This window comes from Pristiophorus japonicus, chromosome 8 (genome assembly GCF_044704955.1).
Source record: "Pristiophorus japonicus isolate sPriJap1 chromosome 8, sPriJap1.hap1, whole genome shotgun sequence".
Lineage (NCBI taxonomy): Eukaryota > Metazoa > Chordata > Chondrichthyes > Pristiophoridae > Pristiophorus > Pristiophorus japonicus.
In genome coordinates this window covers 149906417-149978505 of record NC_091984.1, presented here as the reverse complement: position 1 = coordinate 149978505, position 72089 = coordinate 149906417, and positions in this window count along the sequence as shown.

Sequence of the window (72089 nt, the reverse complement as noted above, 5' to 3'; positions counted from 1 at the left end):
AGAATGGAGAATGGATGTGAGAATGAGGAATGGTTGTTTGACTGAGGAAACGAGGTTATAATGAGGAATGGATGTTATAATGAGCAATGGATGTTAGAATGAGGAATGGATGTTAGATTGAGGAAACAATGTTCGAATGGGGAATGGATGATAGAACGTCGAATGGAAGTGAGAATAATGAAATGATGTTAGGATCGGTAACGGATGTTCGAATGAGGAATGGATGGAAGAATGAGGAATGGATATTAGAATGAGGACTGGATGTTATAACGAGGAATGGATGTTAGAACGAGGAAACAATGTTAGAATGAGGAATGGATGTTCGGATGGGGATTGGATGTTAGAAAGAGGAATGGATGTTAGAATGAGGAATGTTTCTTAGAATGGGGAATGGAGTGTAGAATGGGGAATGGATGTGAGAATGAGGGGAATGGATGTGAGAATGGGGAATGTATGTTAGAATGAGGGGAATGGATGTTAGAATGATGAAACGACGTTAGAATGGGGAACTGTTGTTCGAATGATGAAACAATGTTCGAATGAGGAATGGATGTTCGAATGAGGAATGGATGTTAGAATGGGGAATGGATGTTAGAATGGGGAATGGATGTTAGAATGGGGAATGGATGTGAGAATGAGGGGAATGGATATTAGAATGGGGAATGGATGTGAGAATGAGGGGAATGGATATTAGAATGGGGAATGTATGTTAGAATAAAAGGAATGGATGTTACAATATGGGGAATGGATGTTAGAATGGGGAATGGATGTTAGAATGGGGAATGGATGTTAGCATAAGGTGAATGGATGTTAGAATAGGGAATGGATGTTAAAATGGGGATTGAATGTTCGAATGGGGATTGGATGTTAGAATGGGGACTGGATGTTAGAATGAGGAATGGATGTTTGAATGGGGAGTAATGGATGTTAGAATGAGGAATGGATGTAGAATGAGGGGAATGGAGTTTAGAATAAGGAATGGATGTGAGAATGAGGAATGGATGTTCGAATGAGGAATACGAGGTTAGAATGAGGAAACGATGTTCGGATCGGGAATGGATGTCAGAATGGGGAATGGATGTGAGAATGAGGAAATGATGTTAGAATGGAGAATGGATGTTAGAATGAGGAATGGATGATAGAATGAGGAAACAATGCTCGAATGGGGAATGGATTTTCGAATGGGGATTGGATTTTAGAATGAGGAAACGATGTTAGAATGGGGAATGGATGATAGAACGTCGAATGGAAGTGAGAATAAGGAAACGATGTTAGGATCGGTAACGGATGTTAGAATGAGGAAACGTTGTTAGAATGAGGAATGGAGGGTAGAATGGGGAATGGATGTTCGAATGGGGAACTGTTGTTAGAATGAGGAAACGATGTGAGAATGGGGATTGGATTTGGAATGGAGAATGGATGTGAGAATGGGGAATGGATGTTAGAATGGGGAATGGATGTGAGAATGAGGGGAATGGATGTTAGAATGAGGAATGTGTGTTAGAATGGTGAAACGATGTTAGAATGGGGAACTGTTGTTCGAATGAGGATACGATGTGAGAATGGGGATTGGATGTTAGAATGGAGAATGGATGTGAGAATGGGGAATGGTGTTAGAATGGGAAATGGATGTTAGAATGGGGAATGTATGTTAAAATGAAGGGTATGGATGTTACAATCTGGGGAATGGATCATAGAATGGGGAATGGATGTTAGAAGCGGTAATGGATGTTAGAATAATGAATGGATGTTAGAATGAGGGGAATGGATTTATAATTTATAATCTATGTGATGTAACTGTAGTAAACTGTTCTCAAACATATAAAGATCCATGAAACCCTTTGTTCTGCTGAGAGAAGTACCTGGATCCAGTCCTGTGACTTCCTCCCCACTGGCGTAAATAAAGGCCGCATTGGCGTTGGAACCGACTCTGAGTGTTGAGTGATTCTTCTGAAAAACACTAACACTAACAGTGGCGTCACGAACAGGATTTCCGTCACTGACGCTCTTGGAGAAAACCGGGTGAGTATATCTTACAAATACATTTTTTTTATAAAGGGTGCGGAAGATTGATCGACACGAGGAGTGGGTCCAATATCTCAAACACCTAGCCTGAGCCTGAATTAAGAGGACTGTAGTCCCACCTGACGGCCAGGAATTAAGTACGTGCCGGGAACACACTTGGACCGTGGGATCGTGATACTGAAAGACATCTTCCGGACCCAGTAGTGTAATTTGAGATATACCCCGGGGTAGAACCAAGCGGTGTACAGTGGCTAACAGAATCCAAACCTGTGAACAGGGTCGGACCAATGGGCAGAGCGGTGGTAGGCAGTCGTTAAGGTTACGGAGAGCACTGCGGGAATTGCTTAAACGCGTTTTAAGAATTGTATAAGTTTGTGTAACAGCAGAACTTGTGACCTGACAGTAGCCAGGAGACGGTCCACTACAAGTTACGCTAGGTAGAAAGCGGACCTCTGAGAGTAGATTCCTAACGGTACTAGTCCTACCCAGAAATGGCCATGAATGCAAGTAAACTCGAGTGGGGACCAGAAGGGTCCCTTACCCGCCACCTGGCAGAAAAACAAAAGAAACTAATCGAAAAAATGATTAAAGCGGGGTGGGATCCTCAGGACCTGCCAGCAAAGCAAAGGGAATGGTGGGAGAAGGAAAAGAAAGACAAGAGGGAAAGGCAGTAGTTTTGATACTGCGAGCCCATGTAAAGTTAACAGAGAAAGTTAACCAGTATGTGCAAACAAAAAGAAAGCAAGTAACTGTTGAAAACGGACAGACAGTTTTGCCAGTCCTGTCAATAAATAGCCCAAGTGCACCACCTGGTGAGGAAGATTGGGAATGCCTAGAGAATGAAACGGATAGTTGCGACTCGGTTAAAGGGGGCGTCCTACCACCCCCGTATGCCGCAATCAACCCGGCCCAGATCGCGCCGATAAAGGTGGAACGCATACCCGCGGTCCCAGCAGGAGCAAGACGCCATGGCAGTCCTGCCTTACCCGCACAAACACGAATAACATACACATCATTGTTCCCTGGGGACACGATGCAGTTGTTAGACAAACTGCCACCACTAATACCCCGCAATAGCAATGCAACCTTCTGGCAGAAGCTCAAGGAAATGAAAATTTGCCACCAGCTCCACAATCAAGACATCGCTGGTATAGTTAGGATTAAAATGCCAGAAAACTACTGGGACAGACTACCTAATGAGTTCCGAAGCAGTGCCTGGTGTACCGACCTATCTCCTTCTCGGCAGCAGCAGGAGGCGAGCATGACAGCATTCAAAGCGAACGTGACACTCGTCTTCGGCCAGGTTCCCGTAAACTGGAACTCTATAGTGGGGGTAGTGAAAAGAAGGACGAACGGGCACAAGAGTATGGGGTGAGGAAATTTGAGGCGTTCTTGGCACATAGCGGAGTACCGGACGCAGACCGGCAGAACTTGGCCTTCCTACAGTTGTATAAGGACGGACTAAGCTCCGCACACCAAGCCATCCTGAAAACAGGCTTCGTGGTGTATAATAATTTTGATGATCTGGAAAGTTGGGCGACCTCAGTAGACAATCAACAAAGGTAAAAAATAGCCACCAGTACAGTGGAGGTCTGCGTGGCTACCGACAAAAAGGCGGCTGAGACCTTCTATAACTGCAACAAAACGGGACATCGCCGCGCCGAGTGTAGAGCCCCAAAACGCGACGGACGTAAAAAGTGTAAGAACTGTGACCGATCAGGTCACGAGCCAAAGGACTGTTGGGCAAAGGGAGGTGGCAAGGTAGGAAAGGGACCGCAACGGGGACCTAAAACGGGACAAAACACCAATGAAAGAGCCCCAGACGTTGGTACCCTCGGAAATCAGCAGCTGCTGGACATAATACAGCAGCTGACCCAGAAGCAGACGAATTCTCAATGAATCGCATCGGCCCCCAACCAGGAACCCGATCCCCGAATGTGGATCAATGCATCGTTAGGGGGCCGGCGATGCGATATGTTGATAGACACAGGGGCGTCGGTATCCCTAACCAATCTCGACCTACCCACTACCCGGAGATCTATCATAATCCAAGGGGTAGGGGGAGATAGGACCACGGCATATCAAAGTGAAACACAAGTACTCGAGGTGGACGGTATAATGGTCTCGGTCCAGTTCTGGGTATGTCAAAATTCAGAGGGCACTATATTAGGGATGGACCTACTCCATGAATTAGGCACCATAGTGGACGCACAGCGAAGGCGGGTAACGTGGAAGACTAAGAAAGGATATAAGGATAAAGTTGCCAGGAGATGGGCCCCAGTAAAAAATATAGCCACATTAGGTAAAACAGGCACCTTGACGAGAGACTGGTCTAAGGACGGGATGTTGGGATTACTGTGTCAGGCCATCCCGGGAGTTTGGGCACAAAGCAAACAGGGCTATGACAACGGAGAAGGTAACGGGACCGGTACATCCTCCCCACAAGCATTACCCTATTAAACCAGAGTCCATGCGGCCACTGAGGAAATAATAGAAGCCCTGGTAGACCAAGGCATATTACGACAGACAGTGTCAATCACAAACTCCCCGATGTGGCCAGTTAAAAAGCCGGATGAGAGTTATCGACTAACGATAGATTATACAGCCCTAAATAAAGTAATGCCCAGGGAACACCCGACTGTGGCCAGCCCAGCGACTATCTTCAACGGTCTGAATCCGGAACACAGGATTTTCACCCTTTTAGATATTGCTAACGGATTTTGTCAATCCCACTGGACCCTGCGTCTCAGGAAAGATTCGCATTTACATCCAGAGGCAGACAATACACGTGAACCCGACTCCCTCAGGGATTCCATAATAGTCCGAACATTTTCCACCGAGTCATGAGTAATGCCTTGGAACAGTGTAACTTAACCCCTTACAATAGCACAATCCTTCAGTACGTGGATGACATCTTGATAGCCTCATCAAGCGACCGAGAGCACTTAGGGGCCGTAGCCATGGTTTTAAGGACTCTAGATAAGGCAGATTTTAAAATAAATCCAAAAAAGGCACAGATCGGACAAGCCACAGTTCGATATCTGGGACACGATATCAGTCAGGGGAAAAAGACCCTTCCGACAGACCGAAAGACAGCCATCGCTGATATGCCCCGACCAACTTCGGTGCGGGCAGTGCGACGGGTGATGGGCTTGTTCAATTATTGCAGGAATTTCATTCCTCAATTTGCGAATGTGGCCGAACCCATTCAGCGACTAGTGAGGGGAGGAAAACCAGGAACAGAACAGGTCGAGTGGGGATTGGAGCAAGAGGAAGCCGATGGGAAATTAAAAGCCGAATTAGTGGCAGCCCCAGCGCTGAAGCTACCTGACATGACAAAGCCATTCCATGTATATTATGATCTCGAGGGAGGTTTCTATAGCGCCGTCATAACCCAGGAAAAGGGAGGGGTAATGAGACCAGTAGCGTATTATTCGACACAAGAGTCCCCAGTAGTGAAGGGACTTCATCGGTGTGTGGCTGCCCTCGATTGCGCCGCTTGGGCTGCAAGAATATGCGAACCAGTCACGATGTCGGGGCAGCTAATCATACTCACGAAGCACACCATAGTGGAATTGCTAAACACCTGGAGGTTAAAAACAGTGCCAGATGCGCGACGAGCTACCTGGGAGGCAGTACTATTACCCAAAGATCAATCCATACAAGTAGTCAGGGATATAGGGTTTAATCCCGCGGAGGGAATAGTGACCGAAGGTGAATCCCATAGCTGCAAAACTGAGATAGACCAAGGAACGGAAGGGGGAATAGCCGATGAACCTCTGAGTGACCCCGATTTAACCCTTTACGTTGATGGGTCCCGCCGATATCTTGATGGGCAATTCCGCACCGGATGGGGCGTGGTAGACCAGGACGGTGCCACCCTCCTGCGAGGGGCACTGGAAGGAACAGTGTCCGCCCAAGTGGCAGAGCTTGTAGCGTTGACCGAAGCCCTCAAATGGGCAGAGGGGAAGCGTGTAAATGTTTATACTGACAGCCGGTACGCATTCGGGGTAGTACACGATTACATGATAGCCTGGAGTAGACGTGGATATATAATTTCAGGGGGGGGGACACATTAAACACGAGAATATAGTTCGGGAATTGGTAAAAGCCGTTAAAAAACCTGCGACGGCAGCAGTAATAAAGATCAAGGCGCATCAAAGGGTAGAGACCAGGGAACAGCGGGGAAACATGCTAGCAGATCAAGCAGCCAGGAGCGCAGCGGAAGAAGATGAGCCCCAGATAATCAAAGTAGCCGTGATAGGACCAGGAGAGCTGAATATCCGTAAGGTACAGGAAGAAAGTAGCTCGGAGGAACAGTCGCTATGGGAAAGTAAGGGGGCCAGCATTGGGGAGGACGGGGTGTGGAGAAAGGGATTACAAGTAGTCGCCCCGTCCTCAATCCAAACCGAACTACTCCGGCTACACCACGAGCCGGACCACACTGGGCGAGACGGAATTATGAGCCATCTACTCAAAGACTGGTGGTGGGCCGGGGTAGGGCGAGACGTAGCCAAACATTGCCAGCGCTGTATAGTATGTGCACAGCATAATCCAGGCAGACCCATAAAGGTCAAAATGGCACATCAGACACGTCCCAGGGGCCCGTGGGAGAATCTACAGATTGATTTCACAGGGCCCCGACCGAACAGTCGGGGAAAGAAATACTGCCTGGTTATTATCGATCAGTTTACCAGGTGGGTTGAGGTTTTTCCCACCCGGGATTGCGGAGCATCCACGGTCGCGCAGATTCTCGCATTCGACATAATCCCACGGTGGGGAGTGCCCCTTCAAATTGACTCAGACCAGGGGACACACTTTACGGACAGATCATGAAGCGGGCATGCGGTCTGCTCGGAATCCGACAACGGTTCCACATCCCGTACCACCCCCAGTGCTCAGGAATGGTTGAGCGAATGAACCGCACCCTCAAGACAGCAATTGCCAAAGCTATAACTGAAGGGATGGGTGGATGTTTTACCCTGTATACTAATGAGACTTAGGGCCACTCCTAACCGGACCACAGGCCTGACCCCCTTTGAATGAATGACGGGGAGTGCCATGAGACCCCCCGAAGGCGTAATAACGGGGGGAGAGGACATGGGGCCTTTACGAGATCGGATTAAACAATATGTAAAACAATTAGATTCACAGCTAAAGGAACTAAGGAAAGAGGTGGTAGAGCAACAGACCATACGGGACTTGGAGACCCAAAACAAGGGAAAGGCCGACGCACAGCTCCCACAGGTTGGCAACAAAGTGTTGGTACAAGTCACCCCCGACAGGACGGGGTTTGCCCCAAGTTGGACCGGGCCGTATGACATCATTTTGACGAGCGACACGTGTGCATGTGTTGACATGAGAGGGAAAGGCCGGTGGAAGCACTGGTCGCAATTAAAAAGGTATAACTCAGAAGGGTAATGGCCGAGCCAAGGATGATAAGCCTAGACGAGACGGAATGGTATGCTGCAAAATACCAGGAGTGGTTAGACACCCTTTTAGAAGGGGTGTTCGGAGGAATGGCTTTGGCCTTGGTTGCAATATCATTGTATGTGTGCTTCTCACCCCCTCCGACACCGCGCCCCATCAGAACCACTACATTGCCCGAGGAACTGCCTTGTCCCATAACTATTAAGGGACCAAAAAATGGGATTGTAATGTACAACGAAGGAGAATTATTGTATGATAATGTTAAACATGAAATTGTGCCTGTCCTGATCAATATTTCAGGCATCCAGATGCCGGAATACTGTACAGAACAGTCAAGGAAGATGTACAATGTATTAAGTAAAGTTGTAATGCAGCAGGCTGCCGATGTAATGGGTGCCAGTAAATTCCGAGGACAGGGGTCAGCCCCCAGGACAAAGAGGGGAATAGTTAATGATATTGCTATCCTTTTCAATACAGGGACCTCCGTAGTAAACTCGATAGATATACAAGGGTTAAATGAGAGGGTGGTACAGCTTAGAGGAGTGATGAAGGGGTTATTAGAGAGGATGGAGAAAAACCAGGACGGCCAAGCCAACCTGGGAAAGGAGGGTGCCGAAATCCAGTTGGATGGCATCTCAGTCCTGGAGGCTCATGCCAAAACCATTAATCACCTCATTGATAGAGAAAAAGAAGATACAGGAAAGCAAAGACAGGGGCAACTCTGTCACGCTTATGGTCTGTGGATGGTGGGACAGATCCGCCACAATCTCGACCAGATCCAACGCGGGGAAGTACCCGATTGGATAGGCAGTTCACATCTGGCTCAGTTGGCAAACCAGAGGGGGACTCTGGATAACAGTACTCTGAAGGGACTGACCCGAGTATAGCCAGCAATTCCAGACTGCCAGATGGGAAGGAATACTGGGATAGGGATAGTCCTGATGATCCCTATAGCCACGCCGGACTCAGGGCCGTTCCCCCTATACCAACTGGAGAATATCGGAGTAATACGGGAAAATGTCTCCATACGTTACTATCTGACCACCACCTCCACCGTTCGTCGAAACAACATACTTACTGGGATTTCCCAAACAGATTGCAAGCAAAGGGGGGAGATCACAGTATGTCCTCACCCGGTAGGCCGAGGTGAGCTAGACGAGTGCGGGTTTAACCGAACCGACGGGTGTGTACTAGAAATAGTGCCCGCACACAGGCACTTCGCGAGGTCAGGCTACGGAGGGAAGGGAAGATACTGCATCTCTACCACAGAGCGTTCATACCAGTATAATGACCTGCAGTGCTCTATACCACAGCCAAACTTTTGCTTAAAGCCACGACGACCTGTCACGATCGGGCAAGTGCATATCACCCAGGTTAGGCGCCGGAAGCCCGAAGCTATTGATGTAACCGACCAGCTCCATGATTATTTGCAGGATTATGACGAGCCAGATCAGGTCCCTATCCCACATCTAACCGAAGTATTACGAGAATTGAGGCTCAGGGTGGGTCAATCCGTAAAGCTCTACCACCAACTGCAAACTAAAATCAAAGTACTGGAAGAAGATATCGAAATAGACTTACAAAGTCAGAGTTGGTGGAGAAAGGTCTGGGACTGGGGAGTAAATGTGAACATCCATCCTTGGATTCGAATAATTTCACACATACTGGTCGGGATACAATTGATCTTAGCATGAACATGGGGCACAATGGCCTGCCAGGCATGCAGGCAACACGCACAACGAAGAGGGACCCATGACCGGTCCCCAAATACTAAACAAGCCTATCTAAGAAAGGAGAAGGAGAATTTGACCTTTGTAAATTTGATCGAAGCAACCGGGACTCCTGAAACCGCGTGACTGGCCAGCACGTTAAGGCAGGGAGTACCGGGCCGTGCACAAAATCCAACATAAGTAAGGCGGTCGGTTAAAGGGGGACTAGGAATAGTCCCCTTACCGAAAGGAGGGAATTGTTCTAAGCATTAGGCACCCTAGGGCAACGGCACCTGTAGGATAAGGTTAGAACTACACCTGCAGTAAAAGGTGAGAACAATATGTAACTTGTATCATAAAATGGCTGCCAGTGAAGCCTCAAGGGATTTCTATGAGCTGAATTAGACCGCATTCCTGGAAACTAATAATTGTTGTTTTCCACACACAGGAATAACAAGCAAATTCTGCAGGTGTCTCTAATTCTGCCAGGCCTCAGGACTAAATGTTCTGGTGGAAGTAAGGACAATACGACTCTGTAACAGGATTAAGATAAGGAGGCTACCAAAGACAGCGCCCAAGGACAGTAAGATAAGGGTGGCCTGGAACATGTTACATGAGTCGTTCCGAGCAACACACCCTTTATCAACACATCTCTTAGCAACACATGAGCCACTTTATGTTTAGAAACTAACTCTATCTATTGGTCTAATTGAATTTATAATCTATATGATGCAACTGTAGTAAACTGTTGTAAAACATATAAAAGATCCATGAAACACTTTGTTCTGCGGAGAGAAGTGCCTGGATCCAGTCTTGTGACTTCCTCCCCGCTGGCGTAAATAAAGGCCGCATTGGCGTTGGAAACGACTCTGAGTGTTGAGTGATTCTTCTGAAAAACACTAACACTAACAACGGCAAATGATGTTAGAATGGGGAATGGATGTTAGAATGAGGAATGGATGTTAGAATGAGAAATGGATGTTAGAATGAAGGGAATGGAGGTTAGAATAAGGAATGGATGTTAGAATGAGGAATGGATGTTCGAATGAGGAATGGATTTTTGAATGAGGAAACAATGTTAGAATGGGGATAGGATGTTCGAATGAGGAATGGATGTTCGAATGAGGAAACGATGTTAGAATGGGGATTGGAGGTGAGAATGGAGAATGGATGATAGAATGAGGAATGGATGTCAGACTGGGGAATGGATGTAAGAATGGGGAATGCATGTTAAATTAGGAATGTATGTTAGAATGAGGAATGGATGTTAGAATGGGGAAGGGATGTTAGAATGGGGAAGGGATGTTAGAATAGGGAATGGATGTTAGAATGGGGAATATATGTTAGAATGGGGAATATATGTTGGAATGGGGAATGGATGTAAGAATGGGGAATGGATGTTAGAATGAGGAATGGATGTTAGAATGAGGAATGGATGTTAGAGTGGGGAATGGATGTTGGAATGGGGAATTCATGTTAGAATTGGGAATGGATGTTAGAATGAGGACTGGATGTTAGAATAGGGAATGGATGTTAGAATGGGGAATGGATGTTAGAATGGGGAATGGATGTTAGAATGAGTAATGGATGTTAGAATGGGGAATGGATTTTCGAATGGGGATTGGATGTTAGAATGAGGAAACGATGTTAGAATGGGGAAACTATGTTAGAATGGGGAATGGATGTAGAATGAGAAATGGATGTTAGAATGGGGATAGGATGTTAGAATGAGGAATGGATGTGAGAATGGGGAATGGATGTGAGAATGGGGAATGGATGTTCGAAAGGGGAATGAATGTTCGAATGGGGAATGGTTGTTAGAATGAGGAAACAATGTTAGAATGGGAAATGGATGTTAGAATGAGGAAACGAGGTTAGAATAAGGAATCGATGTTCGAATGAGGAATGGATGTTAGAATGAGGAAACGATGTTCGGATCGGGAATGGATGTTAGAATGGGGAATGGATGTGAAAATGAGGAAACGATGTTCGGATCGGGAATGGATGTTAGAATGGGGAATGGATGTAAGAATGAGGAATGGATGTAAGGATGGGGAGGAATAGATGTCAGATTGAGGATTGGATGTTAGAATGAGGAAGAGAGGTTAGAATGGGGAATGGATGTTAGAATGAGGTTTGGATGTTAGAATGGGGAATGGATGTTAGAATGAGGAATGGATTTTAAAATGAGGAATGGATTTTCGAATAGGGAATGGATGTTAGAATGGGGAATGGATGTTAGAATGAGGAAGAGAGGTTAGAATGAGGAATGGATATTAGAAGGAGGATGGGATGTTAGAATGAGGAGTGGATATTAGAAGGAGGATTGGATGTTAGAATGAAGAATTGGGGTGAGAAAGTTGAATGGATGTTAGAATGAGGAAAGGATGTTAGAATGAGGAATGGGTGTTAGGATGGGGAATGGATGTTAGAATGAGGAATGGATGTTAGAATGACGGAAATGGATGTTAGAATGAGGGGAATGCATGTTTGAATGAGGAATGGACGTGAGAATGGTGAATGGATGTTACAATGGGGAATGGATGTTATAATGGAGAATGGATGTTCGAATGAGGGGAATGGGGGTTAGAATGGGGAATGGAGGTTAGAAATCGGAATGGATGTTAGAATGAGGAATGGATGATTGGAAGAGGAATGGATGTTAGAATGAGGAATGGATAGAATGAGGAATGCAGGGTAGAATGAGGGAATGGTTGTTAGAATGAGGTGAATGGAGGTAAGAATGGGGATTGGATGTTAGAATGAGGAAACGATGTTAGAACGGGGAAACGATGTAAGAATGGGGAATGGATTTGAGAATGAGGAATGGATGTTCGAATGGGGATTGGAGGTTAGAATGGGGAATGTATGTTAGAATGGGGAATGGATGTTAGAATGAGGAAACAATGTTGGAATTGAGAATGGATGTTCGAATGGGGAATGGAGGTTAGAATGGGGAATGTATGTTAGAATGGGGAAAGGATGTTAGAATGGGGAATGGATGTTAGAATGAGGAAACGATGTTAGAATGAGGAATGGATGTTAGAATGAAGAATGGACGTTAGAATGACGAAACAATGTTAGAATGGGGATAGGATGTTAGAATGGGGAATGGATGTTAGAAAGGGGAATGGATGTTAGAATGTGGAATGGATGTTAGAATGGGGAATGGATGTTAGAATGGGGAATGGATGTTAGAATGGGGAATGGATGTGAGAATAAGGAATGGATGTTACAACGGGAAATGGATGTCACAATGAGGAATGGATGTTAGAATGAGGAATGTTTGTGAGAATGAGGTGAATGGAGGTTAGAAAGTGGAATGGATGTTCGAATGAGGAATGGATGTTAGAATGAGGAATGCAGGGTAGAATGAAGGGAATGGAGGTTAGAATGGGGAATGGTTGTTAGAATGAGGTGAATGGAGGTGAGAATGGGGAATGGATGTTAGAAAGGGGAAACGATGTTAGAATGGGGAAACGATGTAAGAATGGGGAATGGATTTGAGAATGAGGAATGGATGTTCGAATGGGGATTGGATGTTAGAATGAGGAATGGATGTCAGAATGGGGATTGTATGTGAGAATGAGGAATGGATGTCAGAATGGGTAATGGATATAAGAATGAGGAAACAATGTTGGAATTGGGAATGGATGCTAGAATGAGGAATGGATGTTCGAATGGGGAATGGATGTTAGAATGGGGAATGGAGGTTAGAATGGGGAATGTATGTTAGAATGGGGAACGGATGTTGGAATTGGGAATGGATGTTAGAATGAGGAATGGATGTTCGAATGGGGAATGAATGTTAGAATGGGGAATGGATGTGAGAAAGGGGAATGGAGGTTAGAATGAGGGGAATGGAGGTTAGAATGAGGGGAATGGAGGTTAGAATGAGGAATGGATGTTAGAATGAGGAATGTATGTTAGAATGGGGAATGGAGGTTAGAATGAGGAATGGATTTTAGAATGAGGAAACGATGTTAGAATGAGGAATGGATGTTAGAATGAAGAATGGATGTTAGAATGACGAAATAATGTTAGAATGGGGATAGGATGTTGGAATTAGGAATGGATGTCAGTAAAAGGAAACAATGATAGAATTGGGAATGGATGTTAGAATGGGGAATGGATGTTAGAATGGGGAATGGATGTTTGAAGGGCGAATGGATGTTCGAATGGGGAATGGATGTTCGAATGGGAAATGTATGTTAGAATGAGGAATGGATGTCAGAATGAGGAAACGATGTTAGAATGAGAAAAGGATGTTAGAATGGGGAATGGATGTTAGAATGAGGATTGGATGTCAGTAAAAGGAAACAATGATAGAATGGGGAATGGATGTTAGAATGGGGAATGGATGTTAGAATGGGGAATGGATGTTAGAATGGGGAATGGATGTTCGAATGGGGAATGGATGTTCGAATGGGGAATGTATGTTAGAATGAGGAATGGATGTCAGAATGAGGAAACGATGTTAGAATGATAAAAGGATGTTCGAATGGAGAATGGATGTTAGAATGAGGAATGGATGTTAGAATGGGGAAGGGAGGTTAGAATGAGGGGTATGGAGGTTAGAATGGGGAATGGATGTTAGAATGAGGAAACGATGTTCGGATCGGGATTGGATGTTAGAATGGGGATTGGATGTTAGAATAAGGAATGGATGTGACAATAAGGAATGGAAGTTACAATGGGAAATGGATGTTAAAATGAGGAATGAATGTTAGAATGGGGAATGAATGTTAGAATGGGGAAAGAATGTTAGAATGGGGAATTGATGTTAAAATGAGGGGATTGGATGTTCGAATGGGGATTGGATGTTAGAATGGGGAATGGATGTTAGAATGGAGAATGGATTTTAGAATGGGGAATGGATGTTAGAAATGGGAATGGATGTTAGAATGGGGAATGGGTGTTAGAATGGGGAATGGGTGTTAGAATGTGGAATGGATGTTAGAATGGGGAATGGGTGTTAGAATGAGGAATGGAAATGACAATGGGGCATGAATGTTGGAATGGGGAAAGTGTGTTAGAATGGGGAATGGATGTTAAAATGAGGGGAATGGATGTTAGAATGTGGAATGCATGTCAGACTGGGGAATGGGTGTTAGAATGGGGATTGAATGTTAGAATGGGGAATTGATGTTAGAATGGGGAATTGATGTTAGAATGGGGAATGGATGTTAGAATGGGGAGAAATGGATGTTAGAATGAAGAATGGATGTCGGAATGGGCAATGGATGCTGGAATGAGGAATAGATGTCAGAATGATGAATGGATGTTAGAATGAGGAATGGATGTGAGAATGAGGAATGGATATTGGAATGATGAATGGATGTTAGAATGAAGAATGGATGTCAGATTGAGGATTGGATGTAAGAATAAGGAATGGATTTTAGAATGGGTATTGGATGTTAGAATGAGGAAACTATGTTGGAATTGGGAATGAATGTTAGAATGCGGAATGCATGTTAGAATGGGGATTGTATGTTAGAATGAGGAATGGATGTTCGAATGGGGAATGGATCTTAGAATGGTTAATGAATGTTCGAATGGGGAAAGGGTGATAGAATGGGGAATGGATGTTAAAATGAGGGGAATGGATGTTAGAAGGGGGAATGCATGTCAGACTGGGGAATGGATGTTAGAATGAGGAATGGATGATTGGAAGAGGAATGGATGTTAGAATGAGAAATGGATGTTAGAATGAGGAATGGAGGTTAGAATGAGGGGAATGTAGGTGAGAATGGGGAATGGATGTTAGAATGGGTATTGGATGTTAGAATGAGGAAACAATGTTGGAATGAGGAAACAATGTTGGAATTGGGAATGGATGCTAGAATGGGGATTGAATGTTAGAATGAGAAAAGGATGTTCGAATGGAAAATGGATGTTAGAATGAGGAATGGATGTTAGAATGGGGAAGGGAGGTTAGAATGAGGGGAATGGAGGTTAGAATGAGGAATGGATGTTAGAATGAGGGGAATGGAGGTTAGAATGAGGAATGGATGTTAGAATGGGGAATGGAGGTTAGAATGAGGAATGGATTTTAGAATGAGGAAACGATGTTAGAATGAGGAATGGATGTTAGAATGAAGAATGGACGTTAGAATGACGAAATAATGTTAGAATGGGGATAGGATGTTGGAATTAGGAATGGATGTCAGTAAAAGGAAACAATGATAGAATTGGGAATGGATGTTTGAAGGGCGAATGGATGTTAGAATGGGGAATGGATGTTGGAATGGGGAATGGATGTTAGAATGGGGAATGGATGTTAGAATGGGGAATGGATGTTCGAATGGGGAATGTATGTTAGAATGAGGAATGGATGTCAGAATGAGGAAACGATGTTAGAATGACAAAAGGATGTTAGAATGGGGAATGGATGTTAGAATGAGGATTGGATGTCAGTAAAAGGAAACAATGATAGAATGGGGAATGGATGTTAGAATGGGGAATGGATGTTAGAATGGGGAATGGATGTTTGAAGGGGGAATGGATGTTAGAATGGGGAATGGATGTTAGAATGGGGAATGGATGTTAGAATGGGGAATGGATGTTTGAATGGGGAATGTATGTTAGAATGAGGAATGGATGTCAGAATGAGGAAACGATGTTAGAATGAGAAAAGGATGTTCGAATGGAGAATGGATGTTAGAATGAGGAATGGATGTTAGAATGGGGAAGGAAGGTTAGAATGAGGGGAATGGAGGTTAGAATGAGGAATGGATGTTAGAATGAGGAAACGAGGTTAGAATGAGGAAATGAGGCTAGAATGAGAAATGGATGTTCGAATAGGGAATGGATGTTAGAATGAGGAAACGATGTTCGATCGGGATTGGATGTTAGAATGGGGATTGGATGTTAGAATGAGGAATGGATGTCAGAATGAGGAAACGATGTTAGAATGAGAAAAGGATGTTCGAATGGAGAATGGATGTTAGAATGAGGAATGGATGTTAGAATGGGGAAGGAAGGTTAGAATGAGGGGAATGGAGGTTAGAATGAGGAATGGATGTTAGAATGAGGAAACGAGGTTAGAATGAGGAAATGAGGCTAGAATGAGAAATGGATGTTCGAATGGGGAATGGATGTTAGAATGAGGAAACGATGTTCGGATCGGGATTGGATGTTAGAATGGGGATTGGATGTTAGAATAAGGAATGGATGTGAGAATAAGGAATGGAAGTTACAATGGGAAATGGATGTTAAAATGAGGAATGAATGTTAGAATGGGGAATGAATGTTAGAATGGGGAAAGAATGTTAGAATGGGGAATTGATGTTTAAATGGAGAATGGATTTTAGAATGGGGAATGGATGTTTTGAAATGGGAATGGATGTTAGAATGGGGAATGGGTGTTAGAATGGGGAATGGGTGTTAGAATGGGGAATGGGTGTTAGAATGAGGAATGGAAATGACAATGGGGCATGAATGTTAGAATGGGGAAAGTGTGTTAGAATGGGGAATGGATGTTAAAATGAGGGGAATGGATGTTAGAATGTGGAATGCATGTCAGACTGGGGAATGGGTGTTAGAATGGGGATTGAATGTTAGAATGGGGAATTGTTGTTCGAATGGGGAATTGATGTTAGAATGGGGAATGGATGTTAGAATGGGGAGAAATGGATGTTAGAATGAGGAATGGATGTTGGAATGGGCAATGGATGCTGGAATGAGGAATGGATGTCAGAATGATGAATGGATATTAGAATGAGGAATGGATGTGAGAATGAGGAATGGATGTTGGAATGATGAATGGATGTTAGAATGAAGAATGGATGTCAGATTGAGGATTGGATGTAAGAATAAGGAATGGATTTTAGAATGGGTATTGGATGTTAGAATGAGGAAACTATGTTGGAATTGGGAATGAATGTTAGAATGCGGAATGCATGTTAGAATGGGGATTGTATGTTAGAATGAGGAATGGATGTTCGAATGGGGAATGGATCTTAGAATGGTTAATGAATGTTCGAATGGGGAAAGGGTGTTAGAATGGGGAATGGATGTTAAAATGAGGGGAATGGATGTTAGAATGGGGAAAGCATGTCAGACTGGGGAATGGATGTTAGAATGAGGAATGGATGATTGGAAGAGGAATGGATGTTAGAATGAGAAATGGATGTTAGAATGAGGAATGGAGGTTAGAATGAGGGGAATGTAGGTGAGAATGGGGAATGGATGTTAGAATGGGTATTGGATGTTAGAATGAGGAAACAATGTTGGAATGAGGAAACAATGTTGGAATTGGGAATGGATGCTAGAATGGGGATTGAATGTTAGAATGAGAAAAGGATGTTCGAATGGAGAATGGATGTTAGAATGAGGAATGGATGTTAGAATGGGGAAGGGAGGTTAGAATGAGGGGAATGGAGGTTAGAATGAGGAATGGATGTTAGAATGGGGAAGGGAGGTTAGAATGAGGGGAATGGAGGTTAGAATGAGGAATGGATGTTAGAATGAGGAAACGAGGTTAGAATGAGGAAATGAGGCTAGAATGAGAAATGGATGTTCGAATGGGGAATGGATGTTAGAATGAGGAAACGATGTTCGGATCGGGAATGGATGTTAGAATGGGGATTGGATGTTAGAATAAGGAATGGATGTGACAATAAGGAATGGAAGTTACAATGGGAAATGGATATTGAAATGAGGAACGAATGTTAGAATGGGGAATTGATGTTAAAATGAGGAAACGATGTTCGGATCGGGAATGGATGTTAGAATGGGGAATGGATATTAGAATGGGGAATGGATGTTAGAATGGAGAATGGATTTTAGAATGGGGAATGGATTTTAGAATGGGGAATGGATGTTAGAATGGGGAATGGGTGTTAGAATGTGGAATGGATGTTCGAAATTGGAATGGATGTTAGAATGAGGGGAATGGAGTTTGGAATGGGGAATGGATTTTCGAATGAGGAATCGATATTAGAATGGGGATTGGATGTTAGAATGAGGAATGGATGTGACAATGGGGCATGAATGTTAGAATGGGGAAAGTGTGTTAGAATGGGGAATGGATGTTAAAATGAGGGGAATGGATGTTAGAATGGGGAATGCATGTTAGAATAGGGATTGGATGTTAGAATGGGGAATTGATGTACGAATGGGGAATTGATGTTAGAATGGGGAGGAATGGATGTTAGAATGAGGAATGGATGTTGGAATGGGCAATGGATGCTGGAATGAGCAATGGATGTGAGAATGAGGAATGGATGTTGGAATGATGAATGGATGTTAGAATGAAGAATGGATGTCAGATTGAGGATTGGATGTAAGAATAAGGAATGGATTTTAGAATGGGTATTGGATGTTAGAATGAGGAAACTATGTTGGAATTGGGAATGAATGTTCAAATGAGGAATGCATATTAGAATGGGGATTGTATGTTAGAATGAGGAATGGATGTTCGAATGGGGAATGGATCTTAGAATGGTTAATGAATGTTCGAATGGGGAAAGGGTGTAAGAATGGGGAATGGATGTTAAAATGAGGGGAATGGATGTTAGAATGGGGAATGCATGTCAGACTGGGGAATGGATGTTAGAATGAGGAATGGATGATTGGAAGAGGAATGGATGTTAGAATGAGAAATGGATGTTAGAATGAGGAATGGAGGTTAGAATGAGGGGAATGTAGGTGAGAATGGGGAATGGATGTTAGAATGGGTATTGGATGTTAGAATGAGGAAACAATGTTGGAATGAGGAAACAATGTTGGAATTGGAAATGGATGCTAGAATGGGGATTGAATGTTAGAATGGGGAATTGATGTTAGAATGGGGTATGGATGTTAGAATGGGGAATTGATGTTAGAATGGGGAATGGATGTTAGAATGGGGAGAAATGGATGTTAGAATGAGGAATGGATGCTGGAATGAGGACTGGATGTCAGAATGATGAATGGATGTTAGAATGAGGAATGGATGTGAGAATGAGGAATGGATGTTGGAATGATGAATGGATGTTGGAATGAAGAATGGATGTCAGATTGAGGATTGGATGTTAAGAATGAGGAATGGATGTTAAAATGAGGAATGCATTTTAGAATGGGGAATGGATGTTAGAATGGGGAATTGATGTTAGAATGAGGAATGGATGTTAGAATGAGGAATGGATGTTAGAATGAGGAATGGATGTTAGAATGAGGAATGCATGTTAGAATGGGGATTGTATGTTAGAATGAGGAATGGTTGTTTGAATGGGGACTGGATGTTAGAATGAGGAAACGATGTTGGAATTGGGAATGGATGCTAGAATGAGGATTGGATGTGAGAATGAGGAATGGATGTTAGAATGGGGAGGAATGGATGTTACAATGGGATTGGATGTTAGAATGGGGAATGGATGTTAGAATGAGGATTGTTTGTTCGAATGGGGAATGGAGGTTAGAATGGGGAATATATGTGAGAATGGGGAATGTATGTGAGAATGGGGAATGGATGTGAGAATGGGGAATGGTATGTGAGAATCGGGAGTGGATGTTCGAATGGGGAATGGAGGTTAGAAGGAGGGAAATGGAGGTTAGAATGGGGAATGGACGTGACAATGCGGAATGGATTTTAGAATGAGGAAACACTGTTAGAATGAGGAATGGATGTTCGAATGAAGAATGGACGTTAGAATGAGGAAACAATGTTAGAATGGGGAATGGATGTTAGAATAAGGAAACAATGATAGAATGGGAAATGGATGTTAGAATGAGGAATGGATGTTAGAATGGGGAATGGATGTTAGAATGGGGAATGGATGTGAGAATGGGGAATGGATGTTAGAATAAGGAAACAGTGATAGAATGGGGAATGGATGTTAGATTGTGGAATGGATGTTCGAAAGAGGAATGGAAGTTAGAATGAGGAATGGTGGTTAGAATGAGGAATGGATGTTAAAATGGAGAATGGATGTTCGAATGAGGAATGGATGTTGGAATGGGGAATGAATGTTAGAATGGGGAATGAATGTTAGAATGGGGAATGGATGTTGGAATCGGGAATGGATGTTGGAATGGGGAATGGATGTTGGAATGGGGAATGGATGTTGGAATGGGGAATGGATGTTGGAATGGGGAAATGGATGTTATAATGAGGGGAATGGAGTTTAGAATGGGGAATGGATTTTTGAATGGGGAATGGATGTCAGAACGAGGAATGGATGTTCGAATGGGGAATGGAGGTGAGAAGGAGGATTGGATGTTAGAATGAAGAATTGGTGTTAGAATGTGGAATGGATATTAGAACGAGGAAACAATGTTAGATTGAGGAATGGATGTTAGAATGGGGAATGGATGTTAGAATGGGGAATGGATGTCAGAATGGGGATTGGATGTTAGAATGAGGAATGGATGTCAGAATGGGGAATGGATGTTAGAATGAGGAATCAATGTTAGAATGGGGATTGTATGTTAGAATGAGGAATGGATGTGAGAATGAGGAATGGATGTTAGAAAGGGGAATGGATGTTAGAAAGGGGAAAGGGTGTTAGAATGAGGAATGGATGTTAGAATTAGGAATGGATGTGAGAAAGGGGAATGGATGTAAGAATTAGGAATGGATGTTAGAATGAGGAATGGATGTTAGAATGGGGAATGGAGGTTAGAATGAGGGCAATGGAGGTTAGAATGGGGATTTTTGTGAGAATGAGGTGAATGGAGGTTAGAATGCGGAATGGATGTAAGAATGAGGAATAAATGATTGGAAGAGGAAAGCATGTTAGAATGAGGAATGGATGTTAGAATGAGGAATGGAGGTTAGAATGAGGAATGGATGTTCGAATGAGGAGAATGGAGGTGAGAATGGGGAATGGATGTTAGAATAAGGAAACGATCTAAGAATGGGGAATGGATTTGAGAATGAGGAATGGATGTTCGAATGGGGATTGGATGTGAGAATGAGGAATGGATGTCAGAATGGGGAATGGTAGTTTGAAAGAGGAATGGACGTTAGAATGAGGAATGGATGTCAGAATGAGAAAAGGATGTCAGAATGGGGAATGGAGTTAGAAAGGGGAATGGATGTTAGAAAGGGGAATGGATGTTAGAATGGGGAATGGATGTTGGAATGGGGAATAGATGTTAGAATGGGGAATGGGTGTTAGAAAGTAGAATGGATGTTAGAATGAGGGGAATGGAGTTTGGAATGGGGAATGGAGTTTGGAATGGGGAATGGATTTTCGAATGAGGAATCGATGTTAGAATGGTGATTGAATGTTAGAATGAGGAATGGATGTCAGAATGAGGAATGGATATTAGAATGAGGACTGGATGTTGGAACGAGGAATGGATGTTACAATGGGATTGGATGTTAGAATGGGGAATGGTTGTTAGAATGAGGATTGTTTGATCGAATGAGGAATGGAGGTTAGAATGGGGAATATATGTGAGAATGGGGAATGGATGTGAGAATGGGGAATGGATATAAGAATGGGGAGTGGATGTGAGAATGGGGAATGGAGGTTAGAATGAGGGGAATGGAGGTTAGAATGGGGAATGGATGTTCGAATGAAGAATGGACGTCAGAATGAGGAAACAATGTTAGAATGGGGAATGGATGTTAGAAGAAGGAAACAATGATACAATGGGAAATGGATGTTAGAATAGGGAATGGATGGTAGAATGGGGAATGGATGTGAGAATGGGGAAACAATGTTAGAATTAGAAAAGAATGATAGAATGGGGAATGGATGTTAGAATGAGGAATAGATATTAGATGGGGAATGGATGTCAGAACGAGGAATGGATGTTCGAATGGGGAATGGAGGTTAGAAGGAGGATTGGATGTTAGAATGAAGAATTGATGATAGAAAGTGGAATGGATATTAGAACGAGGAAACATTTTTAGAATGAGGAATGGATGTTAGAATGGGGAATGCATGTTAGAATGGGGAATGGATGTCAGAATGGGGAATGGATGTTAAAATGAGGGTAATGGATGTTAGAATGGGGAATGGATGTTAGAATGGGGAGTGGAGGTGAGAATGGGGAGTGGATGTGAGAATGGGTAATGGAGGTTAGAATGAGGAAACAATGTTAGAATGGGGAATGGATGTGAGAATGGGGAAACAATGTTAGAATGAGAAAAGAATGATGGAATGGGGAATGGATGTTAGAATGAGGTATAGATGTTAGAATGGGGAATGGATGTCAGAACGAGGAATGGATGTTCGAATGGGGAATGGAGGTTAGAAGGAGGATTGGATGTTAGAATGAAGAATTTATGTTAGAAAGTGGAATGGATATTAGAACGAGGAAATAATGTTCGAATGAGGAATGGATGATAGAATGGAGAATGCATGTTAGAATGGGGAATGGATGATAGAAAGGGGAAAAGGTGTTAGAATGAGGAATGGATGTGAGAATTAGGAATGGAGGTTTGAATGAGGGGAATGGAGGTGAGAATGGGGAATGGATGATAGAATGAGGAAACGATGTTGGAATTGGGAATGGATGCGAGAATGAGAATTGGATGTTAGAATGATGAATGGATGTTAGAATGAGGAATGGATGTTAGAATGAGGAATGGATGTTAGAATGAGGAATGGATGTTAGAATGAGGAATGGATGTTAGAATGGGAATGGATGTTAGAATGGGGAATGGATGTTAGAATGGGGAGCAATGGATGTTAGAATGAGGAATGGATGTTAGAATGAGGAATGGATGTTAGAATGAGGAATGGATGTCAGATTGAGGAATGGATGTCAGATTGAGGAATGGATGTCAGATTGAGGAATGGATGTTAGAATGAGGAATGGATGTCACGCTGGGGAATGGATGTTAGAATGAGGAATGGATGTTAGAATGGGGAATGGATGTCAGGATGGGCAATGGATGTTAGAATGAGGAATGGATGTTAGAATGATGAATGGATGTTAGAATGATGAAACGATGTGAGATTGGGGAATGGATGCAGAACGAGGAATGGATGTTAGAATGGGGATTGTATGTTCGAATGTGGAATGGATGTTAGAATGAGGAATGGATGTCACACTGGGGAATGGATGTTCGAATGGGGAATGGTTGTTAGACTGAGGAATGGATGTTAGAATGAGGAATGGATGTCGAATGGGGAATTGCTGTTCGAATGGGGAATTGCTGTTAGAATGGGGAATGGATTTTCGAATGGGGATTGGATGTTCGAATGAGGAAACAATGTTAGAATGGGGAAACTATGTTAGAATGGGGTATGGATGTAGAATGAGGAATGGATGTTAGAATGGGGATTGGATGTTAGAATGAGGAATGGATGTTAGAATGAGGGGAATGGAGGTTAGAATGAGGAATGGATGTTAGAATGGGGAATGGAGGTTAGAATGAGGAATGGATTTTAGAATGAGGAAACGATGTTAGAATGAGGAATGGATGTTAGAATGAAGAATGGACGTTAGAATGACGAAATAATGTTAGAATGGGGATAGGATGTTGGAATTAGGAATGGATGTCAGTAAAAGGAAACAATGATAGAATTGGGAATGGATGTTTGAAGGGCGAATGGATGTTAGAATGGGGAATGGATGTTGGAATGGGGAATGGATGTTAGAATGGGGAATGGATGTTAGAATGGGGAATGGATGTTCGAATGGGGAATGTATGTTAGAATGAGGAATGGATGTCAGAATGAGGAAACGATGTTAGAATGACAAAAGGATGTTAGAATGGGGAATGGATGTTAGAATGAGGATTGGATGTCAGTAAAAGGAAACAATGATAGAATGGGGAATGGATGTTAGAATGGGGAATGGATGTTAGAATGGGGAATGGATGTTTGAAGGGGGAATGGATGTTAGAATGGGGAATGGATGTTAGAATGGGGAATGGATGTTAGAATGGGGAATGGATGTTTGAATGGGGAATGTATGTTAGAATGAGGAATGGATGTCAGAATGAGGAAACGATGTTAGAATGAGAAAAGGATGTTCGAATGGAGAATGGATGTTAGAATGAGGAATGGATGTTAGAATGGGGAAGGAAGGTTAGAATGAGGGGAATGGAGGTTAGAATGAGGAATGGATGTTAGAATGAGGAAACGAGGTTAGAATGAGGAAATGAGGCTAGAATGAGAAATGGATGTTCGAATAGGGAATGGATGTTAGAATGAGGAAACGATGTTCGATCGGGATTGGATGTTAGAATGGGGATTGGATGTTAGAATGAGGAATGGATGTCAGAATGAGGAAACGATGTTAGAATGAGAAAAGGATGTTCGAATGGAGAATGGATGTTAGAATGAGGAATGGATGTTAGAATGGGGAAGGAAGGTTAGAATGAGGGGAATGGAGGTTAGAATGAGGAATGGATGTTAGAATGAGGAAACGAGGTTAGAATGAGGAAATGAGGCTAGAATGAGAAATGGATGTTCGAATGGGGAATGGATGTTAGAATGAGGAAACGATGTTCGGATCGGGATTGGATGTTAGAATGGGGATTGGATGTTAGAATAAGGAATGGATGTGAGAATAAGGAATGGAAGTTACAATGGGAAATGGATGTTAAAATGAGGAATGAATGTTAGAATGGGGAATGAATGTTAGAATGGGGAAAGAATGTTAGAATGGGGAATTGATGTTTAAATGGAGAATGGATTTTAGAATGGGGAATGGATGTTTTGAAATGGGAATGGATGTTAGAATGGGGAATGGGTGTTAGAATGGGGAATGGGTGTTAGAATGGGGAATGGGTGTTAGAATGAGGAATGGAAATGACAATGGGGCATGAATGTTAGAATGGGGAAAGTGTGTTAGAATGGGGAATGGATGTTAAAATGAGGGGAATGGATGTTAGAATGTGGAATGCATGTCAGACTGGGGAATGGGTGTTAGAATGGGGATTGAATGTTAGAATGGGGAATTGTTGTTCGAATGGGGAATTGATGTTAGAATGGGGAATGGATGTTAGAATGGGGAGAAATGGATGTTAGAATGAGGAATTGATGTTGGAATGGGCAATGGATGCTGGAATGAGGAATGGATGTCAGAATGATGAATGGATATTAGAATGAGGAATGGATGTGAGAATGAGGAATGGATGTTGGAATGATGAATGGATGTTAGAATGAAGAATGGATGTCAGATTGAGGATTGGATGTAAGAATAAGGAATGGATTTTAGAATGGGTATTGGATGTTAGAATGAGGAAACTATGTTGGAATTGGGAATGAATGTTAGAATGCGGAATGCATGTTAGAATGGGGATTGTATGTTAGAATGAGGAATGGATGTTCGAATGGGGAATGGATCTTAGAATGGTTAATGAATGTTCGAATGGGGAAAGGGTGTTAGAATGGGGAATGGATGTTAAAATGAGGGGAATGGATGTTAGAATGGGGAATGCATGTTAGAATAGGGATTGGATGTTAGAATGGGGAATTGATGTACGAATGGGGAATTGATGTTAGAATGGGGAGGAATGGATGTTAGAATGAGGAATGGATGTTGGAATGGGCAATGGATGCTGGAATGAGCAATGGATGTGAGAATGAGGAATGGATGTTGGAATGATGAATGGATGTTAGAATGAAGAATGGATGTCAGATTGAGGATTGGATGTAAGAATAAGGAATGGATTTTAGAATGGGTATTGGATGTTAGAATGAGGAAACTATGTTGGAATTGGGAATGAATGTTCAAATGAGGAATGCATATTAGAATGGGGATTGTATGTTAGAATGAGGAATGGATGTTCGAATGGGGAATGGATCTTAGAATGGTTAATGAATGTTCGAATGGGGAAAGGGTGTAAGAATGGGGAATGGATGTTAAAATGAGGGGAATGGATGTTAGAATGGGGAATGCATGTCAGACTGGGGAATGGATGTTAGAATGAGGAATGGATGATTGGAAGAGGAATGGATGTTAGAATGAGAAATGGATGTTAGAATGAGGAATGGAGGTTAGAATGAGGGGAATGTAGGTGAGAATGGGGAATGGATGTTAGAATGGGTATTGGATGTTAGAATGAGGAAACAATGTTGGAATGAGGAAACAATGTTGGAATTGGAAATGGATGCTAGAATGGGGATTGAATGTTAGAATGGGGAATTGATGTTAGAATGGGGTATGGATGTTAGAATGGGGAATTGATGTTAGAATGGGGAATGGATGTTAGAATGGGGAGAAATGGATGTTAGAATGAGGAATGGATGCTGGAATGAGGACTGGATGTCAGAATGATGAATGGATGTTAGAATGAGGAATGGATGTGAGAATGAGGAATGGATGTTGGAATGATGAATGGATGTTGGAATGAAGAATGGATGTCAGATTGAGGATTGGATGTTAAGAATGAGGAATGGATGTAAGACTAAGGAATGGATTTTAGAATGGGTATTGGATGTTAGACTGAGGAAACTATGTTGGAATTGGGAATGGATGCTAGAATGAGGAATGGATGTTAGAATGAGGAATGGATGTTAGAATGAGGAATGCATGTTAGAATGGGGATTGTATGTTAGAATGAGGAATGGTTGTTTGAATGGGGACTGGATGTTAGAATGAGGAAACGATGTTGGAATTGGGAATGGATGCTAGAATGAGGATTGGATGTGAGAATGGGGAATGGATGTTAGAATGAGGAATGGATGTTAGAATGGGGAGGAATGGATGTCAGATTGAGGATTGGATGTTAGAATGAGGAATGGATGTTAAAATGAGGAATGCATTTTAGAATGGGGAATGGATGTTAGAATGGGGAATTGATGTTAGAATGAGGAATGGATGTTAGAATGAGGAATGGATGTTAGAATGAGGAAGAGAGGTTAGAATGGGGAATGGATGTTAGAATGAGGAATGGATGTCAGAATGAGGACTGGATGTTAGAACGAGGAATGGATGTTACAATGGGATTGGATGTTAGAATGGGGAATGGATGTTAGAATGAGGATTGTTTGTTCGAATGGGGAATGGAGGTTAGAATGGGGAATATATGTGAGAATGGGGAATGTATGTGAGAATGGGGAATGGATGTGAGAATGGGGAATGGTATGTGAGAATCGGGAGTGGATGTTCGAATGGGGAATGGAGGTTAGAATGAGGGAAATGGAGGTTAGAATGGGGAATGGACGTGACAATGCGGAATGGATTTTAGAATGAGGAAACACTGTTAGAATGAGGAATGGATGTTCGAATGAAGAATGGACATTAGAATGAGGAAACAATGTTAGAATGGGGAATGGATGTTAGAATAAGGAAACAATGATAGAATGGGAAATGGATGTTAGAATGAGGAATGGATGTTAGAATGGGGAATGGATGTTAGAATGGGGAATGGATGTGAGAATGGGGAATGGATGTTAGAATAAGGAAACAGTGATAGAATGGGGAATGGATGTTAGATTGTGGAATGGATGTTCGAAAGAGGAATGGAAGTTAGAATGAGGAATGGTGGTTAGAATGAGGAATGGATGTTAAAATGGAGAATGGATGTTCGAATGAGGAATGGATGTTGGAATGGGGAATGAATGTTAGAATGGGGAATGGATGTTGGAATGGGGAATGGATGTTGGAATGGGGAATGGATGTTGGAATGGGGAATGGATGTTGGAATGGGGAAATGGATGTTATAATGAGGGGAATGGAGTTTAGAATGGGGAATGGATTTTTGAATGGGGAATGGATGTCAGAACGAGGAATGGATGTTCGAATGGGGAATGGAGGTGAGAAGGAGGATTGGATGTTAGAATGAAGAATTGGTGTTAGAATGTGGAATGGATATTAGAACGAGGAAACAATGTTAGATTGAGGAATGGATGTTAGAATGGGGAATGGATGTTAGAATGGGGAATGGATGTCAGAATGGGGATTGGATGTTAGAATGAGGAATGGATGTCAGAATGGGGAATGGATGTTAGAATGAGGAATCAATGTTAGAATGGGGATTGTATGTTAGAATGAGGAATGGATGTGAGAATGAGGAATGGATGTTAGAAAGGGGAATGGATGTTAGAAAGGGGAAAGGGTGTTAGAATGAGGAATGGATGTTAGAATGGGGAATGGAGGTTAGAATGAGGGCAATGGAGGTTAGAATGGGGATTTTTGTGAGAATGAGGTGAATGGAGGTTAGAATGCGGAATGGATGTAAGAATGAGGAATAAATGATTGGAAGAGGAAAGCATGTTAGAATGAGGAATGGATGTTAGAATGAGGAATGGAGGTTAGAATGAGGAATGGATGTTCGAATGAGGAGAATGGAGGTGAGAATGGGGAATGGATGTTAGAATAAGGAAACGATCTAAGAATGGGGAATGGATTTGAGAATGAGGAATGGATGTTCGAATGGGGATTGGATGTGAGAATGAGGAATGGATGTCAGAATGGGGAATGGTAGTTTGAAAGAGGAATGGACGTTAGAATGAGGAATGGATGTCAGAATGAGAAAAGGATGTCAGAATGGGGAATGGAGTTAGAAAGGGGAATGGATGTTAGAAAGGGGAATGGATGTTAGAATGGGGAATGGGTGTTGGAATGGGGAATAGATGTTAGAATGGGGAATGGGTGTTAGAAAGTGGAATGGATGTTAGAATGAGGGGAATGGAGTTTGGAATGGGGAATGGAGTTTGGAATGGGGAATGGATTTTCGAATGAGGAATCGATGTTAGAATGGTGATTGAATGTTAGAATGAGGAATGGATGTCAGAATGAGGAATGGATATTAGAATGAGGACTGGATGTTGGAACGAGGAATGGATGTTACAATGGGATTGGATGTTAGAATGGGGAATGGTTGTTAGAATGAGGATTGTTTGATCGAATGAGGAATGGAGGTTAGAATGGGGAATATATGTGAGAATGGGGAATGGATGTGAGAATGGGGAATGGATATAAGAATGGGGAGTGGATGTGAGAATGGGGAATGGAGGTTAGAATGAGGGGAATGGAGGTTAGAATGGGGAATGGATGTTCGAATGAAGAATGGACGTCAGAATGAGGAAACAATGTTAGAATGGGGAATGGATGTTAGAAGAAGGAAACAATGATACAATGGGAAATGGATGTTAGAATAGGGAATGGATGGTAGAATGGGGAATGGATGTGAGAATGAGGAATAGATATTAGATGGGGAATGGATGTCAGAACGAGGAATGGATGTTCGAATGGGGAATGGAGGTTAGAAGGAGGATTGGATGTTAGAATGAAGAATTGATGATAGAAAGTGGAATGGATATTAGAACGAGGAAACATTTTTAGAATGAGGAATGGATGTTAGAATGGGGAATGCATGTTAGAATGGGGAATGGATGTCAGAATGGGGAATGGATGTTAAAATGAGGGTAATGGATGTTAGAATGGGGAATGGATGTTAGAATGGGGAGTGGAGGTGAGAATGGGGAGTGGATGTGAGAATGGGGAATGGAGGTTAGAATGAGGAAACAATGTTAGAATTAGAAAAGAATGATAGAATGGGGAATGGATGTTAGAATGAGGAATAGATATTAGATGGGGAATGGATGTCAGAACGAGGAATGGATGTTCGAATGGGGAATGGAGGTTAGAAGGAGGATTGGATGTTAGAATGAAGAATTGATGATAGAAAGTGGAATGGATATTAGAACGAGGAAACATTTTTAGAATGAGGAATGGATGTTAGAATGGGGAATGCATGTTAGAATGGGGAATGGATGTCAGAATGGGGAATGGATGTTAAAATGAGGGTAATGGATGTTAGAATGGGGAATGGATGTTAGAATGGGGAGTGGAGGTGAGAATGGGGAGTGGATGTGAGAATGGGGAATGGAGGTTAGAATGAGGAAACAATGTTAGAATGGGGAATGGATGTGAGAATGGGGAAACAATGTTAGAATGAGAAAAGAATGATGGAATGGGGAATGGATGTTAGAATGAGGTATAGATGTTAGAATGGGGAATGGATGTCAGAACGAGGAATGGATGTTCGAATGGGGAATGGAGGTTAGAAGGAGGATTGGATGTTAGAATGAAGAATTTATGTTAGAAAGTGGAATGGATATTAGAACGAGGAAATAATGTTCGAATGAGGAATGGATGATAGAATGGAGAATGCATGTTAGAATGGGGAATGGATGATAGAAAGGGGAAAAGGTGTTAGAATGAGGAATGGATGTGAGAATTAGGAATGGAGGTTTGAATGAGGGGAATGGAGGTGAGAATGGGGAATGGATGATAGAATGAGGAAACGATGTTGGAATTGGGAATGGATGCGAGAATGAGAATTGGATGTTAGAATGAGGAATGGATGTTAGAATGAGGAATGGATGTTAGAATGAGGAATGGATGTTAGAATGAGGAATGGATGTTAGAATGAGGAATGGATGTTAGAATGAGGAATGGATGTTAGAATGGGAATGGATGTTAGAATGGGGAATGGATGTTAGAATGGGGAGCAATGGATGTTAGAATGAGGAATGGATGTTAGAATGAGGAATGGATGTTAGAATGAGGAATGGATGTCAGATTGAGGAATGGATGTCAGATTGAGGAATGGATGTCAGATTGAGGAATGGATGTTAGAATGAGGAATGGATGTCACGCTGGGGAATGGATGTTAGAATGAGGAATGGATGTTAGAATGGGGAATGGATGTCAGGATGGGCAATGGATGTTAGAATGAGGAATGGATGTTAGAATGATGAATGGATGTTAGAATGATGAAACGATGTGAGATTGGGGAATGGATGCAGAACGAGGAATGGATGTTAGAATGGGGATTGTATGTTCGAATGTGGAATGGATGTTAGAATGAGGAATGGATGTCACACTGGGGAATGGATGTTCGAATGGGGAATGGTTGTTAGACTGAGGAATGGATGTTAGAATGAGGAATGGATGTCGAATGGGGAATTGCTGTTCGAATGGGGAATTGCTGTTAGAATGGGGAATGGATTTTCGAATGGGGATTGGATGTTCGAATGAGGAAACAATGTTAGAATGGGGAAACTATGTTAGAATGGGGTATGGATGTAGAATGAGGAATGGATGTTAGAATGGGGATTGGATGTTAGAATGAGGAATGGATGTTAGAATGAGGAATGGTTGTTAGAATGAGGAATGGATGTCAGAATGAGGAATGGATGTTAGAAGGGCGAATGGATGTCAGAATGATGAATGGTTGTTCGAATGAGGAAACGATGTTAGAATGGGGAATGGATGTTAGAATGAGGAAACGAGGTTAGAATGAGGAATGGATGTTAGAATGAGGAAACGAGGTTAGAATGAGGAATGGATGTTAGAATGAGGAATGGATGTTAGAATGAGGAATGGATGTTAGAATGGGGAATGTATGTTAGAATGGTGATTGGATGTTAGAAAGGGGAATGGATGTTAGAATGGGGAATGGATGCTGGAATGGGGAATGGATTTTAGAATGAGGAAGGATGTCAGAATGAGGAAACGATGTTAGAATGAGAAAAGGATGTTAGAATGGGGAATGTATGTTAGAATGGGGAATGAATGTTACAATGGGAAATGGGTGCTAGAAAGGGGAATGGATGTTAGAATGGGGAATGGACGTTAGAATGAGGAAACGATGTTAGAATGACAAAAGGATGTTAGAATGGAAATGGATGTTAGAATGAGGAATGGATGTTAGAATGAGGAATGGATGTTAGAATGCGGAATGGAGGTTAGAATGAGGGGAATGGAGGTTAGAATGAGGAATGGATGTGAGAATGAGGAAACGATGTTCGAATGTGGAATGGATGTTAGAATGCGGAATGGAGGTTAGAATGAGGGGAATGGAGGTTAGAATGAGGAATGGATGTGAGAATGGGGAATTGCTGTTCGAATGGGGAATTGCTGTTAGAATGGGGAATGGATTTTCGAATGGGGATTGGATGTTCGAATGAGGAAACAATGTTAGAATGGGGAAACTATGTTAGAATGGGGTATGGATGTAGAATGAGGAATGGATGTTAGAATGGGGATTGGATGTTAGAATGAGGAATGGATGTTAGAATGAGGAATGGATGACTGGAAGAGGAATGGATGTTAGAATGAGGAATGGATAGAATGAGGAATGGAGGATAGAATGAGGGAATGGTTGTTAGAATGAGGTGAATGGAGGTAAGAATGGGGAATGGATGTTAGAATGAGGAAACGATGTTAGAACGGGGAAACGATGTAAGAATGGGGAATGGATTTGAGAATGAGGAATGGATGTTCGAATGGGGATTGGATGTTAGAATGGGGAATGGAGGTTAGAATGGGGAATGGATGTGAGAATGGGGAATGGAGGTGAGAATGAGGGGAATGGAGGTTAGAATGGGGAATGGATGTTAGAATGGGGAATGGATGTTAGAATGAGGAATGGATTTTAGAATGAGGAAACGATGTTGGAATTGAGAATGGATGTTCGAATGGGGAATGGAGGTTAGAATGGGGAATGGAGGTTAGAATGGGGAATGGATGTGAGAATGGGGAATGGAGGTGAGAATGAGGGGAATGGAGGTTAGAATGGGGAATGGATGTTAGAATGGGGAATGGATGTTAGAATGAGGAATGGATTTTAGAATGAGGAAACAATGTTAGAATGAGGAATGGATGTTAGAATAAAGAATGGACGTTAGAATGATGAAACAATGTTAGAATGGGGATAGGATGTTAGAATGAGGAATGGATGTCAGATTGATGATTGTATGTTAGAATGTGGAATGGATGTTAGAATGAGGAATGGATGTCACACTGGGGAATGGATGTTCGAATGGGGAATGGATGTTCGAATGGGGAATAGTTGTTAGACTGAGGAATGGATGTTGGAAGGAGGAATGGATGTTAGAATGAGGAATGGATGTTCGAATGGGGAATTGCTGTTAGACTGAGGAATGGATGTTCGAATGGGGAATGGATGTTAGAATCGGGAATGGAGGTTAGAATGGTGAATGGAGGTTAGAATGGGGAATGGATGTTAGAATGAGGAAACAATGTTAGAATGAGGAATGGATGTTAGAATGAGGAATGGATGTTAGAATGAGGAATGGATGTTCGAATGGGGAATTGCTGTTAGAATGGGGAATTGCTGTTAGAATGCGGAATGGATTTTCGAATGGGGATTGGATGTTCGAATGAGGAAACAATGTTAGAATGGGGAAACAATATTAGAATGGGGTATGGATGCAGAATGAGGAATGGATGTTAGAATGGGGATTGGATGTTCGAATGGGGATTGGATGTTAGAATGAGGAATGGAAGTTTGAATGGGTATTGGATGTTAGAATGAGGAAACGATGTTGGAATTGAGAATGGATGTTCGAATGGGGAATGTATGTTAGAATGGGGAATGGATGTGAGAATGGGGAATGGATGTTAGAATGAGGGGAATGGATGTTCGAATGGGGAATAGTTGTTAGACTGAGGAATGGATGTTAGAAGGAGTAATGGATGTTAGAATGAGGAATGGATGTTCGAATGGGGAATTGCTGTTAGAATGGGGAATGGATTTTCGAATGGGGAATGTATGTTAGAATGGGGAACGGATGTTGGAATTGGGAATGGATGTTAGAATGAGGAATGGATGTTCGAATCGGGAATGGATGTTAGAATCGGGAATGGAGGTTAGAATGGGGAATGTATGTTAGAATGGGGAATGGATGTGAGAATGGGGAATGGAGGTTAGAATGAGGGGAATGGATGTTAGAATGGGGAATGGAGGTTAGAATGAGGAATGGATTTTAGAATGAGGAATGGATGTTCGAATGGGGAATTGCTGTTAGACTGAGGAATGGATGTTCGAATGGGGAATGGATGTTAGAATCGGGAATGGAGGTTAGAATGGTGAATGGAGGTTAGAATGGGGAATGGATGTTAGAATGGGGAATGGATGTTAGAATGAGGAAACGATGTTAGAATGAGGAATGGATGTTAGAATGAGGAATGGATGTTCGAATGGGGAATTGCTGTTAGAATGAGGAATGGATTTTAGAATGAGGAAACAATGTTAGAATGAGGAATGGATGTTAGAATGAAGAATGGACGTTAGAATGATGAAACAATGTTAGAATGGGGATAGGATGTTAGAATGAGGAATGGATGTCAGATTGAGGATTGTATGTTAGAATGTGGAATGGATGTTAGAATGAGGAATGGATGTCACACTGGGGAATGGATGTTCGAATGGGGAATGGATGTTCGAATGGGGAATAGTTGTTAGACTGAGGAATGGATGTTAGAAGGAGGAATGGATGTTAGAATGAGGAATGGATGTTCGAATGGGGAATTGCTGTTAGACTGAGGAATGGATGTTCGAATGGGGAATGGATGTTAGAATCGGGAATGGAGGTTAGAATGGTGAATGGAGGTTAGAATGGGGAATGGATGTTAGAATGGGGAATGGATGTTAGAATGAGGAAACGATGTTAGAATGAGGAATGGATGTTAGAATGAGGAATGGATGTTCGAATGGGGAATTGCTGTTAGAATGGGGAATGGATTTTCGAATGGGGATTGGATGTTCGAATGGGGAAACAATGTTAGAATGGGGTATGGATGCAGAATGAGGAATGGATGTTAGAATGGGGATTGGATGTTCGAATGGGGATTGGATGTTAGAATGAGGAATGGAAGTTTGAATGGGGAATGGATGTGAGAATGGGGAATGGAGGTTAGAATGAGGGGAATGGAGGTTAGAATGATGAATGGATGTTAGAATGAGGAATGATTGTCAGATTGAGGATTGGATGTCAGATTGAGGATTGAATGTCAGAATAAGGGAAATTGATGTTAGAATGGGGAATGGATGTTAGAATGGGCAGGAATGGATGTTAGAATGGGCAATGGATGTTAGAATGAGGAATGGATGTTAGAATGATGATTGGATGTTAGAATGAGGAATGGATGTCAGAATGAGGAATGGATGTCAGATTGAGGATTGGATGTCAGAATGAGGAATGGATGTTGGAATTGGGAATGGATGCTAGAATGAGGAATGGATGTTAGATTGATGAATGGATGTTAGAATGATGAAAGGATGTGAGATTGGGGAATGGATGCAGAACAAGGAATGGATGTTAGAATGGGGAATGGATGTCAGAATGAGGAATGGATTTCACACTGGGGAATGGATGTTCGAATGGGGAATGGATGTTCGAATGGGGAATGGTTGTTAGACTGAGGAATGGATGTTAGAAGGAGGAATGGATGTTAGAATGAGGAATGGATGTTCGAATGGGGAATTGCTGTCAGAATGGGGAATGGATTTTCGAATGGGGAATGTATGTTAGAATGGGGAACGGATGTTGGAATTGGGAATGGATGTTAGAATGAGGAATGGATGTTCGAATCGGGAATGGATGTTAGAATCGGGAATGGAGGTTAGAATGGTGAATGGAGGTTAGAATGGGGAATGTATGTTAGAATGGGGAATGGATGTGAGAATGGGGAATGGAGGTTAGAATGAGGGGAATGGATGTTAGAATGAGGGGAATGGAGGTTAGAATGAGGAATGGATGTTAGAATGGGGAATGGAGGTTAGAATGAGGAATGGATTTTAGAATGAGGAAACGATTTTAGAATGAGGAATGGATGTTAGAATGAAGAATGGACGTTAGAATGACGAAACAATGTTAGAATGGGGATAGGATGTTAGAATTAGGAATGGATGTCAGTAAAAGGAAACAATGATAGAATGGGGAATGGATGTTAGAATGGGGAATGGATGTTAGAATGGGGAATGGATGTTTGAAGGGGGAATGGATGTTTGAATGGGTAATAGATGTTAGAATGGGGAATGGATGTTAGAATGGGGAATGGATGTTCGAATGCGGAATGTATGTTTGAATGAGGAATGGATGTCAGAATGAGGAAACGATGTTAGAATGAGAAAAGGATGTTAGAATGGAGAATGGATGTTCGAATGAGGAATGGATGTTAGAATGGGGAAGGGAGGTTAGAATGAGGGGAATGGAGGTTAGAATGAGGAATGGATGTTAGAATGAGGAAACGAGGTTAGAATGAGGAAATGAGGCTGGAATGAGAAATGGATGTTCGAATGGGGAATGGATGTTAGAATGAGGAAACGATGTTCGGATCGGGAATGGATGTTAGAATGGGGATTGGATGTTAGAATGAGGAATGGATGTGAGAATAAGGAATGAAAGTTACAATGGGAAATGGATGTTAAAATGAGGAATGAATGTTAGAATGGGGAATGAATGTTAGAATGGGGAAAGAATGTTAGAATGGGGAATTGATGTTAAAATGCGGGGAATGGATGTTCGAATGGGGAATGGATGTTAGAATGGGGAATGGATGTTAGAATGGAGAATGGATTTTCGAATGGGGAATGGATGTTAGAAATGGGAATGGATGTTAGAATGGGGATTGGATGTAAGAATGAGGAATGAATGTGACAATGGGGCATGAATGTTAGAATGGGGAAAGGGTGTTAGAATGGGGAATGGATGTTAAAATGAGGGGAATGGATGTTAGAATGGGGAATGCATGTCAGACTGGGGAATGGATGTTGGAATGAGGAAACAATGTTGGAATTGGAATGGATGCTGGAATGAGGAATGGATGTTAGAATGGTGAATGGATGTTAGAATGGGGAATTGATGTCAGAATGATGAATGGATGTTAGAATGAGGAATGGATGTTGAGAATGAGGAATGGATGTAAGAATAAGGAATGGATTTTCGAATGGGTATTGGATGTTCGAATGAGGAAACTATGTTGGAATTGGGAATGGATGCTAGAATGAGGAATGGATGTTAGAATGATGAATGGATGTTAGAATGAAGAATGCATGTTAGAATGGGGATTGTATGTTAGAATGAGGAATGGATGTGAGAATGAGGAATGGATGTTTGGATGATGAATGGATGTTGGAATGAAGAATGGATGTCAGATTGAGGATTGGATGTTAAGAATGAGGAATGGATTTTAGAATGGGTATTGGATGTTGGAATGAGGAAACTATGTTGGAATTGGGAATGAATGTTAGAATGAGGAATGCATGTTAGAATGGGGATTGTATGTTCGAATGAGGAATGGATGTTCGAATGGGGAATGGATCTTAGAATGGTTAATGAATGTTCGAATGGGGAAAGGGTGTTAGAATGGGGAATGGATGTTAAAATGAGGGGAATGGATGTTAGAATGAGGAATGGATGTTAGAATGAGGAATGGATGATTGGAAGAGGAATGGATGTTAGAATGAGAAATGGATGTTAGAATGAGGAATGGAAGTTAGAATGAGGGGAATGTAGGTGAGAATGGGGAATGGATGTTAGAATGGGTATTGGATGTTAGAATGAGGAAACAATGTTGGAATGAGGAATTGGAAATGGATGCTAGAATGGCGAATGGATGTTAGAATGTGGAATGGATGTTAGAATGGGGATTGAATGTTAGAATGGGGAATTGATGTTAGAATGAGGAGGAATGGATGTTAGAATGATGAATTGATGTTGGAATTGGACAATGGATGCTAGAATGAGGAATGGATGTCAGAATGATGAATGGATGTTAGAATGAGGAATGCATGTTAGAATGGGGATTGTATGTTAGAATGAGGAATGGTTGTTCGAATGGGGACTGGATGTTAGAATGGGTAATGAATGTTCGAATGGGGAATGGTTGTTAGAAGAGGAAACGAGGTTAGAATGAGGAATCGATGTTCGAATGAGGAATGGATGTTAGAATGAGGAAACGATGTTCGGATCGGGAATGGATGTTAGAATGGGGAATGGATGTAAGAATGAGGAATGGATGTCAGGATGGGGATTGGATGTTAGAATCGGGAATGGATGCTGGAATGAGGATTGGATGTTAGAATGGGGAATGGATGTTCGAATGAGGAATGGATGTTAGACTGAGGAATGGATGTTAGAATGAGGAATGGATGTTAGAATGAGGAATGGATGTTAGAATGAGGAAGAGAGGTTAGAATGGGGAATGGATGTTAGAATGAGGAATGGATGTTAGAATGAGGAATGGATGTCAGAATGAGGAATGGATTTTAGAATGAGGACTGGATGTTCGAACGAGGAATGGATGTTACAATGCGATTGGATGTTAGAATGGGGAATGGATGTTAGAATGAGGATTGTTTGTTCTAATGGGGAATGGAGGTTAGAATGGGGAATATATGTGAGAATGGGGAATGTATGCGAGAATGGGGAATGGATGTGGGAATGGGGAATGGATGTGAGAATGGGGATTGGATGTTAGAATGGGGAATGGAGGTTAGAATGAGGGGAATGGAGGTTAGAATGGGGAATGGATGTGACAATGCGGAATGGATTTTAGAATGTGGAAACACTGTTAGAATGAGGAATGGATGTTCGAATGAGGAAACAATGTTAGAATGGGGAATGGATGTTAGAATAAGGAAACAATGATAGAATGGGAAATGGATGTTAGAATGGGGAATGGATGTGAGAATGGGGAATGGATGTGAGAATGGGGAATGGATGTTAGAATAAGGAAACAATGATAGAATGGGGAATGGATGTTAGAATGAGGAATGGATGTTCGAAAGAGGAATGGAAGTTAGAATGAGGAATGGTGGTTAGAATGAGGAATGGATGTTGGAATGGGGAATGGATGTTGGAATGGGGAATGTATGTTGGTATTGGGGAATGGATGTTAGAATGAGGGGAATGGAGTTTAGAATGGGGAATGGATTTTTGAATGAGGAATGGATGTTACAATGAGGAATGGATGTGAGAATGAGGAAACAATGTTAGAATGAAAAAAGAATGACAGAATGGGGAATGGATGTTAGAATGAGGAATAGATGTGAGAATTGGGAATGGATGTGAGAATGGGGAATGGATGTGAGAATGGGGAATGGATGTTAGAATGGGGAATGGAGGTTAAAATGAGGGGAATGGATGTTAGAATGGGGAATGGATGTTCGAATGCGGAATGGATTTTAGAATGGGGAATGGATGTTCGAATAAGGAAACAATGTTAGAATGAGAAAAGGATGTTAGAATGGGGAATGGATGTTAGAATGGGGAATGAATGTTACAATGGGAAATGGGTGCTAGAAAGGGCAATGGATTTTCGAATGGGGAGTGGATGTTAGAATGAGGAATGCATGTTAGAATGGGGAATGGATGTTAGAATGGGGAATGAATGTTACAATGGGAAATGGGTGCTCGAAAGGGGATTGGATGTTAGAATGAGGAATGGATGTGAGAATAAGGAATGGATGTTACAATGGGAAATGGATGTTACAATGAGGAATGGAGGTGAGAATGGGGAATGGAGGTTAGAATGAGGGGAATGGAGGTTAGAATGGGGAATGTTTGTGAGAATGGGGAATGGAGGTTAGAATTAGGGGAATGGAGGTTAGAATGGGGAATGGATGTTAGAATGGGGAATGGATTTTAGAATGAGGAATGGATGTTCGAAAGAGGAATGGATGTTAGAATGGGGAATGGATGTTATAAGGGGGAATGGATGTTACAATGGGGAATGGATGTTACAATGGGGAATGGATGTTCGAATGAGGGGAATGGGGGTTGGAATGGGGATTGGATGTTAGAATGAGGAAACGATGTTAGAACGGGGAAACGATGTAAGAATGGGGAATGGATTTGAGAATGGGGAATGGATGTTCGAATGGGGATTGGATGTTAGAATGAGGAAACGATGTTGGAATTGGGAATGGATATTCGAATGTGGAATGGAGGTTAGAATGGGGAATGTATGTTAGAATGGGGAATGGATGTGAGAATGGGGTATGGAGGTTAGAATGAGGGGAATGGAGGTTAGAATGGGGAATGGATGTTAGAATGGGAATGGATGTTAGAATGAGGAAACGATGTTAGAATGAGGAATGGATGTTAGAATGAAGAATGGACATTAGAATGACGAAACAATGTTAGAATGGGGATAGGATGTTAGAATGGGGACGGATGTTAGAAAGGGGAATGGATGTTAGAATTGGGAATGGATGTTAGAATGGGGAATGGATGTGAGAATGAGGAATGGATGTTAGAATGGGAAATGGGTGCTAGAAAGGGGAATGGATGTTAGAATGGGGAAGGGATGTTAGAATGGGGAATGGACGTTAGAATGAGGAAGCGATGTTAGAATGAGAAAAGGATGTTAGAATGGAAATGGATGTTAGAATGAGGAATGGATGTTAGAATGAGGAATGGAGGTTAGAATGAGGGGAATGGAGGTTAGAATGAGGAATGGATGTGAGAATGAGGAAATGATGTTCGAATGTGGAATGGATTTTAGAATGAGGAAAGGATGTTAGAATGAGGAATGGATGTTAGAATGAGGAATGGATATTAGAAGGAGGATTGGATGTTAGAAGGAAGAATTGGGGTGAGAAAGTGGAATGGATGTTAGAATGAGGAAATGATGTTAGAATGAGGAATGGGTGTTAGGATGGGGATTGGATGTTAGAATGAGGAATGGATGTGAGAATAAGGAATGGATGTTACAATGGGAAATGGATGTTACAATGAGGAATGGAGGTGAGAATGGGGAATGGAGGTTAGAATGAGGGGAATGGAGGTTAGAATGGGGAATGTTTGTGAGAATGGGGAATGGAGGTTAGAATTAGGGGAATGGAGGTTAGAATGGGAATGGATGTTAGAATGGGGAATGGATGTTAGAATGAGGAATGGATGTTCGAAAGAGGAATGGATGTTAGAATGGGGAATGGATGTCAGAATGAGGAAACGATGTTAGAATGAGAAAAGGATGTTAGAATGTGGAATGGATGTGAGAATGAGGAATGGATGTCAGAATGAGGAAACGATGTTAGAATGACAAAAGGATGTTAGAATGTGGAATGGATGTTAGAATGAGGAATGGATGTCAGAATGAGGAAACGATGTTAGAATGAGAAAAGGATGTTAGAATGTGGAATGGATGTTAGAATGAGGAATGGATGTCAGTAAAAGGAAACAATGATAGAATGGGGAATGGATGTTAGAATGGGGAATGGTTGTTAGAATGGGGAAGGATGTTTGAAGGGGGAATGGATGTTAGAATGGGGAATGGATGTTAGAATGGGGAATGGATGTTAGAATGGGGAATGGATGTTAGAATGGGGAATGGATGTTCGAATGGGGAATGTATGTTAGAATGAGGAATGGATTTCAGAATGAGGAAACGATGTTAGAATGAGAAAAGGATGTTAGAATGGGGAATGGATGTTAGAATGAGGAAACGATGTTCGGATCGGGAATGGATGTTAGAATGGGGATTCGATGTTAGAATGAGGAATGGATGTGAGAATAAGGAATGGAAGTTACAATGGGAAATGGATGTTAAAATGAGGAATGAATGTTAGAATGGGGAATGAATGTTAGAATGGGGAAAGAATGTTAGAATGGGGAATTGATGTTAAAATGAGGGGAATGGATGTTCGAATGGGGAATGGATGTTGGAATGGAGAATGGATTTTAGAATGGGGAATGGATGTTAGAAATGGGAATGGATGTTAGAAATGGGAATGGATGTTAGAATGGGGAATGGGTGTTAGAATGTGGAATGGATGTTCGAATTAGGAATGGATGTTAGAATGAGGGGAATGGAGTTTGGAATGGGGAATGGATTTTCGAATGAGGAATCGATATTAAAATGGGGATTGGATGTGAGAATGAGGGGAATGGATGTGACAATGGGGAATGAATGTTAGAATGGGGAAAGTGTGTTAGAATGGGGAATGGATGTTAAAATGAGGGGAATGGATGTTAGAATGGGGAATGCATGTCAGACTGAGGAATGGATGTTAGAATGGGGATTGAATGTTAGAATGGGGAATTGATGTTAGAATGGGGAATGGATGTTAGAATGAGGAATGGATTTGGAATGGGCAATGGATGCTGGAATGAGGAATGGATGTCAGAATGATGAATGGATGTTAGAATGATGAATGGATGTTAGAATGAGGAATGGATGTGAGAATGAGGAATGGATGTTGGAATGATGAATGGATGTTAGAATGTAGAATGGATGTCAGATTGAGGATCGGATGTTAAGAATGAGGAATGGATGTAAGAATAAGGAATGGATTTTAGAATGGGTATTGGATGTTGGAATGAGGAAACTATGTTGGAATTGGGAATGAATGTTAGAATGAGGAATGCAGGTTAGAATGGGGATTGTATGTTAGAATGAGGAATGGATGTTCGAATGGGGAATGGATCTTAGAATGGTTAATGAATGTTCGAATGGGGAAAGGGTGTTAGAATGGGGAATGGATGTTAAAATGAGGGGAATGGATGTTAGAATGGGGAATGCATGTAAGACTGGGGAATGGATGTTACAATGAGGAATGGATGATTGGAAGAGGAATGGATGTTAGAATGACAAATGGATGTTAGAATGAGGAATGGAGGTTAGAATGAGGGGAATGTAGGTGAGAATGGGGAATGGATGTTAGAATGGGTATTGGATGTTAGAATGAGGAAACAATGTTGGAATGAGGAAACAATGTTGGAATTGGGAATGGATGCTAGAATGGGGATTGAATGTTAGAATGGGGAATTGATGTTAAAATGAGGAATGAATATTAGAATGGGGAATGGATGTTAGAATGCGGAATGGATGTCAGAATGGAGAATGGATGTTAGAATGGGGAATGGATGTTATAATGTGGAATGGATGTTAGAATGAGGGAAATGGAGTTTGGAATGGGGAATGGATTTTCGAATAAGGAATCGATGTTAGAATGGGGATTGGATGTTAGAATGAGAAATGGATGTGACAATGGGGCATGAATGTTAGAATGAGGAAAGGGTGTAATAATGGAGAATGGATGTTAAAATGAGGGGAATGGATGTCAGAATGGGGAATGCATGTCAGACTGGGGAATGGATGTTAGAATGAGGAATGGATGTTAGAATGAGGAATGGAGGTTAGAATGAGGGGAATGTCGGTGAGAATGGGTATTGGATGTTAGAATGAGGAAACAATGTTGGAATGAGGAAACAATGTTGGAATTGGGAATGGATGCTAGAATGGGGAATGGATGTTAGAATGGGGAATGGATGTTCGAATGGGGAATGGATGTTCGAATGGGGAATGGATGTTCGAATGGGGAATGGATGTTCGAATGGGGAATGGATGTTGGAATGGGGAATGGATGTTGGAATGGGGAATGGAGGTTAGAAGGAGAATTGGATGTTAGAATGAAGAATTGATGTTAGATAGTGGAATGGATATTAGAACGAGGAAACAATGTTAGAATGAGGAATGGATGTTAGAATGTGGAATGGATGTTAGAATGGGGAATGGATGTCTGAATGGGGAATGGATGTTAAAATGAGGGTGATGGATGTTAGAATGGGGAATGGATGTTAGAATGAGGAATCAATGTTAGAATGGGGATTGTATGTTAGAATGAGAAATGGATGTGAGAATGAGGAATGGATGTTAGAAAGGGGAATGGATGTTAGAATTCGGAATGGATGTTAGAATGAGAAATGTTTGTTAGAATGGGGAATGGAGGTTAGAATGCGGGGAATGGAGGTTTGAATGGGGATTTTTGTGAGAATGAGGTGAATGGAGGTTAGAATGTGGAATGGATGTTAGAATGAGGAATGGAGGTTTGAATGAGGGGAATGGAGGTGAGAATGGGGAATGGATGTTAGAATGAGGAAACGATGTAAGATGGGGAATGGATTTGAGAATGTGGAATGGATGTCAGAACAGGGAATGGATGTTAGAATGAGGAAGCGATGTTGGAATTGGGAATGGATGCTAGAATGAGAATTGGATGTTAGAATGAGGAATGGATGTTAGAATGGGGAATGGATGTTAGAATGGGGAATGGATGCTGGAATGTGGAATGGATGTTAGAATGGGGAATGGATGTTAGAATGAGGAATGGATGTTAGAATGAGGAATGGATGTTAGAATGGTGATTGGATGTTAGAATCGGGAATGGATATTTTTATGGGGAATGGATGTTAGAATGAGGAATGTATGTTAGAATGGGGAATGAATGTTAGAATGGGGAATGGATGTTAGAATGGGGAATGGATGTTAGAATGAGAATTGGATGTTAGAATGAGGAATGGATGTTACAATGGGGAATGGATGTTACAATGGGGAATGGATGTTACAATGGGGAATGGATGTTAGAATGGGGAATGGATGTTAGAATGGTGATTGGATGTTAGAATCGGGAATGGATGTTTTTATGGGGAATGGATGTTAGAATGGGGAATGAATGTTAGAATGGGGAATGGATGTTTGAATGGGGAATGGATGTTACAATGGGGAATGGATGTTTGAATGGGGAATGGATGTTGGAATGAGGAATGGATGTTAGAATGAGGAATGGATGTTCGAATGGGGAATGGATGTTAGAATGGGGAATGGATGTTACAATGGGGAATGGATGTTTGAATGGGGAATGGATGTTGGAATGGGGAATGGATGTTAGAATGGGGAATGAATGTTAGAATGGGGAATGTATGTTTGAATGGGGAATGGATGTTAGAATGGGAAATGGGTGCTAGAATGGGGAATGGATGTTAGAATGAGGAATGCATGTTAGAATGGGGAATGGATGTTAGAATGGGGAATGGATGTTAGAATGGGGAATGGATGTTAGAATGGGGAATGGATGTTAGAATGAGGAAACGGTGTTCGCATCGGGAATGGATGTTAGAATGGGGAATGGATGTTAAAATGAGGAAACGGTGTTCGCATCGGGAATGGATGTTAGAATGAGGAATGGATGTGAGAATAAGGAATGGAAGTTACAATGGGAAATGGATGTTAAAATGAGGAATGAATGTTAGAATGGGGAATGGATGTTAGAATGGGGAATGGATGTTAGAATGGGGAATGGATGTTATAATGTGGAATGGATGTTAGAATGAGGGAAATGGAGTTTGGAATGGGGAATGGATTTTCGAATAAGGAATCGATGTTAGAATGGGGATTGGATGTTAGAATGAGGAATGGATGTGACAATGGGGCATGAATGTTAGAATGGGGAAAGGGTGTTATAATGGGGAATGGATGTTAAAATGAGGGGAATGGATGTCAGAATGGGGAATGCATGTCAGACTGAGGATTGGATGTTCGAATGAGAAATGGATGTTAGAATGAGGGGAATGTCGGTGAGAATGGGGAATGGATGTTAGAATGGGTATTGGATGTTAGAATGAGGAAACAATGTTGGAATGAGGAAACAATGTTGGAATTGGGAATGGATGCTCTAATGGGGAATGGATGTTAGAATGGAGAATGGATGTTAGAATGGGGAATGGATGCTAGAATGAGGAATGGATGCTAGAATGAGGAATCGATGTTAGAATGGGGAATGGATGTTAGAATGGGGAATGGATGTTCGAATGGGGAATGGATGTTCGAATGGGGAACGGATGTTAGAATGGGGAATGGATGTTAGCATGGGGAATGGATGTTAGCATGGGGAATGGATGTTAGAATGGGGAATGGAAGTTAGAATGGGGAGAAATGGATGTTAGAATGAGGAATGGGCAATGGATGCTAGAATGAGGAATGGATGTCAGAATGAGGAATGGATGTGAGAATGAGGAATGGATGTTGGAATGATGAATGGATGTTAGAATGAAGAATGGATGTCAGATTGAGGATTGGATGTTAAGAATGAGGATTGGATGTAAGAATAAGGAATGGATTTTAGAATGGGTATTGGGTGTTCGAATGAGGAAACTCTGTTGGAATTGGGAATGGATGCTAGAATGAGGAATGGATGTTAGAATGATGAATGGATGTTAGAATGAGGAATGCATGTTAGAATGTGGATTGTATGTTAGAATGAGGACTGGAAGTTCGAATGGGGAATGCATGTTAGAATGGGTAATGAATGTTCGAATGGGGAATGGTTGTTCGAATGAGGAAACGAGGTTAGAATGAGGAATCGATGTTCGAATGAGTAATGGATGTTAGAATGAGGAAACGATTTTCGGATCGGGAATGGATGTTAGAATGGGGAATGGATGTGAAAATGAGGACACGATGTTCGGATCGGGAATGGATGTTAGAATGGGGAATGGATGTAAGAATGAGGAATGGATCTCAGGATGGGGATTGGATGTTAGAATGAGGAAACGATGTTGGAATTGGGAATGGATGTGAGAATGAGGATTGGATGTTAGAATGGGGAATGGATGTTAGAATGAGGAATGGATGTTAGAATGGGGAATGGATGTTTTAATGGGGAATGGATGCTAGAATGGGGATTGGATGTTAGAATCGGGAATGGATATTTTTATGGGGAATGGATGTTAGAATGAGGAATGTATGTTAGAATGGGGAATGAATGTTAGAATGGGAAATGGGTGCTAGAACGGGGAATGGATGTTAGAATGGGGAATGGATGTTAGAATGAGGAAACGATGTTAGAATGAGGAAACGATGTTAGAATGGGGAATGGATGTTTGAATGGGGAATGGATGTTTGAATGGGGAATGGATGTTCGAATGGGAAATGGGTGCTAGAATGGGGAATGGATGTTAGAATGAGGAATGCATGTTAGAATGGGCAATGGATGTTAGAATGGGGAATGGATGTTAGAATGGGGAATGGATGTTAGAATGGGGAATGGATGTTAGAATGGGGAATGGATGTTAGAATAAGGCAACAATGAGAGAATGGGGAATGGATGTTAGAATGATCGAAATGAGGTTAGAATGAGGAAACGAGGCTAGAAAGAGAAATGGATGTTCGAATGGGGAATGGATGTTAGAATGAGGAAACGATGTTCGCATCGGGAATGGATGTTAGAATGAGGAATGGATGTGAGAATAAGGAATGGAAGTTACAATGGGAAATGGATGTTAAAATGAGGAATGAATGTTAGAATGGGGAATGGATGTTAGAATGGGGAATGGATGTCAGAATGGAGAATAGATGTTAGAATGGGGAATGGATGTTAGAATGAGGGAAATGGAGTTTGGAATGGGGAATGGATTTTCGAATTAGGAATCGATGTTAGAATGGGGATTGGATGTTAGAATGAGGAATGGATGTGACAATGGGGCATGAATGTTAGAATGGGGAATGAATGTTAAAATGAGGGGAATGGATGTCAGAATGGGGAATGGATGTTAGAATGAGGAATGGAGGTTAGAATGAGGGGAATGTCGGTGAGAATGGGGAATGGATGTTAGAATGGGTATTGGATGTTAGAATGAGGAAACGATGTTGGAATGAGGAAACAATGTTGGAATTGGGAATGGATGCTAGAATGGGGAATGGATGTTAGAATGGGGAATGGATGTTAGAATGGGGAATGGATGCTAGAATGAGGAATGGATGTTAGAATGGGGAATGGATGTTAGAATGGGGAATGGATGTTAGAATGGGGAATGGATGTTCGAATGGGGAATGGATGTTCGAATGGGGAATGGATGTTCGAATGGGGAATGGATGTTCGAATGGGGAATGGATGTTCGAATGGGGAATGGATGTTAGCATGGGGAATGGATGTTAGAATGGGGAATGGAAGTTAGAATGGGGAGAAATGGATGTTAGAATGAGGAATGGATGTTGGAATGGGCAATGGATGCTAGAATGAGGAATGGATGTCAGAATGAGGAATGGATGTGAGAATGAGGAATGGATGTGAAAATGAGAAATGGATGTGAGAATGAGGAATGGATGTTGGAATGATGAATGGATGTTAGAATGAAGAATGGATGTCAGATTGAGGATTGGATGTTAAGAATGAGGATTGGATGTAAGAATAAGGAATGGATTTTAGAATGGGTATTGGGTGTTAGAATGAGGAAACTATGTTGGAATTGGGAATGGATGCTAGAATGAGGAATGGATGTTAGAATGATGAATGGATGTTAGAATGAGGAATGCATGTTAGAATGTGGATTGTATGTTAGAATGGGTAATGAATGTGCGAATGGGGAATGATTGTTAGAATGAGGAAAGGAGGTTAGAATGAGGAATCGATGTTCGAATGAGGAAAGGATGTTAGAATGAGGAAACGATTTTCGGATCGGGAATTGATGTTAGAATGGGGAATGGATGTGAAAATGAGGACACGATGTTCGGATCGGGAATGGATGTTAGAATGGGGAATGGATGTAAGAATGAGGAATGGATCTCAGGATGGGGATTGGATGTTAGAATGAGGAAACGATGTTGGAATTGGGAATGGATGTGAGAATGAGGATTGGATGTTAGAATGGGGAATGGATGTTAGAATGAGGAATGGATGTTTGAATGGGGAGGAATGGATGTCAGATTGAGGATTGGATGTTAGAATGAGGAATAGATGTTAAAATGAGGAATGATCTTTAGAATGGGGAATGGATGTTAGAATGAGGAATGGATGTTAGAATGGGGAATGGATGTTAGAATGGGGAATGGATGTTAGAATGAGGAAACGATTTTCGGATCGGGAATGGATGTTAGAATGGGGAATGGATGTGAAAATGAGGACACGATGTTCGGATCGGGAATGGATGTTAGAATGGGGAATGGATGTAAGAATGAGGAATGGATCTCAGGATGGGGATTGGATGTTAGAATGAGGAATGGATGTTAGAATGGGGAATGGATGTTTTAATGGGGAATGGATGCTAGAATGGGGATTGGATGTTAGAATCGGGAATGGATGTTTTTATGGGGAATGGATGTTAGAATGAGGAATGTATGTTAGAATGGGGAATGAATGTTAGAATGGGAAATGGGTGCTAGAAAGGGGAATGGATGTTAGAATGGGGAATGGATGTTAGAATGAGGAAACGATGTTAGAATGAGGAAACGATGTTAGAATGGGGAATGGATGTTTGAATGGGGAATGGATGTTTGAATGGGGAATGGATGTTCGAATGGGAAATGGGTGCTAGAATGGGGAATGGATGTTAGAATGAGGAATGCATGTTAGAATGGGCAATGGATGTTAGAATGGGGAATGGATGTTAGAATGGGGAATGGATGTTAGAATGGGGAATGGATGTTAGAATGGGGAATGGATGTTAGAATAAGGCAACAATGAGAGAATGGGGAATGGATGTTAGAATGATCGAAATGAGGTTAGAATGAGGAAACGAGGCTAGAAAGAGAAATGGATGTTCGAATGGGGAATGGATGTTAGAATGAGGAAACGATGTTCGCATCGGGAATGGATGTTAGAATGAGGAATGGATGTGAGAATAAGGAATGGAAGTTACAATGGGAAATGGATGTTAAAATGAGGAATGAATGTTAGAATGGGGAATGGATGTTAGAATGGGGAATGGATGTCAGAATGGAGAATAGATGTTAGAATGGGGAATGGATGTTAGAATGAGGGAAATGGATTTTCGAATTAGGAATCGATGTTAGAATGGGGATTGGATGTTAGAATGAGGAATGGATGTGACAATGGGGCATGAATGTTAGAATGGGGAATGGATGTTAAAATGAGGGGAATGGATGTCAGAATGGGGAATGGAAGTTAGAATGAGGAATGGAGGTTAGAATGAGGGGAATGTCGGTGAGAATGGGGAATGGATGTTAGAATGGGTATTGGATGTTAGAATGAGGAAACGATATTGGAATGAGGAAACAATGTTGGAATTGGGAATGGATGCTAGAATGGGGAATGGATGTTAGAATGGGGAATGGATGTTAGAATGGGGAATGGATGCTAGAATGAGGAATGGATGTTAGAATGGGGAATGGATGTTAGAATGGGGAATGGATGTTAGAATGGGGAATGGATGTTCGAATGGGGAATGGATGTTCGAATGGGGAATGGATGTTCGAATGGGGAATGGATGTTCGAATGGGGAATGGATGTTAGCATGGGGAATGGATGTTAGAATGGGGAATGGAAGTTAGAATGGGGAGAAATGGATGTTAGAATGAGGAATGGATGTTGGAATGGGCAATGGATGCTAGAATGAGGAATGGATGTCAGAATGAGGAATGGATGTGAGAATGAGGAATGGATGTGAAAATGAGAAATGGATGTGAGAATGAGGAATGGATGTTGGAATGATGAATGGATGTTAGAATGAAGAATGGATGTCAGATTGAGGATTGGATGTTAAGAATGAGGATTGGATGTAAGAATAAGGAATGGATTTTAGAATGGGTATTGGGTGTTAGAATGAGGAAACTATGTTGGAATTGGGAATGGATGCTAGAATGAGGAATGGATGTTAGAATGATGAATGGATGTTAGAATGAGGAATGCATGTTAGAATGTGGATTGTATGTTAGAATGGGTAATGAATGTGCGAATGGGGAATGATTGTTAGAATGAGGAAAGGAGGTTAGAATGAGGAATCGATGTTCGAATGAGGAAAGGATGTTAGAATGAGGAAACGATTTTCGGATCGGGAATGGATGTTAGAATGGGGAATGGATGTGAAAATGAGGACACGATGTTCGGATCGGGAATGGATGTTAGAATGGGGAATGGATGTAAGAATGAGGAATGGATCTCAGGATGGGGATTGGATGTTAGAATGAGGAAACGATGTTGGAATTGGGAATGGATGTGAGAATGAGGATTGGATGTTAGAATGGGGAATGGATGTTAGAATGAGGAATGGATGTTAGAATGGGGAGGAATGGATGTCAGATTGAGGATTGGATGTTAGAATGAGGAATAGATGTTAAAATGAGGAATGATCTTTAGAATGGGGAATGGATGTTAGAATGAGGAATGGATGTTAGAATGGGGAATGGATGTTAGAATGGGGAATGGATGTTAGAATGGGGAATGGAGCTTAGAATGGGGAATTTTTGTTAGAATGAGGTGAATGGAGGTTAGAATGCGGAATGGATGTAAGAATGAAGAATGAATGATTGGAAGAGGAATGCATGTTAGAATGAGGAATGGAGGTTAGAATGAGGGGAATGGAGGTTAGAATGGGGAATAGTTGTTAGAATGAGGTGAACGCAGGTGAGAATGTGGAATGGATTATAGAATGAGGAAACGATGTAAGAATGGGGAATGGATTTGAGAATGAGGAATGGATGTTCGAATGGTGATTGGATGTTAGAATGAGGAAGCGATGTTGGAGTTGGGAATGGATGTTAGAATGAGGAATGGATGTTAGAATGGGGAATGGATGTTAGAATGGGGAATGGATGTTAGAATGAGGAAGCGATGTTGGAGTTGGGAATGGATGTTAGAATGGGGAATGGCTGTTAGAATGGGGAATGGATGTTAGAATGGGGAATGGATGTTAGAATGGGGAATGGATATTAGAATGAGGAATGGATGTTAGAATGGGAAGGAATGGATGTTAGAATAATGAATGGATGTTAGAATGGGGAATGGATGTTAGAATGGGGAATGGATGTTAGAATGGGGAATGGCTGTTAGAATGGGGAATGGCTGTTAGAATGGGGAATGGATGTTAGAATGGGGAATGGATGTTAGAATGGAGAATGGATATTAGAATGAGGAATGGATGTTAGAATGGGAAGGAATGGATGTTAGCATAATGAATGGATGTTAGAATGGGGAATGGATGTTAGAATGGGGAATGGATGTTAGAATGAGGAATGGATGTTAGAATGGGGAGGAATGGATGTTAGAATGATGAATGGATGTTAGAATGATGAAACGATGTGAGATTGGGGAATCGATGCAGAACGAGGAATGGATGTTAGAATGGGGATTGTATGTTAGAATGAGGTATGGATGTTAGAATGAGGAATGGATGTCGTACTGGGGAATGGGATGTTCGAATGGGGAATGGATGTTCGAATGGTGAATGGAAGTTCGAATGGTGAATGGTTGTTAGAATGAGGAATGGATGTTAGAATGAGGAATGGATGTTAGAATGAGGATGGATGTTAGAATGAGGAATGGATGTTAGAATGAGGACTGGATGTTAGAATGAGGACTGGATGTTAGAATGAGGAAGAGAGGTTAGAATGGGGAATGGAAGTTAGAATGAGGAAACGATGTTAGAATGGGGAATGTATGTTAGAATGGGGAATGGAGGTTAGAATGAGGAAGGTATGTTAGAATGGGGAATGGATATTGGAATCGGGAATGGAGGTTAGAATGGGGAATGGTTGTTAGAATCGGGAATGTATGTTAGAATGAGGAACGGATGTTAGAATGGGGAGGAATGGATATTAGAATTGGGAATGGATGTGAGAATGGGGAATGGATGTGAGAATGGGGAATGGATGTGAGAATGGGGAATGGATGTGAGAATGGGGAATAGATGTGAGAATGGGGAATGGATGTTAGAATGAGGAATGGATGTTAGAATGAGGAATGGATGTTAGAATGAGGAATTTAGGTCAGAATGAGTAATGGTTGTTAGACTAAGGAATGGATGTTAGAATGAGAGCAATTGATGTTAGAATGGGGAATGGATGTTAGAATGGGAATTGCATGTTAAAATGAGGAATGGATATTTGAATAGGGAAACGATGAGAGAATGGGGAATGGATGTTAGATTGGAGAATGGATGTTAGAATGGTGAATGGATGTTCGCATTGGGAATGGATGTTAGCATTGGGAATGGAGGTTAGAATGAGGAACGGATGTTAGAATGGGGAGGAATGGAGGTTAGAATGGGGAATGGATGTTAGAATGGGGAAAGGATGTTAGAATGAGGAATGTTTGTTAGAATGTGGAATGGAGGTTAGAATGAGGGGAATGGATGTCAGAATGGGGAATGGATGTTTGAATGGGGATTGGATGTTAAAATGAGGAATGTATATCTGAATAAGGAAACAATGATAGAATGGGGAATGAATGTTCGAATGGGGAATGGATTTTAGAATGGGGAATGGATGTTAGACTGAGGTATGAATGTTGGAATGGGGAATGGATGTTTGAATGGGGAATGCATGTCAGAATGAGGAATGGAGGTTAGAATGAGTGGAATGGAGGTGAGAATGGGGAATGGATGTTAGAATGAAGAATGGATGTTAGACTGAGGTATGGATGTTGGAATGGGGAATGGATGTTTGAATAGGAATGCAAGTCAGAATGAGGAATGGAGGTTAGAATGGGGAATGGATGTTATAATGGGGATTGTATGTTAGAATGAAGTATGGATGTTAGAATGAGGAATGGATGTCATACTGGGGAATGGATGTTCGAATGGGGAATGGATGTTCGAATGGGGAATGGATGTTAGAATGAGGAAACTATGTTAGAATGAGGAATGATTGTTCGAATCAGGAATGGATATTAGAATGAGGGGAATGGATGTTAGAATGGTGAATGGATGTTAGAATGAGGAAACGATGTTAGAATGGGGAATGGATGTTAGAATGGGGAATGGATGTTAGAATGGGGATTGGATGTTCGAATGGGGAATGGATGTTCGAATGGGGAATGGATGTTAGAATGGGGAATGGATGTTAAAAAAGGGAATGGATGTTAGACTGGAAAACAAAGTTAGAACGGGAATGGATGTTCAATTGAGGAATGGATATTAGAATGAGGAATGCTTGTTCGAATCAGGAATGGATGTTAGAATGGGGAATGGATGTTAGAATGGGGAATGGATGTTAGAATGGAGATTGGATGTTAGAATGGTGAATGGATGTTAGAATGAGGAAACGATGTTAGAATGAGGAATGCTTGTTCGAATGAGGAAACTATGTTAGAATGAGGATTGGATTTTCGAATGGAGATTGGATGTTCGAATGGGGAATGGATGTTAGAATGGGGAATGGATGTTAAAAAAGGGAATGGATGTAAGACTGGGGAAACAAAGTTAGAACGGGGAATGGATGTTCGATTGAGGAATGGATATTAGAATAAGGAATGCTTGTTCGAATCAGGAATGGATGTTCGAATGAGGAAACGATGTTAGAATGGGGATTGGATTTTCGAATGGGGATTGGATGTTAGAATGGGGAATGGATGTTAAAATGGGGAATGGATGTCAAATTGAGGATTGGAGGTTAGAATGGGGAATGGATGTTAGAATGAGGAAATGATTTTAGAATGGGAATTGGATGTTAGAATGAGGAAATGATGTTGGAATTGGGAATGGATGCTAGAATGTGAATGGATGTTAGAATGATGAATGGATGTTAGAATGATGAAACGATGTGAGATTTGAGAATGGATGCAGAATGAGGAATGGATGTTAGAATGGGGAATGGATGTTAGAATGAGGAATGGATGTTATAATGGGGATTGTATGTTAGAATGAGGTCTGGATGTTAGAATGAGGAATGGATGTCATACTGGGGAATGGATGTTCGAATGGGGAATGGATGTTCGAATGTGGAATGGATGTTCGAATGGGGAATGGTTGTTAGAATGAGGAATGGATGTTAGAATGAGGAATGGATGTTAGAATGAGAAATGGATGTTAGAATGAGGAAGAGAGGTCAGAATGGGGAATGGATGTTAGAATGAGGAAACGATCTTAGAATGGGGAATGGATGTTTGAATGGGGAATGTATGTTAGAATGGGGAATATATGTTAGAATGGGGAATGGAGGTTAGAATGAGGAAGGTATGTTAGAATGGGGAATGGATATTGGAATCGGGAATGGATGTTAGAATGAGGAATGGATGTTAGAATGAGAAATGGATGTTAGAATGAGGAAGAGAGGTCAGAATGGGGAATGGATGTTAGAATGAGGAAACGATCTTAGAATGGGGAATGGTTGTTAGAATCGGGAATGTATTTTAGAATGAGGAACGGATGTTAGAATGGGGAGGAATGGATGTGAGAATGGGGAATGGATGTGAGAATGGGGAATGGATGTGAGAATGGGGAATGGATGTGAGAATGGGGACTGGATGTTAGAATGAGGAATGGATGTTAGAATGAGGAATGGATGTTCGAATGAGAAATGGATGTTAGAATGAGGAAACTGTTAGAATGGGGAATGCTTGTTCGAATGAGGAAACTATGTTAGAATGAGGATTGGATTTTCAAATGGGGATTGGATGTTAGAATGAGGAAACGATGTTAGAATGGGGAAACTATGTTAGAATGGGGAATGGATGTCAGAATGAGGAATGGATGTTAAAATGGGGATTGGATGTTAGAATGGGGATTGGATATTAGAATGAGGAATGGATGTTAGAATGGAGAAAGGTTGTTAGAATGAGATGAATGGAGGTTCGAATGGGGAATGGGTGTAAGAATGAGGGAAATGGATGTTAGAATGGGGGTTGGATGTTAGAATGACGAATTGAAGTTAGATTGAGGAATGGATGTGAGAATAGGAAACGATTTTAGAACAGGGAATAGATGTTATAATGAGGAACGAATATGAGAATGAGGAATGGATGCTAGAATGGGGAATGCATGTTAGAATGGGAAATGGATGTTAGAATGGGGAATGGATGTTCGAATGGGGAAACGATGTTAGAATGGGGATGGATGTTAGAATGGGGAATGTATATTAGAATGAGGGATGCATGTTAGAATGAGGAATGGATGTTAGATTGGGGAATGGATGTTAGAATGAGGAATGGATGTTAGAATGAGGAATGGATGTTAGAACGGGGAATGGATGGTAGAACGAGGAATGGATGTTCGAATCAGGAATGGATGTTCGAATCAGGAATGGATGTTCGAATCAGGAATGGATGTTACAATGAGGAAATGATGCTAGAATCGGGAATGGATGCTAGAATCGGGAATGGATGTTAGAATGAGGAATGGATGTTAGAATCGGGAATGGATGTTAGAATGGGGAATGGATTTGAGAATGAGGAATGGATGTTACAATGGGGAATGGATGTCAGAATGATGAAACGATGTTAGAATGGGGAATGGATGTAAGAATGGGAAAGGTTGTTAGAATGAGGTGAATGGATGTTCGAATGGGGAATGGATGTTAGAATGGGGATACGATGTTAGAATGAGGGATGCATGTTAGAATGAGGAACGGATGTTAGAATGAGGAATGGATGTTAGAATGGGGAATGGATGGTAGAATGAGGAATGGATGTGAGAATGGAGAAGGGCTGTGAGAATGGGAAATGGCTGTGAGAATGGGAAATGGATGTGAGAATGAGGAATGGATGTCAGAATGAGGAATGGATGTTAGAATGGGGAATGGATGTTGGAATGAGGAATGGATGTTACAATCGGGAATGATTGTTAGAATGAGGAATGTTTGTTAGAATGATGAATGAATGATAAAATGAGGACTGGATGTTAGAATGAGGAATGGATGTTAGAATCGGGAATGGTTGATAGAATGGGGAATTGATGTTAGAATGAGGAATGGATGTTAGAATCGGGAATGGTGTCAGAATGAGGAATGGATGTTAGAATGGGGATTGGATGTTGGAATGATGAATGGATGTTAGAATGAGGAACGGATGTTAGAATGGGTAATGTACGTTCGAATGAGGGATGCATGTTAGAATGAGGAATGGATGTTACAATGGGTAATGGATGTCAGAATGAGGAAACGATGTTAGAATGGGGAATGAATGTTAGAATCGGGAATGGAGGTTAGACTGAGGAATGGGTGTCAGAATGAGGAATGTATGTGAGAATGGGGATTGGATGTTGGAATGAGGAATGGATGTCAGAATGAGGAACAGATGTTAGAATGGGGAATGTATGTTCGAATGCGGTAGGCATGTTAGAATGTTGAATGGATGTTAGAATGAGGAATGGATGTTAGAAACGGGAATGGATGTTCGAATGAGGAATGGATGTTCGAATGAGGAATGGATGTTAGAATGGGGAATGGATGTTAGAATGGGGAATGGATGTTGGAATGAGGAGTGGATATTAGAATCGGGAATGGATGATAGAATGAGGAATGTTTGTTTGAATGAGAAATGTATGTTCGAATGAGGGATGCATGTTAGAATGAGGAATGGATGTTAGAATGTGGAATGGATGTTAGAACGGGGAATGGATGTTAGAACGGGGAATGGATGTTAGAACGGGGAATGGATGTCAGAACGGGGAATGGATGTTAGAATGGGGAATGGATGGTCGAACGAGGAATGGATGTTAGAATAGGGAGGAATGGATGTTCGAATGGGGAATGGATGGTCGTACGAGGAATGGATGTTCGAATGAGGAATGGATGTTCGAATGGGGAATGGATGTTAGAATGAGGAATGGGTGTCAGAAGAGGAATGGATGTCAGAATGGGGATTGGATATTAGAATGGGGATTCCGTGCTGGAATGAGGAATGGATGTTAGAATGAGGAACGGATGTTAGAATGAGTAATGAATATGCGAATGAGGAATGGATGCTCGAATGGGGAATGGATGTTAGAAAGGGGAAACGATATTAGAATGGGGAATGGATGTTAATATTAGGAAACAATGTTAGAATGGGGAATGGATGTTAGAATGGGGAATGGATGTGAGAATGAGGAAATGATGTTCGAATGGGGAATGGATTTTAGAATGAGGAATGGCTATTACAATGAGGAATGGATGCTCGAATAGGGATTGGATGTTAGAATGAGGAAACGATGTAAGAATGGGGAATGGATGTTGGAATGAGGAATGGATGTTAGAATGAGGAATGGATGTTGGAATGAGGAATGGATGTTAGAATGAGGGGAATAGAGGTTAGAATGGCGATTGGTTGTTAGAATGAGGTGAATGGAGGTTAGAATGAGGAATGGATGTCAGAATGAGGGAATAATGTTAGAATGGGGAATGGATGATCGAATGGGGAATGGATGCTAGAATGAGGAATGGATGTTAGAATGGGGAATGGATGTTAGAATAACGAATGGAGGTTAGAATGAGGAATGGTTGTTACATTGAGGAATGGATGTTAAACTGGGGAATAGATGTTACAATGGGGAATCGATGCGAGAATGAGAAAACGATGTTCGAATGATGAATGGATGTTATCATAGGGAATGGATGTTAGAATGGGGAATGGATTTTAGAATGAGGAATGGCTATTAAAATGAGGAATGGATGCTAGAATGGAGATTGGATGTTAGAATGAGGAAACGATGTAAGAATGGGGAATGGATGTTGGAATGAGGAATGTTTGCTGGATTGTGGAATGGAGGTTAGAATGAGGGGAATGGAGGTTCGAATGAGGGGAATGGAGGTTAGAATAAGGAATGGATGTTACAATGAGGAAAGAATGTTAGAATGGGGAATGTAGGTTAGAATGACAGGAATGGACGTTCGAATGACAGGAATGGAGGTTCGAATGGGGAATGGATGTGAGATGAGGAACAGATGTTTGAGTGAGGGGAATGGATGTTAGAATGGATGTTAGAATGAAGAAACGATGTTAGAATGGGGAATGGATGTTGGAATGAGGAACGGATGTTAGAATGAGGGGAATGGATGTTAGAATGGGGAATGGATGTTAGAATGAGGAATGGATGTTAGAATGAGGGGAATGGATGTTAGAATGAGTGGAATGGATGTTAGAATGGGGAATGGATGATAGAATGAGGGGAATGGATGTTAGAATGAGGGGAATGGATGTTAGAATGAGGGGAATGGATGTTAGAATGAGGAATGGATGTTAGAATGAGGGGAATGGATGTTAGAATGAGGGGAATGGATGTTAGAATGGGGAATGGATGTTAGAATGAGGAATGGATGTTAGAATGAGGTGAGTGGAGGTTAAAATGGGGAATGGATGTTAGAATGAGGAATGGATGTGAGAATGAGGAATGGATGTTAGAATGAGGGGAATGTAGGTGAGGATGTGAAATGGAGGATAGAATGAGGGGAATGGAAGTTAGAATCGGGAATGGATCTTAGAATGGGGAAAGGATGTTAGAATGAGGGGAATCGATGTTAGAATGGGGAATGGATGCTGGAATGAGGAATGGATGTTAGAATGAGGAATGGATGATAGAATAAGGAATGGATGTTAGAATGAGGGGAATAGAGGTTAGAATGGCGATTGGTTGTTAGAATGAGGTGAATGGAGGGTAGAATGGGGGATGGATGTTAGAATGAGGAATGGATGTTAGAATGAGGAATGGATGTTAGAATGAGGAATGGATGTTAGAATGAGGAATGGATGTTAAAATGGGGAATGGATGTCAGAATGAGGAAACGATGTTAGAATGGGGAATGGATTATAGAATGGAGAATGGATGTTAGAATGACGAATGGAGGTTAGAATGAGGAATGGTTGTTACATTGAGGGATGGATGTTAAACTGGGGAATGGATGTTACAATGGGGAATCGATTCGAGAATGAGAAAACGATGTTCGAATGACGAATGGATGTTATAATGGGGAATGGATGTTAGAATGGGGAATGGATGTGAGAATGGGGAATGGATGTTAGAATGAGGAATGGATGTTCGAATGAGGAATGGATGTTAGAATGAGGAATGGATGTTAGAATGAGGGGAACAGAGGTTAGAATGGCGATTGGTTGTTAGAATGAGGTGAATGGAGGTTAGAATGAGGAATGGATGTTAGAATGAGGAATGGATGTTAGAATGAGGGGAACAGAGGTTAGAATGGCGATTGGTTGTTAGAATGCGGTGAATGGAGGTTAGAATGGGGAATGGGTGTTGGAATGGGGATTGGCTGTTAGAATGAGGGACGCATGTCAGAATGGGGAATGGATGTTAGAATGGGCAATGGATGTCAGAATGGGGAATGGATGTTAGAATAACGAATGGAGGTTAGAATGAGGAATGGATGTTACATTGAGGAATGGATGTTAAACTGGGGAATGGATGTTACAATGGGGAATCGATGCGAGAATTAGAAAACGATATTCGAATGACGAATGGATGTTATAATGGGGAATGGATGTTAGAATGGGGAATGGATTTTTGAATGAGGAATGGCTATTAGAATGAGGAATGGATGCTAGAATGGCGATTGGATGTTAGAATGAGGAAACGATGTAAGAATGGGGAATGGATGTTGCAATGAGGAAACGATGTAAGAATGTGGATTGGATGTCAGAATGAGGAATGTTTGCTGGAATGTGGAATGGAGGTTAGAATGAGGGGAATGGAGGTTCGAATGAGAGGAATGGAGGTTAGAATGAGGAATGGATGTTACAATGAGGAAAGGATGTTAGAATGGGGAATGTAGGTTAGAATGGGGAATGTAGGTTAGAATGACAGGAATGAAGGTTAGAATGGGGAATGGATGTGAGATGAGGAAAGGATGTGCTGGTGAGGGAAATGGATGTTAGAATGGGGAATGGATGTTAGAATGGGGAATGGATGTTAGAATGAAGAAACGATGTTAGAATGGGGAATGGATGGTAGAATGAGGAATGGATGTTAGAATGAGGGGAATAGAGTTTAGAATGACGATTGGTTGTTAGAATGAGGAATGGTTGTTACATTGAGGAATGGATGTTAAACTGGGGAATGGATGTTACAATGGGGAATCGATGCGAGAATGAGAAAACGATGTTCGAATGATGAATGGATGTTATAATGGGGAATGGATGTTGGAATGGGGATTGGATGTTAGAATGAGGGATGCATGTTAGAATGAGAAATGAATGTTAGAATGAGGTATGGATGTTGGAAAGGGTAATGGATGTCAGAATGGGGAATGGATGATACAATGGGGAATGGATGTTAGAATCGGGAATGGATGTTAGAATCGGGAATTGATGTTAGAATGAGGAATGGATGTTAAAATGGGGAACGGATGTTAGAATGGGGAATGGATGTTAGAATGGGGAATGGATGTTAGAATGAGGAATGGATGTTTGAATGAGGGATCCATGATAGAATGAGGAATTGATGTTAGAATGGGGAATGGATGTTAGAATAAGTAAATGATGTTAGAATGGGGATTGGATGTTAGAATGAGTAATGAATATGCGAATGAGGAATGGATGCTCGAATGGGGAATGGATGTTAGAAAGGGGAAACGATGTTAGAATGGGGAATGGATGTTAATATTTGGAAACAATGTTAGAATGGGGAATGGATGTTAGAATGGGGAATGGATGTGAGAATGAGGAAATGATGTTAGAATGGGGAATGGATTTTAGAATGAGGAATGGCTATTAGAATGAGGAATGAATGCGAGAATGGGGATTGGATGTTAGAATGAGGAAAAAATGTAAGAATGGGGAATGGATGTTGGAATGAGGAATGGATGTTAGAATGAGGAATGGATGTTAGAATGAGGAATGGATGTTAGAATGAGGGGAATAGAGGTTAGAATGGCGATTGGTTGTTAGAATGAGGTGAATGGAGGTTAGAATGGGGAATGGATGCTAGAATGAGGAATGGATGTTAGAATAACGAATGGAGGTTAGAATGAGAAATGGTTGTTACATTGAGGAATGGATGTTAAACTGGGTAATGGATGTTACAATGGGGAATCGATGCGAGAATGAGAAAACAATGTTCGAATGACGAATGGATGTTATAATGGGGAATGGATGTTAGAATGGGGAATGGATTTTAGAATGAGGAATGGATGATAGAATGGGGATTGGATGTTAGAATTAGGAAACGATATAAGAATGGGGAATGGATGTTGGAATGAGGAAACGATGTAAGAATGTGGATTGGATGTCAGAATGAGGAATGTTTGCTGGAATGTGGAATGGAGGTTAGAATGAGGGGAATGGAGGTTCGATTGACAGGAATGGAGGTTAGAATGAGGAATGGATGTTACAATGAGGAAAGAATGTTAGAATGGGGAATGTAGGTTAGAATGGGGAATGTAGGTTAGAATGACAGGAATGGAGGTTCGAATGAAAGGAATGGAGGTTCGAATGGGGAATGGATGTTAAAATGAGGGATGCATGTTAGAATGCGAAATGAATGTTAGAATGAGGAATGGATGTTTGAATGAGGAATGGATGTTAAAATGGGGAACGGATGTTAGAATGAGAAATGGATCTTAGAATGGGGAATGGATGTTAGAATAAGTAAATGATGTTAGAATGGGGATTGGATGTTAGAATGAGGAATGAATATGCGAATGAGGAATGGATGTTCGAATGGGGAATTGATGTTAGAAAGGGGAAACGATGTTAGAATGGGGAATAGATGTTAATGTTAGGAAACAATTTTAGAATGGGGAATGGAGGTTAGAATGGAGAATGGATGTTACAATGAGGAATAGATGTGAGAATGGCGAATGGATGTCAGAACGGGGAATGGATGTGAGATGAGGAACGGATGTTAGAGGGGAATGGATGTTAGAATGGGGAATGGATGTTAGAATGAAGAAACGATGTTAGAATGGGGAATGGATGTTAGAAGGAGGAACGTTTTTAGAATGGGGAATGGAGGTTAGAATGGCGATTGTTTGTTAGAATGAGGTGAATGGAGGTTAGAATGGGGAATGGGTGTTAGAATGGGGATTGGATGTTAGAATGAGGAATGGATGTTAGAATGAGGAATGGATGTCAGAATGAGGAAACAATGTTAGAATGGGGAATGGATGATTGAATGGGGAATGGATTCTCGAATGAGAAATGGATGTTAGAATGAGGAATGGATGTTAGAATAATGAATGGAGGTTAGAATGAGGAATGGTTGTTACATTGAGGAATGGATGTTAAATTGGGGAATGGATGTTACAATGGGGATTGGATGTTGGAATGAGGAATGGATGTTAGAATGAGGAACGGATGTTAGAATGGGGAATGGATGTTAGAATGAGGAATGGATGTTAGAAGGAGGAATGGATGTTAGAACGGGGAATGGATTTTAGAATGAGGAATGGATGTTAGAATAGGGAGGAATGGTTGTTAGAATGGGAAATGATGTTAGAATGAGGAATGATGTTAGAATGAGGAATGGATGTTAGAAACGGGAATGGATGTTATAATGGGGAATGGATGTTCGAATGAGGAATGGAAGTTAGAATGAGGAATGGATGTTAGAATGAGGAATGGATGTTAGAATGAGGAAAGGATGTTAGAATGGCGAATTGTTGTTAGAATGAGGTGAATGGAGGTTAGAATGGGGAATGGGTGTTAGAATGAGGAATGGATGTTAGAATGAGGAATGGATGTTACAATAGGAAATGGATGTTAGAATGAGGAATGTTTGTTAGAATGGGTAATGGAGGTTAGAATGAGGGGAATGGAGGTTAGAAGGTAAACTGGAGGTTAGAATGGGGATTGGATGTTAGAATGAGGAATGGATGTTAGAATGGGGAATGGATGTTAGAATGAGGAATGGATGTTAGAATGGGGAATGGATGTCAAAATGAGGAAACGATGTTAGAATGGGGAATGGAGGTTAGAATGAGGGGAATGGAGGTTAGAATGTAGAATGGAGGTTAGAATGAGGGGAATGGAGGTTAGAATGTGGAATGGATTTTAGAATGGGGATTGGATGTTAGAATGGGGAATGGATGTTAAAATGGGGAATGGATGATAGAATGAGGAAACGATGTTAGAATGGGGAATGGATGATTGAATGGGGAAGGGATGTTGCAATGGGGAATCGATGCGAGAATGAGAAAACGATGTTAGAATGAGGAATGGATGTTCGAATGGGGAATGGATGTTAGAATGGGGAATGGATGTTAGAATGGGGAATGGTTGTTAGAATGGGGAATGGATGTTAGAATGGGGAATGGATGTTAGAATGAGGAAACGATGTTAGAATGAGAAATGGATGTTGGAATGAGGGGAATAGAAGTTCGAATGGCGAATGGTTGTTAGAATGATGTGAATGGAGGTTAGAATGGGGAATGGATGTTAGAGTGAGGGGAATAGATGTTAGAATGAGGAAACAATGTTAGAATGAGGAATGGATATTAGAATGGGGATTGGATGTTAGAATGAGGGATTGATGTTGGAATGGGGAATGGATGTTAGAATGAGGAATGTTTGTTAGAATGGGTAATGGAGGTTAGAATGAGGGGAATGGAGGTTAGAATGTAGAATGGAGGTTAGAATGCAGAATGGAGGTTAGAATGAGGGGAATGGAGGTTAGAATGGGGAATGGTTGTTAGAATGAGGAATGCATTTTAGAATGGGGAATGGATGTTAGAATGGGGAATGGATGCTGGAATGAGGAATGGATGTTAGAATGAGGAATGGATGATAGAATAAGGAATGGATGTTAGAATGACGAATGGAGGTTAGAATGAGGAATAGTTGTTACATTGAGGGATGGATGTTAAACTGGGTAATGGATGTTACAATGGGGAATCGATGCGAGAATGAGAAAACGATGTTAGAATGAGGAATGGATGTTAGAATGGGGAATGGATGATAGAATGGGGAATGGATGTTAGAATGGGGAATGGATGTTAGAATGAGGAATGGATGTTAGAATGGGGAATGGATGTTAGAATGGGGAATGGATGTTAGAATGGGGAATTGAATGTTAGAATGGGAAATGGATGTTAGAATGGGGAATGGATGTTAGAATGGGGAATGGATGTTAGAATGGGGAATGGATGTTAGAATGGGGAATGGATGTTAGAATGGGGAATGGATGTTAGAATGGGGAATGGATGTTAGAATGGGGAATGGATGTTAGAATGGGGAATGGATGTTAGAATGGGGAATGGATGTTAGAATGGGGAATGGATGATAGAATGGGGAATGGATGTTAGAATGGGGAATGGATGTTAGAATGGGGAATGGATGTTAGAATGGGGAATGGATGTTAGAATGAGGAATGGATGTTGGAATGAGGAATGGATGTTAGAATGGGGAATGGATGTTAGAATGAGGAATGGACGTTAGAATGGGGAATGGATGTTAGAATGGGGAATGGATGTTAGAATGAGGAATGGATGTTAGAATGAGGAATGGATGTTAGAATGGGGAATGGATGTTAGAATGGGGAATGGATGTTAGAATGGGGAATGGATGTTAGAATGGGGAATGGAGGTGAGAATGTGGAATGGAGGTTCGAATGAGGGAAATGGAGGTTCGATTCGGGAATGGATGTTAGAATGAGGAAAGGATGTTAGAATGGGGAATGGATGTTAGAATGAGGGGAATGAAGATGAGAATGTGGAATGGAGGACAGAATGAGGGGAATGGATGTTAGACTCGGGAATGGATGTTAGAATGGGGAATGGATGTTAGAACGGGGAATGGATGTTAGAACGGGGAATGGATGTTAGAACGGAGAATGGATGGTAGAACGAGGAATGGTTGTGAGAATGGGGAATGGATGTTAGAATGAGGATTGGATGTTAGAATCGGGAATGGATGTTAGAATGGGGAATGCATGTTAGAATGAGGAATGGATGTTAGAATGAGGAATGGATGTTAGAATGGGGAATGGATGTAAGATGAGGAAACAATGTTAGAATGGGGAATGGATGTTAGAATGAGGAACGTTTGTGAGAAAGGGGAATGGAGGTTAGAATGAGGGGGATGGAGGTTAGAATGGGGAAAGGATGTTAGAATGAGGAACGGTTGTTAGAATGAGGAATGGATGTTAGAATGAGGTGAGTGGAGGTTAAAATGGGGAATGGATGTTAGAATGATGAATGGATGTTAGAATGAGGAATGGATGTTAGAATGAGGAATGGATGTTACAATAGGAAATGGATGTTACAATAGGAAATGGATGTTAGAATGAGGAAAGGATGTCGGAATTGGGAATGGATGTTAGAATGAGGAATGTTTGTTAGAATTGATAATGGAGGTTAGAATGAGGGGAATGGAGGTTAGAATGGGGAATGGAGGTTAGAATGGGGAATGGATGTTAGAATGGGGATTGGATGTTAGAATGAGGAATGGATGTTAGAAGTAGGAATGGATTTTAGAATGAGGAATGGATTTTAGAATGAGGAATGGATGTTCGAATGGGGAATGGATGTCATAATGAGGAAACTATGTTAGAATGGGGAATGGAGGTTAAAATGAGGGGAATGGAGGTTAGAATGTGGAATGGATGTTAGAATGGGGAATGGCTGTTAGAATGGGGAATGGATGTTAGATTGGGGAATGGATGTTAGAATGGGGAATGGATGTTAGAATGGGGAATGGATGTTAGAATGGGGAATGGATATTAGAATGGGGAATGGATATTAGAATGGGGAATGGATGTTAGAATGAGGAAACGATGTTACAATAAGGAAACGATGTTAGAATGAGAAATGGATGTTGGAATGAGGGGAATAGAAGTTCAAATGGCGAATGGTTGTTAGAATGATGTGAATGGAGGTTAGAATGGGGAATGGATGTTAGAGTGAGGGGAATGGATGTTAGAATGGGAATTCGATGTTAGAATGAGGAATGGATTTTAGAATGAGGAAACTATGTTAGAATGAGGAATGGATATTAGAATGGGGATTGGATGTTGGAATGGGGAATGGATGTTGGAATGAGGAATGTTTGTTAAAATGGGTAATGGAGGTTAGAATGAGGGGAATGGAGGTTAGAATGTAGAATGGAGGTTAGAATGAGGGGAATGGAGGTTAGAATGGGGAATGGATGTTAGAATGAGGAATGCATGTTAGAATGGGGAATGGATGTTAGAATGGTGAATGGATGTTGGAATGGGGAGTGGATGTTAGAATGGGGAGTGGATGTTAGAATGGGGAGTGGATGTTAGAATGAGGAATGTGTCCTGTGTACAAAGAGCTACATTAATCATAGAATCAATTCAACTCATGCCAACCCAACATGCTAATCATAGAATCATCGAAAGTTGTGGGTTCAAGTCCCACTCCGGTGACTTGAGCACAAAAATCTGGGCTGACAGTCCAGTGTCGTGCTGAGGGAGCGCTGCACTGTTGGAGGGGTAGTCTGTTTGATGAGATGTTAAATTGGGGCCCCGTCTGTTCTCTCAGCTGGATATAAAGGATCCCTGTTGGACGAAGAGCAGAGGAGTTATCCCAGGTTTCCTGACCTAATATTTATCCATCAATCAATGTTACTAAAACAGATAGAATCATAGAAATGTTCAGCATGGAAGGAGGCCATTCGGCCCATCATGTCTGCGCCGGACGACCAAGAGCTTCCCAGCTCAATCTCACTTTCCAGCTCTTGGTCCGTAGCCCTGTGGGTTACGGCACTTTAAGGGCACATCCAAGTACTTTTTTAAAGTGGTGAGTTTTTCTGCCTCTAGCACCCTTTCAGGCAGTGAGTTCCAGAACCTCACCACCCTCTGGGTGAAGAAATTTCCCCTCATATCTCCTCTAAACCTCTCCCATTTCCTTTAAATCTATGGCCCCTGGTTGTTGAACCCTCTGCCAAGCGAAACAACTCCTTTATCTCCACTCTATCCAAGCCACTTGTAATTTTATATACCTATATCAGGTCGCCCCTCAGCCTCCTCTGTTCCAAAGAAAACAGACCCAGCACCTCCAATCTTTCCTCAAAGCCAAAATTCTCCAGTCCAGGCAACATTCTTGTAAATCTCCTCAGCACCCTCTGTCGTGAAATCACATCCTTCCTGCAATGTGCTGACCAGAACTGCATGCAGTACTCCAGCTGCGGCCTATCCAGTGTTTTATACAGTTCAAGCGTAATGTGCTTTGCTCTTGTCTGCCATGTCTCGACTCATAAAGGCAAGAATTCCTTTTGCCTTCTTAACCACCTTATCTACCTGGCCTGCTACCTTCAGGGATTTGTGGACATGCACTCCAAGGTCCCTTTGTTCCTCTACACTTTTCAGTGTTGTACCATTTAATGTATATTCCCATGCCTCGTTAGACCTTCCCAAATGCATTACTTCACACTTATCCGGATTGAATTCCATTTGCCACTGCTCTGCCCACCTGACCAGTACATTGATATCTTCCTGCAGTCCGCAACTTTCTTCTTCATTATCAACCACAAATCCAATTTTAGTGTCATCTCGCAAACTTCTACAATCATATTCCCAACATTCAAGTCCATGTCATTGATATATACCACAAAAGGCAAGGGGGGCCCAGTATTGAGCCTTGCGGAACCCCACTGGATACAGCCTTCCAGTCACAAAAACACCCATCGACCATTACCCTTTGCTTCCTGCCTCTCAGCCAATTTTGGATCCAACTTGCCACTTTTCCCTGGATCCCATGGGCTTTTATTTTCGTGACCAGTCTGCCATGTGGAATCTTATCAAAACCTTTGTTAATATCCATATACGCTGCATCATATGCACTGCCCTCATCGACCCTCCTGGTTACCCGCTCGAAAAATTTAATCAAGTTAGTCAGACATGACCTTCCCTTTACAAATCCTTGCTGACTGTCCTTGATTAATCCATGTCTTTCCAAATTAAGATTTATCCTGTCCCTCAGGAATTTTTCCAATAATTTTCCCACCCCTGAGATTAGGCTGACTGGCCTATAATTACTGGGTCTACCCCTTTCTCCCTTTTTAAACAAAGGTACAACATTAGCAGTCCTCCAGTCCTCTGGAACCACACCTGAAGTCAGAGAGGATTGGAAAATGATGGTCAGAGCCTCTGCTATTTCCTCTTTTGCTTCTCTTAACAGCCTGGGATATATTTCATCCAGGCCTGGGAACTTATCCACTTTCAAAGCTGCTCAGCCCCTTAATACTTCCTCTCTTACTTTGTTTACAATGTCTAATATTTCACACACCTTCTCCCTCATTGCAAAGTCTGCATCATCCCTCTCTTGTGAAAACAGATGCAAAGTAATCATTAAGAATCCTCCCCATGTCTTCTGGCTCCACACACAGATTTCCTTTATGGTCTCTAATAGGCTGCACTCTTTACGACTTATCCTCTTGTTCTTCATATATTTATAAAAACATCTTTGGGTTTTCCCTGATTTAACTTGCCAAAGTTCTTTCATGCTCCCTCTTTGCTTTCCTGATATCTTTTATAATTGCACCCCTGCACTTCTTATACTGCTCGAGAATTTCTGCAGTATTGAGTTCTCGGTATCTGTCATCAGCCTCCCTCTACTAAACACAGTGGAAATTGGAATATGGTGGGAGTGGTAAGCTGGGTAAATAATACAAGCTGAATGTCAACTTACTTTATTTACTTTAAAACTATGATTAATGTCATCTCCCTGCCTATTCTGTGCATGTGCTCAAGTTCGAATGTCGCTGGAGAGAGGTTGTGGTGTCCACCAGTATATTTGAGGCTATCACGACTGGTGGGTATCGCAGTGACTGGTTGCACAAAACAACATTTTGATTCAATAGTGTATAAGTTTGGAGTTAATGTTTGAGCATCTTTTAAAAAATGTGTTTTTCGTAAACTGAATTATGACTGAAGGTCAAAAGGTGCAAATCAGGGCTCTTAACAGTTAACAGTCAACGAGCTAATTGGGTACCTGATGTTAATTGTTGGGAGCTGACTGTGACTGATGATTTGTAACTGCCGTGTTTGTGAAAGGTGTATATTCTAGGGATATCGCTTGACACACAACTGGGAGCACTGAGCTGGGAGTATCTGGGAGTATTTGGTGAGAGTGGGAATTAGTGAAGGGAGGGAAATAGGTGCGTAAGAGATGAGGGCCTGGTTTAAACTAGAAACCGATAACTTGCTAATAATTTGTTAAGTTAATAATTAAAACTAGATAAATTAATTTGTTTGAAAAAATAAACCAAGTGAATTAATTACGTAAAAACTTGTATTGATTACCTAAATAAGACAATGTTAAATGGAGATGGCAGTGCAGGAGGGGTGCCACATCTGCAGCATGTAGGAGTTTGTAGCATGATCCCAGGGAACCACACCTGCAGTAAATGTCTGCAACTTCAGGAACTTTATTTCAGATTTGTTGAGCTGGAGTCCGAGGTGTAGACATTGCGATGCATAAGGTAGGGGCAGAGTTTTGGCCCAGGTGGCAGTCACACCCCTTGGTTTAGGTATTGGTTTAAGATTTGGTTTGTGGTCAGGGACAGGATCATGTGACTGTGAGTCAGGCAGTTAAGGCGACAGCAGACACGTTGTTGAAGGTACCTCAGCCTTTGCACCTGTCCAACAGTTACTTGTTACCCGTTTGGATGAGTACAAAGACTGCAGTGAGGATGGGCAAATTGAACACGGCACCATGGTAGAGGAAGTCATTCAGTGGGAAGGCAATGCAAAGTAATGTGGTAGTGGTAGAAGATCGTATATTCAGGGGGAAAATACTTTTCTCTGCAGCCCCCTCTGGGAGTCACAAAGGATGTATTGCCTACTACTGGGCGGGGCACGTCGTTTGCATGCCAGACACGAGACTCCCAAAGCAAGCACTCTACTCGGAACTCCTTCAGGGCAATCCAGCCAAAGGTGGGCAGAGGAAATGTTACAGGGACCACCATCAAAGCCTCCCTGATAAAGTGCAACATCTCCACTGACACCTGGGAGTCCCTGGCCAAAGACCGCCCTACGTGGGGGAAGTGCATCCGGGAGGGCACTGAGCACCTCGAGTCTCATTGCCGAGAGCATGCAGAAACCAAGCGCAGGCAGCGGAAAGAGCGTGCAGCAAACCAGGCTCCCTGCCCACCCTTCCCTCAACGACTATCTGTCCCACCTGTGACAGGGACTGTGGTTCTCATATTGGACTGTTCAGTCACCTAAGGAATCATGTTAAGAGTGGAAGCAAGTCTTCCTCGATTCCGAGGGACTGCCTATGATGATGATGATGTTGCCTACCAGGGGTAAGGATGTCTCCTTGCGACTGGGGAAGAACATAGAGTGGGAAGGGGAGGGTCCAGTAGTCGTGGTCCACATAGGAGCCACATAGGTGGAACTAAGAATGAGGAAGCTTGAGCAGCCAGGGTACAACTTTAAAAAACAGAACCTCAAGGTAATAATCTCATGGATTACTACCGGAGCCATGTATAGATTGCAAAGAGACAAACAGATTAGAGAGTTAAATGCGAGGCTGAAAGAGTGGGATGGGAGGCAGGAGTTCCCATTCAGGGGGCACTGCCACTAGTTCTCAGGAAAGAGGGAGCTGTTCTGCTGGTACGGACTACAGCTAAGCTGGGCTGGGACCAGTGTCCTGGCAAATCGAATAACTCAGAAGGTAGATATGACTTTAAACTAACAAGGGGATGGGGGAACAGCAGGGTTCAGATCAGGGTAAATTTATGTCTCAAGAGGAAAGTCAAGGCTGTAGATCAGAGTAGTGATTTGAGTAAAACCAACCAGAGTCTGATAGGAATGGACAGAAGGGCGAGGTTTAGATTCAGCTCAAAAACAGGCGCTGGCCGCGCGAAGCGGAATCTTCCCGCATCAGTTCAAAGTGGAGCAAACAGCATGCAGAATCGGTGCTGCCCGGTCATTGACATGATGGGAGCGCTGAGCTCTGCGCTAAACGGCTGCTGGCTGGGTCAGCAGTCAACAGGGGAGGGAGTCAGTATCGGCTGCAAGCTACTAGCAAATAACGTTTTGCCCAGGGGCTCTCTGCACTTAAAGGGGAGGTGCTTTGTTGCCGAAACACCTCATTGCCACTCTGCATGCAGCCACGGCTCAACATGGAAGAGCGAGGATATGGAGTTTCTCTGATGCAGCGCTGGAGGTCTTGGTCTCGGGGGGTGCACCGAAGAAGACAGGTCCTTTACTCGTGGTGGGGAGGGGGGGGGGGCAACATGGCAGAAGACAGAGGGAGGAGTTAGCACAAGCCGTTACCGCCACACGTGTTGTCCCGAGGATTAACCAAGACAACTGGAGACCAGCTGCACGCACCTAGTGCGAACACATATCGCAGTGTGGACTGGCCCGTGCTGTCCCTGGGCCTTCAACTCTTCTGGGCCCCGAACTCACGCCTCTCCTGGGCCCCGATCACATCGCTCTACAATCTCTCGGCACTCCTTCGCCCCAACCTTGCCGCTCCTGCTGTATCTGCCCACACTCCAATCACCAACCTGGACCTTGATGAGGTCCCTCTTCGCTGCTATCGCTCTCCTGCACCAGCTCGCGCTGTATCTTGTCATGGTACGGCATCACGCTGTCCAGCGGCCGCCGCTCTCCGCTCCTTTTATGGCCCCAACCTGATGCTGATGGTCTCTCACAGGTCAGGACTGCCAAGCTGTCTAGTAGCCGCCGCTCGCCACTCATTTTATGGCTCTTGCCACTGGACCAAGACCTAGCTCTGTCAAGCCCGTGTGGTGGCTGGTATGCAATGGCCACCACATGTTAAAAAATCCATGCGCAGGCATCTTCCACCCTTCAGGATGTAGTTCAGGACCTGGAATATTGAAACACCTGTGAACTCATCCTTTTTTGGCGTGGAAGCAAATCATCCTCATTTCGAGGGACCACCTATGATGAT